This window comes from Neolamprologus multifasciatus, chromosome 4, assembly GCF_963576455.1.
Source record: "Neolamprologus multifasciatus chromosome 4, fNeoMul1.2, whole genome shotgun sequence".
NCBI classification, from domain to species: domain Eukaryota; kingdom Metazoa; phylum Chordata; class Actinopteri; order Cichliformes; family Cichlidae; genus Neolamprologus; species Neolamprologus multifasciatus.
Window position 1 is genome coordinate 9908051 of NC_140442.1, and position 70471 is coordinate 9978521.

General features: G+C 39.0%; 5 protein-coding genes across 10 annotated transcripts; 2 read left to right on the top strand and 3 right to left on the bottom strand.

The window, feature by feature from the left end:
- The first annotated feature begins 1534 nt into the window (after positions 1-1534).
- zc3h7a (zinc finger CCCH-type containing 7A) lies at positions 1535-23621 on the top strand. Of its 3 annotated transcripts, none has more exons than XM_085156419.1 (23): positions 1535-1699; positions 2984-3087; positions 8110-8149; positions 8345-8548; positions 10716-10874; positions 12926-13006; positions 14240-14293; positions 14380-14419; positions 14515-14858; positions 14946-15198; positions 15295-15329; positions 15419-15563; positions 15703-15861; positions 17006-17211; positions 17863-17963; positions 18115-18296; positions 18448-18521; positions 20423-20559; positions 20642-20747; positions 20848-20956; positions 21047-21180; positions 22646-22809; positions 22901-23621. In XM_085156419.1, exons 2-23 carry the CDS (start codon positions 3020-3022, stop codon positions 23088-23090), a joined length of 2985 nt encoding a protein of 994 aa, XP_085012545.1. In that variant the 5' UTR covers positions 1535-1699; positions 2984-3019; the 3' UTR covers positions 23091-23621. The 3 variants fall into 3 exon arrangements, with proteins under 3 accessions (XP_085012545.1, XP_085012544.1, XP_085012546.1); XM_085156418.1 differs by lacking the exon at positions 1535-1699 and adding an exon at positions 1756-2631 and having other exon boundaries at positions 20426-20559; XM_085156420.1 differs by lacking the exons at positions 1535-1699; positions 12926-13006 and adding an exon at positions 1756-2631.
- A 431-nt stretch (positions 23622-24052) lies between these two features.
- Positions 24053-26865, bottom strand: rmi2 (RecQ mediated genome instability 2). Its single transcript, XM_085156439.1, has 2 exons — positions 25054-26865; positions 24053-24383 (listed from the first exon to the last, which is right to left on the bottom strand). The coding sequence occupies exons 1-2, from the start codon at positions 25340-25342 to the stop codon at positions 24232-24234; spliced, it is 441 nt and encodes a 146-aa protein (XP_085012565.1). The 5' UTR covers positions 25343-26865; the 3' UTR covers positions 24053-24231.
- Positions 26866-26965: 100 nt separating this feature from the next.
- Positions 26966-35195, bottom strand: ubfd1 (ubiquitin family domain containing 1). Of its 2 annotated transcripts, none has more exons than XM_085156433.1 (7): positions 35173-35195; positions 30934-31203; positions 30609-30817; positions 30464-30529; positions 30243-30348; positions 30082-30164; positions 26966-27386 (listed from the first exon to the last, which is right to left on the bottom strand). In XM_085156433.1, exons 2-7 carry the CDS (start codon positions 31184-31186, stop codon positions 27276-27278), a joined length of 828 nt encoding a protein of 275 aa, XP_085012559.1. In that variant the 5' UTR covers positions 31187-31203; positions 35173-35195; the 3' UTR covers positions 26966-27275. The 2 variants fall into 2 exon arrangements, with proteins under 2 accessions (XP_085012559.1, XP_085012558.1); XM_085156432.1 differs by lacking the exon at positions 35173-35195 and adding an exon at positions 34762-35053.
- A 2070-nt stretch (positions 35196-37265) lies between these two features.
- LOC146519790 (UNC93-like protein MFSD11) lies at positions 37266-48152 on the top strand. The gene is made up of 13 exons (XM_085157493.1): positions 37266-37768; positions 38139-38194; positions 38292-38399; positions 38481-38560; positions 39633-39729; positions 42387-42445; positions 42579-42723; positions 43655-43704; positions 45486-45551; positions 45636-45761; positions 45856-46030; positions 46117-46252; positions 47410-48152. The coding sequence occupies exons 1-13, from the start codon at positions 37679-37681 to the stop codon at positions 47560-47562; spliced, it is 1341 nt and encodes a 446-aa protein (XP_085013619.1). The 5' UTR covers positions 37266-37678; the 3' UTR covers positions 47563-48152.
- Positions 48153-50738: 2586 nt separating this feature from the next.
- Positions 50739-56781, bottom strand: kdm8 (lysine (K)-specific demethylase 8). Of its 3 annotated transcripts, XM_085157495.1 has the most exons (8): positions 56670-56779; positions 54904-55391; positions 53996-54168; positions 53102-53234; positions 52486-52536; positions 51225-51374; positions 51033-51125; positions 50739-50948 (listed from the first exon to the last, which is right to left on the bottom strand). In XM_085157495.1, the coding sequence occupies exons 2-8, from the start codon at positions 55363-55365 to the stop codon at positions 50784-50786; spliced, it is 1227 nt and encodes a 408-aa protein (XP_085013621.1). In that variant the 5' UTR covers positions 55366-55391; positions 56670-56779; the 3' UTR covers positions 50739-50783. The 3 variants fall into 3 exon arrangements, with proteins under 3 accessions (XP_085013621.1, XP_085013620.1, XP_085013622.1); XM_085157494.1 differs by having other exon boundaries at positions 54904-56780; XM_085157496.1 differs by lacking the exon at positions 52486-52536 and having other exon boundaries at positions 54904-56781.
- Positions 56782-70471: the final 13690 nt, after the last annotated feature.

A 70471-nucleotide genomic window follows, 5' to 3' on the forward strand; every position in this document is an offset into this window, starting at 1 on the left:
CAATCACTTTATGTCCTTATCACACACACTTTATGTGTGTGTATATATATATATATATATATATATATATATATATATATATATATATATATATATACACACACACACATTGGCCCTGCAGACTACTTGTGGTCAAAATTTCCTGAATTTCCTGTATATATTATCACATCCACTTCCTTTACAAACACAGAATAATAAGTGTGTTGTGCAGACTGTGTTAGTAAAGTAACTTTGAGTTTGGTTTGCTTATAAGTGTGAAGCTCAATGTGAAGCAGTGGACCACTAGTAGTTATTTTTTCTTTTTTTAATTTACAGTGGAGTAACATATTTTTTAAACTGCTTTTTAGTCTTCTTCTTCTTTCACGTTGTTCCCATTCTATCCCTAATGTCCTCCTCTGTTACACCAATCATCTACATGTCTTCTTTCACCACTTCCATGAATCTCTGTGCTTATCTTCTTTTCCTCCTGCCTGGCAGCTCCATATACAATGTCCTTTGTTCATTATATCCACCATCCCTCCTCTCCACATGTCCAGAGTACCCCAACCTTGCCTCTCCAACTTTGTCTCCAAATCACTCAACTTAAGCTGTTTGCAGGTTGCTCCGAGAAAAAGTGTACCTTATTTTACCTCTATCACATGAAAGTCTCTTATGGGCTCCTCCCTCTAGTTTTTGAGCCACACTTCTATTTTTAAATGCTCTGTGTGCTGATAAATTCAAGGAGGAAACGCGCTGTCAAAGAAAGATTTGCACAAGAGTTGATGGAGAGGAGCTGTGGATGCCTCAGGCTCAGTGGTCTGAAATGTTGTGCTTTGTAGATTGTAAGGAGATTGAAACTGGGTGCCTTGCCAATGTATATGCATTAGAGAGAGTCTGAAGTACTGACAATCTTAGAATTAGGGTGAGCCCCATGTATGGATTGAGAGAAGGGGAAAAAAGAAAGAAAAAAGAATCAGTCAGTGTATTATATAATATATTGTAGAATTATATGCAAATTATACAGGTAGCTATCATTTCTGTATATGTATATTTTAATGTATTGGTTAAAAATCACAACAACAACAAAAAAGATTAAAAAACAACAACAACAAAAAAAAACCCCTTAAGTCTAAAACATAAAGGGATAGCTCAGGTAAAGTGTTGGCCCTGTGATCGGAAGGTCGGGGGTTTGACTCCACTGAACAGCTACCCTGAGGTACCCCTGAGCAAGGTACCGTCCCTACACGCTGCTCCCCGGGCGCTGCGTTGGTGGCTGCCCACTGCTTCACTGGGTGAATGGGTTAAATGCAGAGGAGTAATTTCCCTACGGGGACTAACACATACACATATTATTATTATTATTAAAAGTTTGTCTCTGTAAGCTACACCGATTCCAATGATTAGGGGACTATTCTAGCTGTAGGGTACACTTTGGAAAGGTTGTTGCTAATAAGAATAAACAAATATCCACGTTTTTTGTCTTATCATTAATCGCCACACACCTAAATCCTACTTGCTACAACCTTTCAGTGCCTGTAGGGGCACCAGAGCTAATGGACTCGATGTTTGCGCTCGCTTGCATCAGAGCAGAAAAAGAAGCAAAGGGCGGCCTTCAGCGATATCCCACATTTAGCCAAGTTCTTTTAGCTATAACGAAAAATCACTTTCCCTCCCTTTAGATAGCCGATGTAAGGTTTGTGCGGAATAAAGACTCATTCATGTAAGTGTGAACGACAGCTACTTCTTATCCATTTCTTTGATATTTATTGTGTGTTAGCTACAGCTAAACAGCTACACCTCGCTATTGTTTGCGTTGAGGAACTAGTTTAACTTAGGCATGCCTATGCTTTGTTAGGTTCAGTCTACTCCCTAGAAACTTAGGTGAGTAGCGTCGTGTTTTTGGTAACGTCCGCGTGTTTCCAGCATCCATAGAAGACGTGTGTTGTATCACTTCGGTATATTTTGGAACAGTATGAAAATTGCTAATATTTGCTAGCTGATGGTGAGGGCTGGTGAGAACTGGACGGTCCCTGGCCGCGGGTAACACACGTGCGCTAACTGTTATGCGCCCATTATCGGACATATTCACGAAGCGCTTTCCCTCCTCTCCTGTAAAACTTTGTTGAAATAAATGTATTCTCCACACAGTGCTGTCTTCATATGGAGGAGAGTGTTTAGTGGCTAGAAAGAAAAAAAAGCGTGTCTAAACACAAAAGCACTGCAATAATAAAGTTAATTTCGGTCCGACCGTTAATTAATGGAACATAACGGGTGACTGTCTAAAGCTAGTATAACCGTTCGCATGACTCGGTAGCAGCCCATATTCTCTTCCGATTAGCAACCACAATTAAGAAGTGCCTTTGAAAATGTTTAGAAATGACAGGTGAAATCATGTTATCTATGAGCATCCAGGGTTGACTGATTCATTTACCGGGTTTATGCGCCGTGGCCGCAGTACTGTCAGAAGGTGATAAATGCTCGAAGACTTGTGCACATTGTTTAGCACACAGTGTGCATTTTTTGCTGATGGAATTCGTGACAAACCCAAAAATATTTACATGAGGCAGTGAGCTGTCCGATGATGGAGCGCTTGATTTCAGATGCTAAGTTTAAATGGGTCCCAACGGCTCGGCTTATTGTCAAACTCTTCAGGTGTGTGGGTTTTGTAGCTTTCTATCGCTTCTACATTATACTAACCCGTATCTGCTCTGTTGTTACTGTTATTACTTCGCAAGCTAACAAAATGTTTAGCGTCACTTTCCGGAACTAAAAGCATGTCGTCATTACTAAATGCGGAAGCTAGAAATAATGGAAGGCAAGCGGCAAAGAAGCCCCTGATAAGTTGAAATCATATACTGAAGGTTAACACTGAGCAAAGGAGCTTTTTAGTTAGTAAAATCTGCCCGTGTCCAGTCAATGATGAGAAGTAATTTATTATTTATTTAGTTTTCACTGTCATTTTAAAATGACTCTACTGAATCTTCTGATTCTGATACAATTTCAGGTGCTGACTGAGGGGAAAGGGACAAAACACGCAAACATGTCTGGAGCGTGCCTGGACAGAAGGACCCGCTGGCAGGAGATTCAAAAAGGCCTCCAGTTCATCCAGTAAGTGTCCCTGGTTTGTTTCTTTTTCTTCAGTGTGTGACTGTTTTCCTGAGGCCATTTATTAGTTAGTCTTGGTCAGCTTTGGCAACTATTTTGATAATCTGATAATCATCTTATTGGTTTGTTTACATACAAAAAATTAGGGTCCGTGAAAGTGTGGTTTTTCATTCTATTATGGTTTTGCATGCGGTGTCATGTGCATATTGCTCAAGAGCTGTCCGCCTCATTAGATGTATAACCGGTAGAGATCACATCCAATAACTTGTATGTTTTTTCTTTCTTTTTTTTTCTTTTTTTTTTACATATTTATATCACTGCCTCTAATTCATCTGCCTCGTTCACCATTACTCTCTCCTGCCCATTGCTATCTCATCCTTAGTTGCCATACTTATAAGTAAACATAGGGTTCTAGCATAATAATGTTTAGTAGGTTATTCACTTACTTGACGTGTCAGGATTGCTACACATCTAAAATGGCCGAAAAGTTCATGTCACATAGGAAGCGATCACGTGTCTGCAAAACCACAATCTCTCATTTTTGATTTAAGATTTGTACATTAAAATTTTCATCATCTTTCTCTTCATCCGCCTCCTCCCTCGTCTCCACCTTATCGACTTCCTCCTCACTTCAAGCCTTGATGTGAGGAGGAAATCTCTTGATTTCAAATTAGGGATCTAACAAAAGAAAACTATATAATGTTTGTTTATGAGTATTGTCACAGTAGGTTATTGTCACTAGATGTCATCAGACTTGCAGCCCTTCTGTCTCTGGACAGCTGACGACAGATGGTTGTAAGCTAATGTTATGCCAGTGTCCTAAAACACTCTGACTTCGACTCACACTTTGATTACATTGTCAGACCGTATGAGAGTTTATTTGCTAAGTTTACGAGTCATTAACAACATTAAACCCACTTCAAAGAAAATTTGAGTAATGAGCTGTGCTTACTTAGGTTCAGGAGATCCTCAACAACTTTCCTCAGTATTGTGGTCAGAGGTGAGGTTCACTGACTCATTTAATCATTACTCCAGGTTAAGGCAGAAACAGGAGAAACATGCTGGTACAAAAGCTTAAAATTCATAGGCAAAAGGAATCAGTGACAATAATAGTTCATATCCTTGTATCAGAATATTAGATTACTTGGGTATTCAAACAAGTTACTTTTGAATTTTTACATATACATACATAAATTTTTTTTAACATCAGTTTGACTCACCCAAATTCAAAGAAGGAAAAAGTATCATTGACATTAACATATCTAGTGATGCCACGATACAAAAAAATTTAGTAGTCAGTACTCAGTCGAATCGCATGATTCTCAATACTTAAACAAAATGATCCTCTTATGTAGTTAAACTATGTATTAAAAAGTTGTTGTAAAACATGGAGTCAGATCTTTTATTTAAAATGCATGCATATTGTGTTGACAGAATACGGACTGAAATGTTAGGATGTTTACAGAGTAGCCTACTAATATTACAGCTACGTTACATCAGCATTAGGGCCGCTACTAAAGGTTAGTAATACAAATTAAATTGCTAGTAGGATTTAAACAAAAGTTAATGTGCAAATAGGAAATTAAAAACGGCTTCTGTCCATAAGTTAGGGTTTAAATGAAATCAAAAAGATTTTCTTTCCAGTTCAAGAATTCACGATTGCAGTGAACATGCTCTGGAGTGATCAGTGTTGGGGAGTAACGGAATACATGTACCGCCGTTACGTATTTAAAATACAAAATATGAGTAACTGTATTCCGTTACAGTTACCGTTTAAAAAGGTGGTATTTAGAATACAGTTACTTTGTTGAACTAAATGGATTACACGGCGGTACTTCCCTGTTTCATATTGTGGCGGGTCAGGCCTGTTTGGGTTTTGTTTGACAGCTATGTTCTGCTGTTCCAGGCGGCAGCGTTACGGTTGCCATGGTTACAGGGTGACGCTCTCTCTCTCTGCGTGTTTCCTGGGTGAGAGAGGCCTTTTTGTTGTTGTTGTGCTAAGCTAATAGGCAGAATGCTACCGGTATAGCTCTAAAGAATGTAGCATCATAGGCAGTGTAGTCCGTGCTGCAGGGAGAATGGACTGCCATACACGTTATGTGTCTGTGAGCGAGGGAGGGAGAAAAAGGAAAAGTACGAGCTGTCATCGAGCAAAAACGAGAGCTGGAAGCATGTAAATATAATAATAACCACCGCAGCCAAGAAGAGTGCCTGACGAGCCCAGTTGTAAGTAAGCTATTAAGACTCGACTGTACACCGTGTTCGTGTTTTCCTCCAAAAACAATAAGTTCCTTTGGAGCAGCCTTTCAACGCCTCTCTTTGTCTCTCGCAAGCAAAGTTGACCCAGACAACAAAGTAAAGCTAGTTTTCGGCTATGAGCCCGACACAGAACCCGTATTAGTCAGAGGTCCCTTTACTACGGTTCGGAGCCGCGGACCTTCAGTAACGGTAATAAATCACAGCAATAGTACATTCACGTAGTTGTAAACAGCATGATAATATATTAAGTAATCCAAAGTATTCAGAATACGTTACTCTCATTGAGTAACGTAACGGAATACGTTACAGAATACATTTCGGGGCATGTATTCTGTAATGGAATACATTTTAAAAGTAACCTTCCCAACACTGGGAGTGACGCTTGCCCTTATCTTTGAGATGATGTTCCCAGATGCTGATAACCATCCTAAAGATGCTCTCTGTCATTACTTTAGCCATTTGAGAGGTGCAAAGCCTGGAAACTCATCTTAATACTAGTAAAACAGAATTAGAAAAAACTGTTACTTATCAGTAATGTAGTTGTATATCATAGTTTCTCAGATGGCGTAGTGTTCAATGTCAATTAAACTAAATAATTATTGACATGATCCAACCTACAGATTAACTACCTAAAGATAGGTGGAAGACATTTACTATTCAGAAGAAATGTTAATGTGTGAGGGGGGGGACTTAAGTTTGTAGCTAGTTCTGTTTAATTGTTTCCTCTTGCTTATCACTCATTGGCTAACAAAATTACATAGTGTTCGCTTAGCAAGCATCATGCTGAGAAGTTTTCTGGTAAGCTAACATGAACATTACTGTAAAAACCTAAACATTATCGTACAAACATTAACATAAATGAGACATCAATGCCATGCACCAACTTAACGCCCTAAATCTGATCCATTCAGAGTTGACATCACAGCTCCATTGTGTCGTGGAAGGTTTGGTTTATTTGAACACTGCTTTTTAAGAGTGAACCATCATCCCTTTGTCAGCCACCCTTGAGTGCAAAGTACTCTCATAGCTGAATCTGCCTTTCTTGAGTTGGAGCAGAGCTGCACTACTTGCCATTTTCCAAGTGTAGTTTTTGCTGTCCCATTTGTATTTTTCCCTGTGCTTGTGGGCTTTGTTTCTAGTATTCTACTTCAGCATGTTTGGCTAGATTAGAACACTTATAGCCTTCTTCAGTTTCAGAAGAATGGCCACCTCTGTGCATACATCGCCTGTGGATGTTGGTATGGAATCATAAGTAGTATTGATTCTGGTGACATCCCTGACGTCCCCCCTACAGTGTAAATAAATTTCTTGAGGGTTTAAGCATGTAGCATATGGCTTCTTCATATGATATTACACTTTTTTTTTTTTTACACTATTTTGCTCTTCACTCTACTCTGAGCCCCTCCCAGATGGCCAAACTCCTCACCCTATCTCTAAGGGAGAGGCCAGCCACCCTTTGGAGAAAGCTGATTTTTAACGCTCGGATCTGCGATACCGTTCTTTCAGTCACTACCCAAAGCTCATGACTGTAGGTGAAAGTAGGCACGTTAACCAGTAAATCGAGTGCTTTGCTTTTACACTCAGCTCTCTCTTCACCACAATGGACCGGTATAGTGTCCGCATCGCTGCAGCGCCAATCCGTCTGTCGATCTCGCGCCCCCCTCTCTGCTGACTCACAATCAAGACCCCGAATACTTAAACTCCACTACTTAAAATACTTAAAGTCAGATAACACAATACCCATTGAATGATTGTAAAGGAGCAGATTGAAAATAAAATCTCGTCTTTCTACCCCCCTTTTAAGAGTAACTAACAGTCCACCACAATCTCATTGGGTTGTTAAGATCAGTTGGAGGTAAGAGAGACAGCTGATTACTGGTATTACTTCAGTTTTGTTTCTAGCTTCGTATTCAAGCATCAGGCAGAATTCCTTTATGACCACTTATTGTTTTAGAGCTGAGCAAAGCAGTTTAGCTTTTCATTTCATCTAATCCACCAAGGGCATTTTGTTTTAAAACAAAAGTGATACTTAAAATACTATGGTGAATGCCGTCACTGTGTTGTAGTATGTGTGTGTAAAGTTGACAAAGATGAATGAAATGGGTCTGCCACTTGGATTTTTTTCACACCGAATCATTAAATACTTAATTGTTCAAAAACATGGCAACAAGCGAAGTGGTATTTTGTTGTATGCAGAGGAGCTCATCATGCCTTGGATGAAAGGACTGCCTAGAATATATCGCCCTCCTAGTCCACTGTTTAAAAGAAGAAATGCAACTCTACATACCAGGCAGCAGCTGTAGTGGAAAACAGCCTTTGAGGAAAAAAAAAGACAAAAATGTTTCCATGATAGCATTTAATGGCACAATGGAACCTTTTAGTGTAGCAATTTATCCACTAGTTTAACATTGCATCAAATAATTGATGACTGTTGATGATATTAAGCTTGATAATGACTGTAGGTCTGTGTTGACATCTAAATGAAATGTAGGTTTGTGAACTGCTTGTGACATAAACCACACCCTGATTAGAATCATAATACAATTTTACTTCCTGGCAGTCACTACTATTTAGTATAACTTAACAATACAGTCAGAACCAAACCAGTAGATGGTTTGGTTTCAATACAGTTTTTAGGACGTTTTACTTAAAAAAAAGAAGGAAAAGAAATCTGCGTAATTAATGTAATTTACAGTTTCTCACACACATACATAATTTATTTAATGGCTGGCACTTTGTAATTTCATTTTTATTTCTTTCTTCTAGATCAACCCTTCCATTTCCTGGGAGTCAGGAGCAGTATGAGGTAAGCAGTGTAAATTTGAATGGACGGTGATCCAGTTCCATCAAAATTTGAGTTAAACAAATTTGAGGTTATTTTAATTTATTGGGTAAAAAAAATAAAAGGCAACATGTAATTTCCTGCATCTGTGTAAAGGCGTATTACTATATTACTGCACTTTGTATGTTTTGTTTTATTTGGATGTTTTAAATTTTCCAGGTGTTCATAAAGGACCTTGTGTGGAATCTGTTTGGAGAAGGAAACGACGTGTTTAGGGAAGGAGAATGGACGAAATCCATCGAGATGTTTACTGAAGCACTGAATATAGCAGATTATGCTGAATCAGAAGATATCTGTGTTCAAACAGGTTTACTAGAAAAGCTGTATGCAAATCGAGCTGCGGCATACCTAAATATTGTTCCGGTAAGTTGTGAGCACGGCATTGATCACAAGTCACTTTCAAACTTTGCTCTTAAAATTTACATATTAGTTTTGTTAGTAAAATGCATAATGGTGAGAAGGAAAACTCTTAAGGATAAGATTCTGTACTAAAATTTTGGATGTGAAAAACAAGCTACATTATTGTTTGTGCTGTTGGCAAAGTGATATACTTAATCATATTGAGATAATACAGTTAAATATAGTTACTGCCCATTTTTTTTGTTGCTCCCCTGCTCTGCTGTGTAATTGTTATTGTAGTCTGTTGGTAGATGGTTGCTATGGCATATGTCATGCACTATTCAAATTTTTGTGGATGGAAAGATGTTGTGAAATTAAAATGACAGAATGTTTTAATAAGGTTTCTTAGGTGCATAAATGCTAGAAATGGGTTATTTTAACCCAGTGGTATGTGGTTGCTAGGCAGCATGATAATGTCATTATTTGCCATGTAAATAAGAAACTTAATGGGTTTAAGATTTATCTGTGTGCCAAATTGGTTGCTCAACTGATTGCCAGAGCAATTTGGTAGTGAAGGAATACAAACAGTGTGTTCAGATTGAATTCATTTTGAATTCAGACTGCATTGACAGGAGAAAGTTTCCTCTGTAAGTAAGATGGACACATTCCAGGGGCTCGGCACAGTCTAAATGCAGTCCAGAAAGTGTAGCAATGTCTCTCTGGAACACATCATACTACACTCACCATATTCCTTCTGGAACTTAATCACTGCTCTGAGCTCATCCATGATATTGTCCAGGGTCCTCGCATTCCTCGTGGTGATAGCTGTACAGACGGTTTATATTTCCCCCTGTTTAACCCTGTGCTTAGCTTCTCTGAAAACATGTGGCTTTTTTTTTCATGTCTCTTCTTGAATTAAATTCCTCGCTCTGTACAGAAATCAGTGCATTCAGCTAGTGAAGATTCTTCATTGCCATGAGTATAATGCAAAGGAAAATCACAAATAGACTTGCAAAACTTGACATTTGCCCAAAAAGTAGCGATTTCACCTTCGCATCAAACAGCGAGCAATGGAAATCGACTTTGTGTGATAAAGTCAACAAAAATAAAAGCTCCTGCATCCTCCATTCAGTACACAAAACACAGTTTTAAATTACAGATTAGTAGATGTAGAGGTGGATGGTGATGATGATGGTGATGACCATGTTATGTTTTAAGGCCTTCTTACAAGTTATTTTATCTCTGTTGTATAAAACAGATGATCTGTCATTGACATTGACATAATGTTAGAATAAAATCTGAATTAAATTCTTGAACTCTGGCTTCAGAGTACCATTTCACTGTCCTGAGTGTTCCAAGAGTTCTACTAAAGTGAAGCCTTACCTGGCTTTGCTATTGCATGTTCTTTTCTACATTATCAGTTAAATGTGCATTAGTGTAACTAAAGGTTTTCAAATACTTACTGAGTTGCTAACTCGCTGTAATGCTACACTTTGCATTTCCAGTTTGACAGTAATGCTTAGCCTGAGGACCAGTGGGTTACCTTAACATTAGGGGGTGGGTACTGGTGAAGCTGACACTAGATTGATTAGATTTTGGACAGTGATTTAATAACACGTGCTGCTTTTAACTTTGATTTCAATTGTTACCAACACTCCGCATTAAAAAAAAAATGTATATAAAATTTCACATTTTAGGAAATATGCTCATTTGCTTTCTTTCTTTGTGAGTGTAATACCTCTCAAGTCTAAATACAGATAGCAACTGCTTAGCACAAAGACAAAGAATAGTAAGAAATGGCTAGTCTTGCTCTAAGATAATAAATTATAGTGTATGTCATGTATTAAATCCATTTGAAACTAATTGAAAACATATAACAATACACCAGAAAGGTGTAGGTTTCATTCATCAAAATGTAACTTAGTAATGGGAGAGACTGGGTTCCAGTAAATCAAACTGGTGGAAAATCAACCCACTTTCCTGTTAGTGTGTTTGCCTGTATTGAGTCATGTTACATGGCAGTAAAAGCACTCTGCTGTCTTCAGGGAGGAAAAACAACACACCACACCCTTACCTGAGTCAACTCACTGAACGTGTATTGTCAATTTATGACACAAGAAACTTTTGTTTTGTGCACACAGACCATGCCTCAGTATTCTTACTCTGTAACATGTTTTGTTTTTTTCCATAGGGACTCTATGACCAAGCACTAGAAGACTGTGAAAAGGCTCTCCGGTTGAATGAGGGCAACTACAGAGCTCTGTACAGAAAAGCAAGAGCCTTGAAAGAGTTGGGGCGACATCAAGAGGCCTATGAGGCTGTTGCCAAATGCTCTCTAGCAGTGCCTCAGGTAAGGAGGCCCAATCACCACACTTTTTTTTTTCTCCTGGGGAATCCCATGGACAAGTTGGCTAGTAATTCTCATACTGGATATATTTAGAGGATACACCAAATGACTGCTTTGGCAAATGAGCGGGACTTAAGAAAGTTTCATAGACGGATATACCCTGGTCTTCAGTGTAATTAGCAATCGGTTTTGCTTTCTGCCATCTTAATTTACTGATTTCTCTTCCTTTCGTACAAATGGTGCTCAAATCTCAGTTCAGGAGAAGTTTTAAATTACCAAATGTTGCCAAATCACTCAACCCCCACTGGTCGTGGCAGATGGCCACCCCTCCCTGAGCCTGGTTCTGCTGGAGGTTTCTTCCTGTTAAAAGGAAGTTTTTCCTTCCCACTGTTGCCAAAGCGCTTGCTCATAGGGGGTCATTGTATGTTGGCGATTGTTGGCGTTTTCTTTGTATTCTTGCAGGGTCTTTATCTTACAGTATAGAGCGCCTTGTGGCTAATGTTGGTGCTATATAAATAAAATTGGATTCAAATGAATACTGAGTTATTCATACTTAATGTTGTGAAATGAAAACAATACTGTGCGTTAAGTGTTACGAGTGCATAAATGCTAATAAGGCCTGACTCAGATTTCTGTGGGGAGTCTTTACAGTTTTCTTTACAACTAAACCTACATAAATGGCTGACATTGTCGCAGGTATTTATGTTTGTGCTGGTGCTTTGTGTTAATTATCTTGTGGTTGTGTCCCAGCTGAGAGAAATAAATAAAATGCTGGAACTTTATTTCCCCCTGGGTTTCCCTTCCTTCTGGGAATTTATGCTTCAGCAGGAAAAATACGGTATCTATATCATAACTACAAACCGCTCAAACAGCATAGCCTTACATACGCCGCCCGAGAAATGTAGCTACATGTCAAGTTGGCACAGCCTCAAAATATTGTGATTGGCCTGTTCATCATTGTTTCCTCCTATCTGCTTTTTTGCTGCACTTTTTGAATTTATCAATGAGAGGATAACAATCATCCTCTCAATAAAAGGAATAGCAACCATAGCATCAACATAAGGATTCACAAATGTCCGCAAATTCTTGAAGGGTAATCGTGGCAATTGTCGTATACGAGGGAAATATACAAAGATGTGGAAAAGCGTGAGGGACAACAATGTTAGCCCCTGAAAGGGGGAAAAACCTGACCATAACAAAAGCCTGCTTTAGACTTCCACAGATAGACTTTGTAGAGCGCAGAGACCATAGGGTTTTATAGGAGTTTGAGGTTACGACGTAACAGAAGCATAAATCACCAGTAATTGGACATTTTAGCCTGATGGTAGGTGATTGCTTGGCCACATGGCTTATATGACTGAGAAGCACCTTCAGGGGCAGGCATACCTGTATGTCAAGTTTGTCTGCTTAACTCTTGATCGTGTAGGAGTATTTTGCAGACCGATTATAAAGATTTTGTTATAGTAAGTCAGAGTTAGAGATCGGTTTCATACAAGGTGTATTGTGCTGCATAAACCATATACCAGAAGTATGAATATGTGCCGTTACATTCACTGGATCTTTGTAGTAAAGGTATAAAAGTAGTAAATCTACATGTGCACTTTGAATCATCATAGATAATATAAAAAATGAAGAAAGTCTGGTCTGTAGCCAGATTTTTGTCCACCTCCACCCACACCCTTTCTTTCCACTAACCTCTGTACGCATTCTGGTACAGAAATTTGCTTGCTTGAAGGACTGCAAATGTAACCTTGGATACAAAAAATGTCAGGAAGGCTTTGTGTTACAGCCATGCTTTAAGAAGCTCTGCTTTATAAAGTAGTGGTCTCAACTGCACCACAGCACCATGTTTCTGCCATGTATTTGTATAGAATACTATGAATGGAGGGGGGTGTCTGTCAGATTTAGACAGACTCTCCAGGTTGGTAAAATAGTGCAGTGAAAGATTTTGAGAAAAAAAATCTTAATTTAACATGAATAGCATGTAGGAGATTATTAATAGCTGTAAAACATAAAGAATCAAAGGCGGTAACTGTCCTGTGTTGTTTCCCCAGGACTCCAGTGTCACACAGCTGACTCAGGACCTTGCCAAAACTTTGGGGTTGAAAATCCGTAAAGCTTATGTGAGGAGTAAGGTATGGATGTATGATGACAAAGGGGACCTGTTAGGTTTTTCAGAATTTTATTTATTTTTTTGTATATCTGCTAATTAAGCAATGACTTACAAATCCTGCTTCTGGGTCCAAGCTCCTACGATGTCCATTAAGGCTGTTCTCTTTTTTACATGTTGCAATGCTCTGTATATTTATTTATAAACAAACCCCTTAAAAAATCCTGTGATTGTCGTATGCTTCTCTAGCTGTTCATTAGCACAGTTCATGTGCATCACATCTTCAGGCTTAGTTTTTAAAACTAAAACTGTGATGTAACTATTCTTCACAAAAGAATATCTCTGAGGCTCAGTAGGTGCATGACTAACCCTGTGTTGTGGATCGATCATCACAGGCATTCTCTTGACTGAAGTTTGGTCTGTTTTCAGCATCTTTTTCACTGCCCCATGATTGCATTTGTCTCTGCCCAACAGGGACACGTTCATCCTCCATTCCTGTTTAGTTTTCCATCTCCATTGATGTTCAAAGAGAGAGCAGAGCTGCAGGTTTTTTGTTTGTTTTTTTTTATAAATCCCTCTGTCAGAACAAGGTGGATCAACTTTAGATGGAAACTAGCAAGCTAACTTCCTGCTAACTTCAGGTTCTGTTACACTTCAATCCTGTAAAGCCCCCTTTTCATGGATACCTGGATGTTAAACTTTATCGTAACACATGGGAGAGCAACCACACGGAACATTTTATTGACAAGTTAGGGCAATTTTAACTCTGCGATACCAGTGTTTGTTTGAGTTTGGACCTGGAAATGATGATGATGTCAGACTTAAGGCAGCTAAAATATTTGACATAAACGTGTAATCCCTGCAATCCAAAAGCTCAGGATTCAGAGTGCACTAAAAGTTAAGCTTGAGTCAGATTTTACAACTTTTGGCTTAATGTGATGCTAATCAGTTGCTTTGGTTACTACAGTTGTCCCTGTCTGTGAGCCCATACCTGCTTTCCACACATACTCCACCTGTTGTTTAGACTTTCTGTTCACAATGGAATAGCCTCTCAGAACAAAGTTTGCTTAAAGGAAAAGGAGCTAAAACTGCTCTGTCCAAAAATTAAATGCAGAGCTTGGAGCATAATGGGTCCCCGGTTACGGTCAAAACAAGTAAAACCACTCTGATTCGTGGAGGTGGTTTTCAACGAATTGCTGTGTTAATCGAATGATAAGGGAGTGAATTCATAAAAAGATTTTATTTATTTATTTTACAGCCTGCCTTGAATGTTTTGAGAGGATCAAGTTATCAAGATGCGTCATGTGACAAGGTAAGCAACCTCAGCCACACAAAAGAAAATATGTAGCAGTAGTTTTCCAAGACACAAGGTGATCAATAACAATTTGTATTTTCCAGTTTCCTTATGGCTCAGATTCAGTTGAAAATATAGAAATTGGTAAGTTTCGGTCCTTGATAACCTTTTTATTTGCATATCAAAAGGTGCCAGGGCTAAAATCACTTAATCTGTCCATCCTGTTATGTGTTTTTTAGAAGTGCCTCAGTTAACCCAGGATAGCAGTGTTTTGACTCCAGGACCAGCTCCCATCCAACCTCCGGTGGCAGTGCACCTACCTCTGAATGAAGCAGTGGTGGATGAACTCCCCTCTACCAACAATATTTCATCTGTCCCCTCATCTGAACCTCCAGGCTTCGAATCTGTCGCCCTGCCTGTGTCTGCATCCACGTCCGATCCCCTCCCTGCACTCACATTCGTAAATGGGTGCCGAGCCAGTAAGCCTTACCCAATTCTTGATACTAGTCAAGATTTTGATACGGACATCATTGGGGACGACCTAGATGATCTTCTGGACCAAGCTGGCCCCGAATCTACTATGGTTTGTTAGCAGAATCCCCGGCAAATAAATAAGACAGTGAGTTTAGATTTGAACAGACGTGTGACTTTCCCTAATCTCCTCTGTCAGGTTATTCCTACGGTGAAGGGGCCTCTTCCTTTACCTGCCAGTATTGCCTCAGGCAGTTCCATGTCAAGTCCATTCCTGATGCCATCGCACATCAGCCCTTTTCTCCCTAGTGGTCCACATCAGTGCACTGTAACGCTGCCGCCTCTCTATCACAAGTCGGGGTCAAGTGCGTATTTTGGTATGGACACTTTTGACCCCATTTCACCACCACTGGACTCTCTGGATAGTCTCAGCATATCAGACTTTAAACCAGGTATGCTACTTCACCTCTTTACTTGGGCTAAGATCACTATTTCTCCATCTGTATCTGATACACAAATAAGCATTTTTTCCCCTCCTACTGTCACAGTTTCAGATTATGCTCCAAGTGCATTCCTTCCACAGGTAATTACTGTTTATCAATAATATCGAACCATCATCAGTTCAATCTTTGTTACAGGCTCATAACCCATTGTTTTTCTTTGTTATTACAGATCAACAATAATCACACCCCAATGGGGATGGCTGTGGGTATGCCTGATGTAAAAGGCCTCCCTGCTGCTGTTGATTTAGCAAAGAACCCCCTAGCTGAAACGCATGAATTCAAACAAGCCTGTTCAGTGTGCTATGTCAAAACCGGTGAGGAATTGTTTTGACAGTACACTTATTTAACTGTCTGCTTTTTGTTCTGCTGTAAGCTCAAATTTGTCACCGTCTTTGAGGATGGGATGGGAAGTAGGGTTTGGTGTAACTTGTTTCATATTTTCTCTATTCACAGGGCCTGGAGTGTTGGATTACACACTACATACGGAAGACCATAAATGCAAAAAGGATGTATTACTTGGCCGAATCAAGCATTTGCCAGACAAAACATGGAAACTCATTCGACCCAGACCAACAAAAACTCAATATGTTGGACCTTATTACATTTGCAAAGGTTAGTTATTGATTGATTGATTTATTTTTAGTGTAAATGCCTTTCTCACAACCTGTTTCATTTATTTATGTTGATTCCCCAAAGCATGGGTGGGGGAACTCTTGGCCTCATGGGCCGGTGTCCTGCAGGTTTTAGATGTGTCCTTGATCCAACACAGCTGATTCAAATGGCTAAATTACCTCCTCAACATGTCTTGAAGTTCTCCAGAGGCCTGGTAATGAACGAATTATTTGATTCAGGTGTGTTAACCCAGGATGATATCTAAAACCCGCAGGACACCGGCCTGGAGTTCCCCACCCTTACACTAAATCAAAACATTAATTTACGTTTGTTTTGCCAAGAAATACCTGAATTATCAAAGCTCTTTTTGCACATTTGCATTGTTACAGTGCGCTTATTTTGTTATGTTCATCTTCAGCTCCACATTCTTTTTGTTTGATAACTTTGCAAAAAACCCTTAATTATCATATAATTACCAGTTTAGCACCTCTCCCTTTAAGGCTACGCTGTCTTTAAACTTTCTTCTGATTGGTCGCCACTCCCAAATAGAAGTTTGGTCTGTATTTTATTTGATCATCCACCATTTTAACTGTATACATGACATAGAAAATAAGGAAAAGCTTAATAGCCCCACTTTAAACTTGAATCATTTACCACCTTTTTACAGAGACTGAATAAGATAAGAAATCCCTCTTAGTTGGTCCCTTTCCCTCTTTGCTTGTTTACACTGAAACCAACAAATGTGGCGTAATGCTGTCCCAGTGTGCGTTTTCAGAAAGCATGCCAGCATTCTGAAATCAGAGGCATGACGTGTATTACAACAGTGTCAGTGTTTAGTGTAGCGTGTCCCCCCACACTGGCTTTCTCATAAACACAGATGTCAGTTCAGCTCTGTGACTAAGTCTGCCTCTGGCTTAAAGGAGCAACAACAATATGCCCCATTCCCTCTCTGTACCTTTCACTCAGAAAAGCAAGGCAGAAAAAAATCATGCAACAGCACTGCTATTTCCTGTTTTATTTTACCTACTTATGCCTACAGAACATGTACACATTTATCTTCAGAGGAACATCTGTAACACGTTTTATGACTGACTTTGCTTCTAGCACTCATTGTGATAATAAAACGTGACCTTAAATGTTGCAGAGGTGGCTGTTGGAAAAGATTGCTTGTATCCTGGCCACTGCACATTTGCATACTGCCAAGAAGAAATTGATGTTTGGACTCTGGAGCGGAAAGGATTTATTTCCAGAGAACTGCTCTTCGATCCTTTTGGGCCAAACTCCAACATCAGGTTGACTGTTCCCAAGATCTTGCAGGAGCATCATGGGATATTCATGTTTCTCTGTGGGGTGTGTATTTTGATTTAGTGTCTTATCCAAAACTAGTGTGGATGTATGCAAGGCAGGACCAGTACTTCTGGTTAAGTTATATTAAAGTGCCAAATCTTTGCTTTAAAAAAATTAATATTTTCGGTTCAGTGTTTTAAAAGTAATTAGACATACAAATTCAAGGGGGAAAAAATCCTCACATTTAATATTATGCTAAATGTTTTGGCGTGAAACTGTTTTGTTTCAAATAAATGTGCTGATGCGCGGATGGTGGAGTAGGATATCTATCAGTGTGTATTCATCTACATAGACTGTAGTGATAGTGTTGTAGTGCTGCTGGATGTGGAAATGTGGGGATTTGTTTGTTTGGTTTTTTCCTTGTGAGTTGAGGAGAAAATCTTTGGCCTCGTTGTAAATTGATTCTTTTGCTCAAATATGTTAAATGCAGAAAACAATGCAGACAGTTACGAAATGAATAAACTGGCTCATTTAACCACAGTAGTAAATATCTTTTTCATTTTCATTGGAATGGAATGTGAGACACTTTTTCTGCTGCTCACGTTTTATAGGTGATCAAAGTGTGTATAGCATAAAGGTGTGTATATATAGTTTATTGTCTTGTTAGTTTAATGCCTAAAACAGATATTTTATGGGAAATGTGCTGTTCTGCAGGTGTGCTTTGACCACAAACCCAGAATAATCAGCAAGACCAACAAAGATGACCCTTCAGTTTGTTCTCATCCTGTGACAAAGCATGACTTTGAGGATCATAAGTAAGTGAATCACCATTTCAGCACATGAAACCATCTTCATTTTATTTGTGACTTAAAGGATTTACCCTTACAGTGTTTAGATCTTAGAATATGAAGATATTCTGGAAATACATAAGAATTATGTATTTATATGTATAAATTCTATTTGAAGGTGCCTGGTCCACATTTTGAAAGAGAATACAGTCCGGTATTCCAAAATAAGACCCTTGAGTCCCCATTGCCAGCTGGATCTTTGTCGCCACGAAGTCCGGTACGGTTGCGTGAGAGAGGATGACTGTTTCTACGCCCACAGCCTCATCGAGCTGAAGGTCTGGATGATGCAGCACGAGCTTGGTAAGACTATTCTTTGAAAATGATACAAGAACTGGGTGGTATTGCATCTGAAATGCTCCCTTTTCTTTCCCATAAAAGACTGTAATTTTAAATGCTGTGTTTTCAAATATAAATCAAATTACATGGATATTTGGTTTTCTGGATTACACAGGTATCACTCACGAAAACATTGTCCAAGAGGCTAATAAGTTTTGGAATGCAACAGCTTCATTGCAGGGAGCTCAGGTAAAACCAGTGTTTGTTTTTTTTCCTTTTTCTAGTAGGTATTTCTACATTAAACATACATAAAATAACAATAAGAAGAATTGTATTGATCCCAAAGGAAAATTCCTGTCTCTGACATATGAATTTAATGGTTAAGTGTAAAACATTTGTTTTACATTTAACAATAAGGAAATGAAGAACCTGTATTTTAGACAGTTTTTTGTCCTGAATTAAAGTACAGTGGGGGAAGTAATTGTTTGATGCTCTGCTGAATTTCTTTTTTGCTCACAAAGGGGAAAAAAACTGTCTCTATTTTTATGGTATATTCATTTTAATGGAGACAACATTTCAATCAAACAAAAATTGATTTGCATATCAATGAGTGAAATAAGTATTTGATGCCCTACAGCCCAAACAGAATTCTGACTCCCACAGATTGGGCATACACCCATTTAGTCAGTTACAGATACTTCTGCTCTCACAGAGAGCCCTTTTCCACTAGTAAGTACTTGGGTCAGCTCGGCTCAACTCAACTCATTTTTAAGGGCTTTCCATTAAGTGATAGTACCTGGAACCTTTTTAGTACCTACTTGGCTGGGATTCCAAGCAATCTGAGGCAGTCCGACCATGTGACCGCATGCCACTGATTGACGTCACTTGATCAGTCATGAGAGCGTCTCCTTTATGAAAATAAAAACAGCCATTTTTGAAACCTGGCAACAAGGGAAATGGCTACAAATAAAACAACACCATGGTCCCTACATACAGCAAGCAGCAGGTATGCCATCTCCATCGTTGTGGTGTTTGTGTCGCATACAAATGACGTCATAGGACTTTTAGCTAGGTTGCTATAACGACCCCATGCACATTTAAGTGGTGCTCAGTTGTAATGGAAAACGTCTTGAGTCAAGTAAGTACTGGTGGAAAAGGGCTAAGAAATGTATTACATTACAACCTTTCCACCACCAAGACCAAAGGGCTGTCAGAGGATGTCACTGACAAGACTGTAGACCTGCACAAGGCTGGAAAGACCATCAGCAAGAAGCTTGATGGGAAGGTGACAACTGGTGGTGCAATTATGGGATTAGGATGATCGTGTTGGTGGAACAGCCCAAATGTACATGGGATGAGCTTGTTAATAATCTGAAGGCAGTTGGGACTGCAGTTACCAGAAACAGCATTGGTAACACACTACACCATTATGGATTGGAATCTTTCAGGTCCCTCAAGGTCCCCCTTGCTCTATAAGGCACATGTACAGGCCTATCTTAAGTTTGCCAGTGAACCTCTAAGTGTCTAAGAGAAGGCGAGACGAGAACCTCTTTCTCTCAACCAGAACACTGAAGATGGGTAGTGGATGGGTCTTCCTGCATTACAGTAATCCAAAACACATTGCCAACAGACAAAGAAGTGGCTAAAGAATCATAGTGGCCTAGCCAGTCTCTAGTGCTAAATCCTATAGTAAATCTGTGGGAGCTCAAGCTTTGAAGAGAGCAGTAGGCCAAAATCCCTCCTGGGATGTGTGCAAACTTGGTGACCAACTACAAGAGGCTGCAACAGGGGTTTCTCCACCAAGCTGTAAGATGCTGTGTTTGGGGATTCAGTGTTATTTTACTCAATGATATCCAAATCAGTTTATAACTTATATGTAATGTGTTTTTTATGGATTTTTGGTTGATATTCTTTCCCTCCATTAAAATGACAGTACTACAAACATGACACATTGTTCATTTCCTTGTAAGTGAGCCAACTTACTTGATCTGCTGCTGAATTTGTAGTTATTTTCCCCACTCTAAGCTGTTGCCATTGTCATTAGCCTTGCACTATATACATTCATTTAATTATTTTAGTTGTTTCATTGTTGCGAAGGGAAAATTTATATTTAGTCACAGATTTTAACAAGTCCTTTAAAATATAATCAGCAGCTTCCCAGTGCACTGAGAAGATTTGGACCTCCGAATCTGAAGATGATGTTTGTTTGTGGCCAGTGCTGGAGAAACGGCCAACTAAGTGAAGCTGACAAAAACAAGAAGTATTGCACAGCCAAGGCAAGACACACGTAAGTATTTGGATGTCTTTGTGTACGTGGGGGACTACAATCCATTATGTCATTATTGAGTCACGCTGTCTTTCTGTCTCAGGTGGGCAAAAGACAGGCGGGTGGTGCTTGTAAGTTCCCATGAAAGGAAAAAGTGGACAACTGTAAGACCACTTCCAACCAAAAAACCCATTCCATCTCAATTTGAGGTATGTTTCCAGCACAGTCTTCCCATCTTATATTCGCCAGACATATAATATATTCAGATTTGGAATAATGGAGACCAAATGTTTTCTGGTCTCTGTTTAGATTTGCATGCATGTGACAGCTGGCAAGAAGTGTCAGTACATTGGGAACTGCACATTTGCTCACAGTGTGGAAGAAAGAGACCTTTGGACCTACATGAAGGAAAACAACAGTGAGTTTTGTTGAAGCGGTTGGCTCTCTTAATGTGTAAAATTTAATTGGTGAATGTGACGTGGCAAACACATTATGTCCCCTCATTTAGTTGGAGATATGGATCAACTTTATGAGCAATGGCTGCAGTCTCAAAGGCCTGGCTGGGGTGATGAAACTTCCACTAACTCGGTCAGAGAAAATGGGAAACAGATCCACATGCCAACTGACTACGCAGAGGAAGTGGTGAGTTGATAAGTTGGTGGATATGAAATGTAGTTCAGTGGCATCTAGTTAATATTGTGCTCAGGGATGTTTGCAGCTAGACTATTAAATTTAGGTTCTTTCCCTAATTTGCAAGTAAACTACACTACCTGGTAGCTTAATCATTCCTATTTCATTAATGTATAACAACACTGTATTTGTGTGGATACTATTTCACCTTGTTTTTTAGATTGTCCCTAATGATTCCTGTTTCCTGGTGAGTTCTGCCTTTTAGATAAGTTGGCAGCTTTTAATCGACTCGTGATAGGTAGAATGAAGGTTAACCAAGCCCAAGCGTGGAACGCTTTCCTCGGTGAAAACAGAGGACCAAAAATTGCCCAAATTAAGCCAAAGAGTGCATAAAGTTATGAATCTCATTGTGTTCATACATACTTGGAAGGGGTGTCTGAAAGAGAGAGTGAATGGGCTTTCGAAATGGGAGCTGAAATGGTGAGAATTATACTTGGGCATAGATCCTTAACCAGAATGTGAGTTTGGGGTAGAATTGAGAGGAATAGCTATGTGGGGACTGGAGTACAAGCCTGTGCTTACTTTAAGTACACTCTTGGGCCTGGATTATATTTCCTGCGTCCGTGTGATCGCTAAAGTCTGTGTGATGTCAATTAGTCATCAGACTAGACGGAGTTATGAGGATGTGGATGTCTGTGTTTTTTGTGGCTGTGTGGATTCGTATATAAAGAATTTACATTATAATACACTAGCTACACATGTGCCCCAGGCAGCATACTTCAGAATTATAAGCGGAAAGTCTATTTGTATCCTATTCAGTAGAATGTAATTGAGGCTTTGTTCAGTGGCAACATCCCTAATTATGCATCCTGAATTATGAATGTCTTAATTTTTTTTTTTTTTAAATGAAAGCAAAGCCAGTGCTGAATTTCGTTAAATGTGCCTTTTTATTTATTGGCCATGAGGTCAAAGGTCAAATCCTGTATAAGTCTATGGAAAACTATCCCTCAAGCTGACCTCTGTAAAGGCGTTCTTGTCGAGTTCAACAAGCTCTGTCACTTGTTAAGTTTTATTGTATAGAACATTAAGTTCTTTTTGGAAATGTTGGTTATTCTAAGCATTGTGGCAATTATCCAGGGTTTCTGCTTGAATAGGTGTTAGCCAATTAGCATATGGTTTTACAATCCTATTTGGACGGCACTCGTCGCATCCAGCTTTAATTGAACAAGATGGCCAGTGTGAAAGTTTTATGTAACAGGGCTTCGCCAAATAGTGGGTGATACCATGATCGCTAAATCCATCATTTATCCTGTCTTTCATGAAAGTGTTTTCATTAACAACAATGTTATTCTGTTCTTACTGCTATTTATTGATGAAGCAGAAAATAGTTGGATCTAGTGTGTCTACCCTGCATATTTTGATGAAATTTCTAAAATGTATTTATTTGTTAATTTTTTAAATGAAATTGTTTTTGCAGGCTGGCAATCATTGTTGGCTCTGTGGTAAAAACTGCAACAGTGAGAAGCAGTGGCAGCAGCATATCACTTCAGAAAAACACAAAGAACGAGTTTTCAACTCTGAGGATGATCAGAATTGCTGGCAGTATCGATTTCCCACAGGCACTTTCAAAGTTTGTGAGAGGTAGGTTTATCAGAAACAACGTGTACTATATGTGTCTTGTTACGAGTCTGATTGTTTTCGATGGTTGACATTTGCTGTCACTTTTTGGCAGGTTCCTCAAAGGCACGTGCACAGAGGATGACTTGTGTAAGCTGGCTCACGGGGAGCAGGAACTAAAAGAATGGAGGGAGCGCAGGGAATTCCTTTTGATGAAACTTGCCAAAGCCACAAAAGACCATCTTATAGCACCAAATGACAATGACTTTGGAAAATACAGTTTTCTGCTTAAAGACATTAAATAATGACGTGATCACAATATTCATGCACACTTGCAAATGATGCAGTATTCAGTCTCGAATCAGGTCATCTTTGAGGGCCTCTGACCTGCACAGGAAATAGCCTGATCACAGCATGATTTTAAAGGAGGGCATACAGGACAGGCCCCCTGAATGGTGGCTGTTTGCTCTGATCAGAATTACAGGAGTGTTATCATTAAAAGCAAATACTGAGTGTTAAAACACTTTCCAGAAGCTTTGCAGTGCACCATTCTGTCATACCTGAAAATGGTGGGGAGGGGGGAAGCATGAGTAAACCTTGATCAGAGTCATGTTCAGATTCTTACAGTTGATCTAAACAAAAAAAAATTCTCCACAAACAGTTTGTATATGTTAAAGACCTTTTACTGTTTTAAGTATCAATTACTTAAAGAGTTGAGTTGACATTCTTTTATTTTAATCAGTAAACACAGTAAACATAGGTCATCTTCACTTTCCATTTATCTAATAGTGTTACCAATGTAATGGGCACCACACCAAATAAAGCTCCTTTTTTAATCTGTTTTGAAATGGCTTTTATTTAAGCATACACATGTACAATTCCAGTAACTAAATACAAAAAGGTGTCCATCTCACTGTAATCATTATGAAAGCAGTTTCATACATTGTTGGTTATTGTATTGTCTTATAATGGTCCATATATTACAAGCCTGTATGTTACAGGTAACATTGTTAGAGTTGAACTAAAATCATTTACATTAAACACAAGTTCAGAGCAATCCTCAGTGATGGCTTTATGCACAATGGGGAGTTTTGAACTCTCATGTCAATACTGATGCAGTGTTTTAATAAAGACCTGATGCATTATTGAAAAGTTTTTTGACCATGTTTACTTAAAGGTATTCTGAAAAAGAGTCAAAACCTCAAAACGGTACTAATACAATGACGATAGTTTGGGTTTTTTTTTGGTCAAGGTTAAGTTATCCACCTAACAGCTCCAGTGACAACTTTGGATTAGGAGCCACACACACCAGTTTTCTTAATCACTTGACCTCCATCAGACAAGTCCAGCAGAAAGGAAAGTCATCTTTTAAGTCTGCTGAGGTAACATTTGACACTTCAGTAGTATGTAGCAGGCTACAGGAGGAGGAGCACTTCAACCCAGCATTCAAGCCAGCACCTGCTGCAGGTCATCCACCTCAAGCTTCCACATCCGTCTGTGAAGTGCAGCAAGCTCTGAGAGGTCTGCCATCTTCACTGCACGGATGACTGGCTCTGGTGAGATTGCCTGAATGATGCCCATCACCATGACATATTTCCCTGTAAGAACAGCAGCAAGTGGTGAACTGTTGACCGACAGTGATTTCAACGGTAAATCGTGGTTTGAGAGATAAATCTGCCAGCTTGCTGCCACAGATCTTAGGATTAATGCTCTCCTTTCAGCCTAACAAGCTGTGCACTGATGAAAATATTCACATTAACCAGGATTCTCATGAATTCAATAACAGGCCACTAATATCTAGAGTGAAAATGATCTCATTTAAAAATTGTTGTTCAACTACAGCTTTTGAACTTGCACTGTGTTAAAACTTTATTAGAATTTTAAAATACAGGTCTGAGTTCATTAACAATAGTAGTTCTACTTTTTATTTGTAATTAAAAAAGAGCCTATCCTGTTGATTTTTTCCTTCTATTAAGATACTTCTTTATAACTTCTAGAATGTAATGTCATTTTGTGTTTGATTCTGTATCACTAGATAAAAATGCAGTAAATGGGGACAAAGCTTTTTTTTCTCTTTAACCAAACACAATGTACGTCCCCTTTCTAATTGGTCCCAATAATAATGACTAAGCAACAAAAGCAGTTTCTTTTCACCTACCGGTATATATGCCTAATAGCTATTAAGTGTTCTCTTAGGTGGGGAAGGTAATTTAATTTTAGCTTTTGTGTGGATTGAAACAGAATCTAGCTTGGGTCTGGGTCAGTTACCTTGGGACAAGCACGGTTTCCCTTTGGGGATGTTGTTAACACCCTGAACAATGAAAGTCCCCGTCTCATCCATCAACAGCACGGTGTCTCTGTCCTGCTGGACTTCCAGCACAGTCCCCTGCATCCACACCAGCGAGACAGGCAAAGAGCGTCCCCTGCCCAGTCTAATTACACAGCCGGCCCCGCTATCAGTGGTGCCCCAGTTCCCTGCCGCCCTCAGCTGTCCCGACAGCACTTTAACAGGCGGGGGACGTGTCCTTTCCACGTCTATCTTCTCTACATTGGACATCACTGACAGACTGCTGCTGGCGTTAAGCGACGGACAACTTGCGACAGCGTTTTCATTTCCCGCCTCCACACGAGCGGAAGTCGTGCCAGCACTCTTTTCCGGCAATAAAACACGCCCTCGCCTGATTCCTTCAGGGTAAAAGCATCAAAACTGAACTTCAATCACAGGCAGGTGAATAGGAGGCAACATATGATAGAGGGGAAATTCACAGATAAAACACATTTAATTAGTGTAACTGTCATTTCCGTATTGTTTGTAAGCGCCACAGAGGGGATCTCCGGGCATCAAGTCCATTTGTGAATGTTATAAAGTTTTAGTCTGCTGTGATAAACAGCTAAAACCTTGTATAGAAATCAGCCTGACAAACTGGGATAATGAATGAAATGTATAGTAGCGTATGTTTACAATCCGACAATCCTGAAGCTATATTAAAAAAAATATGTTTTTTTAAAATGGACAAAATAGAAAGTGTCTCCATTGGTATTTTTGTTTTTCTTTTAAATACTGATAGCCATTTATGCAAGATTGCTGCAAAATATGGCTTTAAAACAATTTGTTAAACTGAATTTGTGTTTGATTTCTTCAGTTTAAGCATCTTCATTATAATGGTTGTGATACTTTAATCAAAAATAATAAGGCAGGGAAGCCAAGAAAAAAACATGTACATCTGAGTCCAAGGAGCAGCTCATTTTGTTATTTAAATCCGATGCATACTCCATGGATGCATAGGAATAGCTCTGACTGCAGCATAATATTCACTAAAGCCACATGGGAGGGGGGTCTCAACAACTGGTTTAGTTGCATATTATAGGGGTGAGTGATGCTGATTAATATTACTGTGAAAAACACTGCTTGAATAAACAAAATGAAAAACCACAAATTAATACTAATTAAACATACCAACAACTGCTGTTGTTCAGCTCCTAAACATACAGAGCTGTTTATTAATCTGCCAAAAAGTGTTGAAGACTAATGAACACTACATAATGCCACTCTGGACATGACAATAATCATGACAAATGAGTTTATTACTAGAATTTATGCAACTCACCTCCGCCATGACAAGACTAATAAGTCATTTTGAGAAAGTTGCATAATGTGGTTTATAGATTCAGCTTCACTTCCACCCCTCATTGTGTAACTTTTCCTTGAAAATTAAGGGTTAGGAAGTCTTAAGATTTCAAGTCCATAATAAAACTTTTTGTTGGCTGTTTAATACAAAGCAAGCACTTCACATCACTGCGGGGCTAATAACAGAGCAAAATCCTGGAGGAAAACATGCTGCGGTCTGCAAGAAAGCTGCTACTCTGGAGATTTATTTGTCTGCAAGACAATGACCCACAACAAGAAAGCCAAAGCTGCACAGGATTGACTTTAAAGGTTCTGCAGTGGCACATTCCAGACCTCAATCTAATTCACAATTTGTGGCAGGACATGAAAATTGCTGCTTGTTCACAGCCTCTATTCCACTAGACAGCACGAGCAGTTTTTTGCCAAGAGAATTGGAAAGAACTGCATCTGTTCTTAAGTGTAAAACTTGGAAAAATAAAATAATGCAGACGAAGTTTGCGTGGATTTAATACTGAACGGAGAAGACAGACAGCAATGATCTGGCACATTCAATTCATTAAATATTTTTTTTTATTTCTTTAAGAATAACTGAAGAAAAGTGTTAGCAATTTCTGTACATTTTTTTTGTAATTGTTTTCCCTTGGATTTGCTGAAAACCTTGAATGATCAACAGGGCTGAGAAATGTTATGCTGCCACATAGTGCACTTTAAACCTAAAAAGAATATGATTAGTCCACAGGCATCCGTCAGTGTCCTTGGAATACACTCCAAGAGGTTCCTTAAACTGCTGACACTGCTGACTCCAGTTTCATGTTATCATCTCCTCTCAATCCCAGTTCATCATTGTCAAAAAAGAGGCACATTAGAAATACTGCCATTTTCCAAGGACTGTGTCTTTGATTGCATCGACAAACTGTGCAGGCACCCAGTAGACCCAATACTGCGAAGCTTCCGTTGGACCCAGCTGAAAAGCCTGCAAAGGTGGAAGACAAACTGGTAAGTACATTAAGTGGTTTCAGAGGCATTTGCAAATGTAAACATGTATTGAGAATAAATAAACACATTGTGTCTTGTATAGATTTTAAAAGCAAATTTAATTTATAGAAAAAAGAACTTATTTTGCAATAGATAAAATTCAACCACTTGCATTATGATCAGATGTTAAGACACAAAAATCTGGACTTCAGGAAGCCTTAAACGTCTACTGTCATACATACTCACTGGATACTTTATCAGGCATACCTATTCTAATGCAACTCAATGCATTTAAGCACATAAACATGGCCAAGACTAACCCCAGAAGTTCAAACCGAGCACCAGAATAGGGAATAAAGGTGATTTAAGAGATTGTGAACGTGGCATGAATGTTGGAGAGATGCTGTCAACTGAATATGACATGGACCAAAATCTCCAAGGAATGTTTCCAGTACTTTTTTGAATCTGCACCACTAAGGTAGCTCTAAAGGAAAAATGGGGTACAACCCAGTACTAACATGTTGAGTGTGCGCAGTGCCTCTTAGAAGCCCTTTCAACACAAAGAGAGTAATTTATTATAATCCACTAAAATGTTATTTTGCAATTTAATATGATATAGTATGCTTAATGTAAAAACAGCCACTGTACTGAATCTTTCTTTTACTTTAAAATAAACAACCTGGCTAACCAAATCCAATGTTTGGCTTTTATCTTTCTTCTATCTTAAATCATTCCCATCTGCTCGTCTATCTGCTTTGAATATGTTTTCAACTGTTCAGTGATGCAAAAACACACTCGGAGGAAGCTGCAGGCATCACTTTTCATTTTTGAGCCAAAAACATGACAACACAAAGCATTGTTTTGACTCCACTATCATACATTTGAATATCTCTGCTCTACAGCTGTAACATTATCTGCATTTAGATCTGTTACACTGAGGGTGATATCTGATGAGGTGGTAATAAAGCTCAATACCAGGGAAGTCCCTCAAAGCCCCACTTATATGTGCTCAGACATTATACTATTTAATTGGATGCACTCATGTGAAGCTGCTATGAAATTCAAACAAAATTACACAGAGACATACTTTGGTCTCAAAGTCTTTTTTTGGTGTATTGATCACTTCTATACACACACAAAGTATCTGCTTGTTCTGATGTTGTTAGCCATTTCTGGGTACAAAGACTCCAGAACAGCAAGATACTCCTGAGAGTGAAAAATAATAATAATAATAATAATGGATTGCATTTATATAGCGCTTTTCGGGACCCCTCAAAGCGCTTTACAATACACACACATTCATACACTGGTGGGGGCAAGCTACAGTTGTAGCCACAGCTACCCTGGGGCAGACTGACAGAGGCGAGGCTGCCATATCGCGCCATCGGCCCCTCTGGCCAACACCAGTAGGCGGTAGGTGAAGTGTCTTGCCCAAGGACACAACGACCGAGACTGTCTGAGCCGGGGCTCGAACCGGCAACCTTCCGATTACAAGACGAACACCCAACTCTTGAGCCACGATCGTCCCAGATACTTCAGATTTGTTAATCTCCAATAAAATAATCAATGTGGCTGTTTGACTAGGTATTACAATAAAAAGCAACAATAAAAATCAATAACTGGATGAAGAAGGAGACTTGCAGCAATACAATTAACAATACTGTTAGTTAGCTAAAGATGATATACCATGTCCTGATGAACATTTTATATATAAAAAAAACAAACAAACAAGAAACAAACAACAACAAAAAGAACCAAAAAGTGTGTTTAGGAGGTTTTATGAAGCTGGGCTAATTGCAATACTATAATGAGCTGTAGCTAGCCAGAGATCTATTGTAGGCTATTATGGACACTGGACAGGGAAGATGTAGGATGATAGGATGAGTATTAAACTGTCTGAGGGTCCTCCATCTTCCAATGGTTATCCCAGTCTAAATAGAGACCTCCCTCTTGCCAATACCTCTCCCAGCTCTTCCCCTGGCCACAATGAGGTGTTCCCAAGCCTGCAGAAGACATAATCTCTCCTGAATGTCCTGGATCTACATTGGGGCTTCCTCCCAGTGGAAAATGTCCAAAGCACCTCTCCTTTGAGGCGCCCAGGAGGCATCCAACCCAAATGACCAACTGTATCCTTTTGATATGGAGTGGCTCTACACTGTGACCAAGCTCCTCGCCCTATTTCTACCACTTGTATCAACAATCTTATTCTTTCAGTCACTACCCAGGGCTCACAGGTCATAGGTGAGGGCAGGAACGTAGACCAACTGGTAAATAGACAGCTTTGCTTTCACACTGAGTTCTTTCTTCACCACAACAGACCAGTACAGCACCCACATCACTGCTGCCACCACACTCTGTTAATCTCCCACTCCTTTTCTCCGTCACGTGTGAACACAGCTGAGACATGTGTTTAGGGTCCTGTAAGTGACCTTTTTGGGGTTTTTGTATCTATTTGCAAATCAAAAGAAAAGAGACAAAACGCTACAGCACTTTAAAAAGACAAGAACCCTAACCCTAGCTAGGAACAAGTGTCATTACATCACTACTTAACAAATGGATAGTATACCAACCAAAGAAACTTTTTTTTTTAAATGAAAACCTTCTATTACAGTGACTCCATCGTTGAGGCACACATAGTTCAGTCACTTTAGTGAACAGCCACACCAGCTTTTTACCACACAAAATATAGTTACCATCATGTGATAGTCCTCATGGCCTTCGATGGGTTCAGACACTATGTTTTTAATGGATCCCATTGGGACTTTCTCCGTCCTCTCTGCAGATGAGAAATTTAAATTATCGGCATCTTTATGTTGCAGTGCAGCTAGCAAAAGTAGGTTAGCTATAATCTTACCTTTTGTTCCAATCCACAACTGATCTTGCTCAAGCTTGAATGTGAGTCTAACTTTTCCTCCGGATTTGTTAAACATTCCGGATAAAGGCACTGTTGGTAATCGTTCCTGTTAAGCGGCACAAGACAGCTGTCAGTTGTGTTTAGTTGTGTATATTCAAACACACTGTATCACTGTAAAAGCACCTTCATCTACAGCTAATAACAGGTTAATTTTCTCTTACCTTTGCTCCTTTAATAGCTGGCATGATGTCATCAGGTTTACCTTTGTCCAAAACTTTCCTATGTTGCTGAGATAATAGTGCAGATTTAAAATGACAAATAAAAACAACAAAAAAACTCTTTCTACAGTAAAGTGACAAATCATACCTTTTGCCTGCATAAAGGCTCCTTCTTGTTTTCTTCAGCTTTAACTTCCTGCTGGATGACTTCTTTGGGTGTATTTACAGCTAATACATCATTTATTGTAGATCCTACTACCATTATTTTTGCACCATTTGTAATCTTTATTTCACGTAGCGTCTTGTCCTCTGGAAGCAATCCTTTATACATCACTTTTTGCATTGCCGGTGGAAGACCTAAAATAAAAAGAAAAGAAAGAACTATCTTTGAGTTCTTATTGTTTATGCATTGCTAAACAACACTCATTGTAACAATTAATTTAAAAGAAGAAATGTATGCTGTTGGATCTCACCAGTGAGTGAGTGAATGCTCTCTTTTAGTTTGGCTCCGGTGCTATCAACAGGAATTTTCAGATCATATTTATTTTTGTTCCAAATGATCTTCAAGTCCACTGTTTCCTTGTCCTCTGTATCATCCCCATTGCTAATATTAGAGTCCTGAGTTGTGGAGTTTCCTGCATCTGTGTGAGACGTCGCTTCTGCACCACCTTTTTCAACATCTTCACCTAGTGATTCAGCTTCTTTTGGTTTTGCCTCAGTTTCCATTATGACTTCTTCACTTCCTGGAAAAGAATGAAATCTTAGACTTATGTTCCTTTAAAGTAACCCTTCCAAGTTTAAATTATTATATCTCAAATTTTCCATATAAGAGTGCCTATGCATTATGATACTGCCTATAGAGATGTGGTCAAAGGTCTCCATACACTCACATGTAGGGCTGTGCGATATGACCAAAATCTCATATCCCGATATAAGAATTCTATCGTCAGATAACGATATAAATCACAAAAATATAACATTTTCTGTAAATTCTGTGAATCTCGGGCAGCTCGTCTTGCGGGAAGTGTTGAGCGTCCCCTGCGCGTCATGTAGCTGGAGTCGAGTGTTTTAACCGATGCATGAAGCTACACATTTTTAGACATAAGTTGTAAAGGCCGCCGTTTTCTTTGTGAGTATTTATTACACGGCGTGCTGCGGGGAAAAGCCTGTTCTAACGTTTGAGTCTAAGGTTTATTTTTTAGCACCTGGCGGCTCTTTTTTAATTCTCATCCGTAAATAATCTGCTCTTTCAGGTGATTCAGTTTATTTTGAAAAGTCTCAACAGGATATTGAGCTTTATTGTGAAAGGTTTATGTGGAACATAAACAAGCGGACACGAGATGCTGTTACCGTCGTTGTTGCTAACGACAACGCATAAAAACAGGCGCTTGTCCGTCCGTAGTGTGGTTATATAAAATATAAGAGAAAGAGAGAACTTTAAGAAATTAATATAGCCACTACAGTGACCATCAAAATGATGAAAAAAATATTGTCGTAAACAGTTTACTTTGCAACACCACGGAACAAACGATAGCGTAAAATGAAACGATAGATGTTTTTATATCGTCATCCGATATATATCCTTATATCGAACAGCCCTACTCACATGTGGTGGTAATTTGGGGATTTTAATTATTTCTTTGAAAATTTATTTTTCCAAGATCGAATGAGTACAATATACATCTTTAATGGCAATAACAAAATAATAATTGGGTGCAAGAGCATCCTAATCAATTTCCAGTTTGTTTCTTCTTCCAGCCCTCAGCAAAGTAATGACACATCTGACTAACTTGTACTAATGTACAATTGTTTGAACTAATGATGTTCAAATCTGCAGTTGTTTAGAAATGGCTCCAAGAGACCTTTACAACTTGTGTACATCTACAATTCTTCTTAGATTTTACCTGAGTTCCTTGGACTTTCCAATTGTTCTGGTTATTGGTCACTCAAATGAGTGCTGTCAGGCAAATCTTTTTATGCTAGCAAAGGGAAACTCCCAGTTATAGTTAATCACATTCACCATAATCACCAAAGAGATGTTTTACAGACACACATCACAGTAGCTGATTACAGGAAAGCCGTCAGTGCCAACAACAGCACTGCAGAAAACAATGTATCACAATAACAACCACAAAGTTTTCTAAAGAGAGAAAGAAATGTGTTGTCTCAGCCTATCAGCTGATTACACTTGTCTCTCTTTTACAACAAAGAAACTTTTTGCATTAAAAATAACAACAGACCAAAATGTTGACATTCCTATAATATTCACTCTACCGTGACATTTGTTACAAATGTCTTTCTTTCAGGGAACTTTTTTTTATTAAAAGTGTTTCTTGTGTTTTATGCTGGAGGTTGACCACCTTGCCTTAAATGACAACCACCTGCACTGTCACAGTCTCCTATGAATTAGATTAGTATTAGGGCAAACATACATATATAATATCAGATTTTTACAGAAAGATTAACATAGTGATGATATCTTAGTTGTCAGAAATTCTATTGTGGCTATTGTTCTCATTGTTAGTGGGGGGAACAATCATCCTCCCAGCCTTGTTACCCTAAATTAATAAGACATGAAATGCTAGTATCTGCAGTAAACGAGTTTAACCCAGTCATTGCATAACAAAATGATAACGGCAATCTATGAGCAGACCAGCAGATAAATAGAACTATCTCAACTAGCTGTATGTCGACCGCTAATCCCAGCACAAGAACAATTAAAGAATGATAACAGCCTCAAATCATGATATTTTTTTTCACAAAACGTCCACCGAAATATCAATATGTGTTTCAAAGCTTGAATCCAGTTTTGTCTGAACTCAAAGCCTCATGTCAACCTACTGCCTTTGGATGACATGTCAGTTTCTTTGCAAACTGCAGCAAAGCTTACACCAGACTTTTTTGCTGTTGGTTATAACAAAATGCAGCCATAACATATTTAACACAATGTCAATTAGTCTGGAAGTGACTCAGATTAAACGTAAACAGAGCTGTGATGCTGAACTGAAGTTTTTTCCACAGTTCTTTCCACTGAAGGACTTGTTTTGAAAGACTGTTGGTAAGCATATCAAGCAAGAGGCTACGGTCCTAAAAATTGCAGGAGTAAAGTGCCAATTGAGCTGTTTATTATGTATTTTGACTTTCTGGGGTAAATGTGGTGCTTCCCACAGAATCAGACTGTATCTGCTGCGGCAGCGAGGCAGAACACATATATGTATACTTAAGGGAAAGGCAACAATGCTTTCTTTCCATGGAAGACTCAAACTACATACAATTGTGCAGGTTGTATTTAAGGCAAATAATTTACCAAAATTGTTGTGAAATAGCTGAGTGACTAAGTGTCAAAACTCTGCTTCACATTAAAAACTAACAATAAAACTACATGAGGCTGAACCTAGACGGCTTACTCACAATGGCTTAAAACGAAACAAAACGGGGAAACCCAGCTCACCTTTATCACTTACTAAATACATTCCTGTGAACTATATTTAGCTACCTATCATATCTATGTCTACTTTGCAACTTTAAATAAGACTTTTGTGTTGTTTTGTTTACCTTGATATAATACAAAACATCGACGTGTTTGGAAGCGTTTAAATCAATAAACTAGAAGTTGACTTGATGTATATATATATAGAGAGAGAATCTCACTTTCGTGCAGTTCCCGATAGTTTCACACAATAAGCAGTTATGTATGGAGCTATGAGTTAATAACAAAGATGTAAAGAAGTCTAATTTAGTCTTCTCTGCTAACCACTTTCCCCCTCGTGGTTTTTCTAGGTCTTTCTCCCGGTTCTAGTAAGCAGTCTTTCGATGTGTGCTGAGAAATGGGGTACATAAAAGCGAATGGCCGCCAAAAGATAACAGAAAAACGTTTTAAAACAACAATAAGCACTCGCAAAACAACCCATCTCGTAACAAGAATGGCCTTACTGCAAAACTAGTAAAGTAAATAGGCTGTATGTTAGTGTTTGATCGCTACCATAATTAATCCTATACAGTTAAGTCTTTAACAGCTTAAGTTAACTTGATAAAACAAGAAAACATTTGTTAAATGACATCACGTTAACCGCAGTGCTTCACACATCCAGCTAAATGTAAATGGACGTTAGCAACCGTTAACATTAGCTAGCCGCAACACTAGTGAACGTTAAAAAAATTACTCTGCGGAAAGACGAAAATGTCCATTATTAGTTCAGTATATTTACAGTATATTTAGAGGTACATGTAATTTCATTAAGATTATATGAGCTCAATTTAAAGATATTATTGAAATACTGCTGAATTTTCTCAATACCCACCATCCTGCGTCGCCATGATGATTGTGTACAATCCGTTGTAGGTTGTGGCAAAGATACTACAGGAAGCAGGATGGCTCCAGTATTCAGGAAACAACAGCTAAAATCGTTCTTCTGTCCACACTCGCGCGTGACAACGTAGAAACAGAAACAATTTAATCATTTATTTTGAAATCGCATTATTAATATAGCTATACGCAACCGAACAAAGTTTAAACGCTAATAGTTTCAGTTAGCTCGTGGGCAAACAGGGATAATGGAAATGCGCATGCGCTCGCTGAAACAACTGCAGATAACTTTTTCTTGTTTTTGTAAAAACTGTTACAGGTTAGCTAACGCTACTGTCGACACATAATGGCTAAACATAAAGGCAACAAAACACTTTTTCAAGCACGAACAGTCCAATGTACATACGGCCAAGATAACGAACACGGAAGTGAAGAGACGTAATACTCTCGCTTGGCTTCGTTTCTTTGTTGTTGTGAAAGCAAGGGAGACACCGGGAGGTGGCACTTTAATCAATGGCTATTGGTTAAGTCTTTCCTTTAGAGGTGTAAAGGTTCGAAATTTAAAATGACTTTACCTCGCCAACTCTTTTACACAAGATTTTCAGTTATAGAAAAGTAAAAATTAAAAGAAAAAAAAATCCCAAGCAAATGGCAAACTCATTTTACAACTGATGGCGTTGGACAGGATCGTGATATTTTTTAAGACAATGTTTTTATATTATGGTAACACGTACCAACATGCATATCTTACTTATGAAAATATTTTTGAGACATTAACCTACAGTGTAATATATATATATATATACATATATACATAGATATGAGTTACTGGTTTCATGCTGAAATAGTGTCACGGATGCTGGATAATTAGTCCACAAAGAATAATCTAACTTTAACAGTTTCTGTAGACTTAATGAACTTTCTACCTTTTTAAAACTGCGGCTGTGGTTATTCTACAGTCTCTTACACAGTGTGGAAAGTAATTTCTCTCTTTTATGTGCTGCTTTGGTCCCTGATTGCAGTACAGTGCAAAAGTCACTTGCTATTTCTTTATATTTTGTTTCCACAGAGCCAGACTTGCTTGTAATTTTTTTAAAGTGGCAATAGTTCTACCAGGCCTTCTGAAGGTCTTTCAAAGTATTTCTTTGGACATTGTCTGCTTTCTCGCACATTTATAGTACAGACCTTGTACCTTTTCAGAGGAATTGTTTGTTTGCTGAAGCACTCAACACTGACCTATGAATCATTCCATCATTCAATAACACAGGGCACCTCAACAGATGAACGAGTGTTGTGTCTACATATAAGAGAAAACTTAGTAAATTGTATAGTTAGGCACTTCTTTTCACTAAAGCCTGTTGCAAAAATATCACTTGTTCCTATTTCTTTAGTTGAATGTATGAAAAATGCTAAAGAAAATACAGTTTGACAGGCATAATATATTATTTTTGCACCAACAAAGCGATTCCCAAAAACCTATTAGCTGAAAATGTGGCATATCTCAGCATACTGTACAGTGTGTCCTTAAAAAATGGATTGGACAGTAGAAGTGGCAAGCATAAAGAAAATCTACAGGCTCTGTTATATTGGGAATCTTGTCAAGACTGATGGATTTATGAAGGCAGAGAAATACTGTTGGGATTTTATTCACAATGCAATGCCATCTCGAAAGCAGATGAATAGCAGGGGCTTCATTTTTCCTCATGATAATAATCCCCAATACAACAGCAATGCAGTAAAAGTATACCTGGACAGAAAAACACACATTTGAAGACAATCGGTCGTAGATTGCACTCCCCAGAGATCGGACCTCAACATTATTGAAGTAGATCATCTGTAAAGAAACCAGAAGAAAAATCCCAGAACATCCAAAGAAGAGCATTTAATGTTATCCAGAAAGCCTGGATAACTATTCCTAAGGACGTCTTAAAGGAACAAGAAAGTTGCCTAAGAGAGCTCAGGTTGTTTTGAAGAATAAAGGTCATACCAAATATTGATTTTTAAGCTCCTTAGAATTGTGTGAACTCTCTTTTTGCCTTATATCGTGTAGTTCCATGTATGTCAGCAAAATGTTTCCATAAACCACCCCTTATCCATTTTCCTAGCAAAATAGGAAGAAATGAATGGTGCAAGACTTTTGCACAGTATTGGATTATTTTGTTTGATCATGTATTTTGGTTTTTTTTGTGGATGTGTGGATTTTTTGTCTTTTAGATTTAATACAATAATTATAATACAATAGCAACAATATTGTGTTGATCAGTCAAAAATTAGATATTTAGTGATAATAAGGATGCAATGCGAACTAATCTCTCTTTTCCACTCCAACGTCCTTATGCGTGGAAGGGACATGTACTCCATAAACTTTTTCCTATTGCGTAATAGCGCAATAAAAAGTCATCTATTTCCCACGGGGAATGTTTCTCCTGGTCACCTCTGGAAGGCAGCAAAGATAAAATGCGTGTAAATGTCCGCAAATTGCACAAGAAGAAGAAACTGAAGGCGAAAAGGAGAGTGACGAAAGCCATGACGAAGAGGTCACAGTAAAAGGAAGATCTCAAAAAAAAAAAAAAAAAAAAAAAAAAGAAAAAAAAATCCCCAGCAACTTTTAATTTAAGTCACAAGTTGTCATGCGTACTTTGGGTAATAGGAGAGACGTGTTCTCATGACAGTGCTGCTCCTTTAACTGTCTGCATATACGCCACACCGCTCATCTCCGGCCGCTGTTCGCTCACTAAACGCGAACTTTACAGTTTGTGAAGTGAACTTTATTTTCGCAGCTGCTGAAATGGATCCACGCGAGTATACATGGGAGGCTTTAGGCTTATAGTACAAACTTAGCGACGCTACTGAATCGCGAGTCTGCAGTGAATTCAAAATGTGTCTGATTTAACGCGATTAAAGAAGACGCCATGGCAGACAGAAGGACTTTCAACGTTGTGATTTTGGGTGTGGGATTTTTGTTTATTTTCACCGCCTTCACCACCTGTGGAAATATTGAGGTAACTTCGTAAACTTAGCTTTTTTAATTACATTTCATTTTTACTTTGCCCCAGAATGTTAGAGGACAGCGCATTGAGTTGAGATTTGTATTTAAGAGACAGGAGGTTCATTTATGTTGCTCGTATACAACAACGTTTTTTTTCTTCTCATAACAGCTTTTAAAGTAATTTCTAAAGAAAAAAAATTAACCGCCTCATGGGATGTATGAAACAGGGCAGCCAAAGGACTATGTGAGGCGCATCTCGTGTTTCTAATTTTCTTCACTGAACTAATCAAATCTTATGAATGACTTAAGGACATTACTGTGACTTAATATGTAAATTCTAACCCTGTGGTTCACATAGACTTTTATTCTTTTCCTATTTGCAGCAAACTGTAGTGAAAAGCCTGGGAAATTCTACTTTCACTGGAAGTGGGTACCACAGGTAGGTCATGGTGGAGAAACAGGGGTGGAAATGCTGGTGTTCATTTCACCAACTTGCATTTATTTACTTACTGCTACTTACTGCCCCCACTTTACAGCCTTGGAATCATCTATGGAGTCTTCTCGTTCTCCAATCTGCTTGCACCAATGATTGTTACAGTTATTGGACCAAAAATGACCATGTTTCTGAGCGGCCTGCTGTACAGGTAAATACTGACGTGCTGTTTGCATAAAGGAAACGGACAAAGATGCTGAGACACGTTCATCATCATTATGTTTTTCTCTAGTGGTTACATTGCGATGTTCATCGTCCCCTCGACATGGTCTTTTTACTTGACCTCCGTTCTCATCGGCATAGGAGCAGCCAGTAAGTCCCTCTCTCCTAAACTGTCTTTGGAACTTCAAGCCTGGCTTTTAAATGTCTTTAAATACATGCTTGCAATTGCATGCAGGTTATATACAAAGTGAGAGTTAGTGTCTGTTTAAAATACATACAGAATGGTGTGAAAATATGAACATTGCAGTACGGTTATTATCATTATTTAACTGAATAATTATTAATATAAATTTGAAACGTGAGTATGTCAAGAATTACTGATTGGACGTTTTTTTGGTCGTTATTCTGGTGTTTTTACTGGATATTTTATTTTCACAGCTGGGTTGCAACTGATCAGTTTCATCATCGATTAATGTGTTGATTTTTTCTGCCTAAAATATCTTTAAAATAACCCAGTCTTACTGATCATTGCTGCGACATTGCTAGGGGTCAGAAACCACATGAAAGCCGTGTATCAACAGTTCAGGCTTTCATGTTTTCTGTTTATTTTTGAGTATATATTTGTATTTTTGATTTGTTTAAATATTCACCTTTTAGAGTTTTCTTTGCCACGTGCATCACATCACAGCCCACTTACTAAAATGTGCGTATGAACACTGAGGCAGGATACAGTGTAGTAACAGACGAAAACTTTCAGCAACATAAATATTTGAAGGTGGCTGTTGTTGGCTTTTGCAGTCCGTGCAAGCTCAATTTCTGTGCCAAAATCCAAATGCAGTTTAATCATGCATACAGGGATTATCATGGCTGGGATATGATGATGAACATAAACAGTATATCCCAAATTAGACCTTAAATGGGTTAGGGGCTGATTCTGCAAATAGTGCTTAACACCTTTGGTTTGCTTGTAAATGTTAGCGGAAATACAGAGAAAGCAGACCTCATGTTGAGCATGTGCTGGAAAAATGAAGAAAAACTGTTTTTAATGCAGCCTCAAATCACTGCAAAGCAATGAATTTTCATCAAGTCCTAGGGCTACTGTATGGTATGATGCATTATTTGACAATGTAAAAAAAAAATTAAATTATATATTTATTAATGTGGGCAATTAATTGACCTTTTTTCCTACTTCAATGACCCGCCCTCATTCACGTTCCTTCAGTGCTCTGGACAGCTCAAGGACAGTTTCTGGTGGAAAACTCAGAGGCCTCCACCATCAACAGAAACACTGGAATGTTCTGGGCTCTCCTACAGTGCAGGTACGGAGCTACTCCAGTCTTTGTGTCTTTTAAAGACAAACCTTTAACATTTTAAAGTTTCTTCAAACCAGAGAGTATTTCATTTCATTTCATTGATTTAGTTTTCATTTGCATCATGCTGTATATGAGAATTTTTAACTTTGGGCAATGTGAAGTAAATAATAATGTTTTTTTTGAGAATATAACAGTCTTCCTGCTCATCTGCGCTCTGAACAAACCCCAAGTTACAATTAATCGACCTTGCATCGAAATATTCATTTCCACCAGTACATCCGGTTCATAAAACACGACTGATCACCGTGTTTTCACTTGTTATCGTTTTGTTCTGCTGTTTGATGAAGCTACTCCAGTTGATCAAAGGTGTAACTGCAGCGCAGCTGCCAACATTTTGATCTGTCTGTATTTTCAGCTCGAAAATATATAGTGCAAACTACAAAGAAAAAGAAACATTTAGTAGATCATTTTATAAATGATCTTTTCTTTAAACCAGTCATAAGTTTCTCTGCAAAATCTAAAAAAACATGAATGCCTCTTAAAGTTCGCTAGGTGACAGTTATGGTCTTTTCATCTTCTCCATTTGGCCCATTGCTCTCGCACACTGGCTCGGACGACTAATTTGTATTTGTTAAAATATGCAAATTGAATTAGTATAATAATAACATTGGCTGTCACCTGTGCCAATGCTCCCAATAGGCCAATGCTAATCTGACTCTCCAGTGGTGATCACTGCCACAGTAAACTTATGAATCAGTTCTTCACAGCCTGCAGACACAAACACAGAATACCACTGAAAATCACTAACCCCTTTCATCCATTGCTGTGGCTTTGGGACAGACTAATTGCTCATCTACATTTTTTAGTGTAGGTAGATATGTAATTAAAGACAGAAATAGATCACAGAATTTTACACAACTCCAGTGTTAACCGTGAAAGGCAAATAAACAGCTTCAAAAAAAAAAAAAACGAAAGAAGAATCCTCGGAGGCAAAAATGCAGATTATTATGCTTATAAAGTCAGTGTTTGATCCAGCCAGTAAATAAACTTTCTCCACATTTTCTGTCTATCACGCATGATTTCTCAAATGATTCAGCTAACACCATGTCCACAGTCTTTTCTTTTAATTACTCTGATTGTCCAAATGGGAGCACTTTAATTAAAGGTCACTATTTTAAGGTTTCAAAGGCCCAGAGAGGTTTGGTGCACATAAAATTTGATGTACACATAATAAATTGCACAGAGAGCAGAGAATGTTTAACTGAACTAATAATGAAAGTCAATAGTGGTTAAACTGTGATAAATCCTGAAGGAGTTTCTGTGTTCCTCGTTGGCTCGCATGGTGTATTTGCCTTACCAAACGCCAAAAACAAATGCGTCCTCGTGAAGCTTTTCCTTCTCCCTATTTATACATATACGCTATATTACCAAAAGCATTTACTCACACATCCAAATAATTTAATTCTGGTGTTCTAACTACTTCTATGGCTACAGCTGTATAAAATCAAGGACCTAGGCATGGAGACTGCTTCTACAAACATTTGTGAAAGAGTGGGTCGCCCTCAGGAGGACTGTGACTCCTATCACAGTCCAGCATGGTACTGTGATAGGAGATAGGATAGGATATATTTCCCTGATACTAAATTTTCCACAGTCAACTGTTAGTGGTATTATAACAATGTGGAAGTCGGTGGCAATCTCCATTTGGCAATCAGATGGATAAATCTGGGTTTTGATGGTTGTCAGGAGAACACTACTTTCAGTGAAAGGAAGTCTTAATGCTTCAGCATACCAAGACATTTTGGACAATTTTATGTTTCTGACTTAGTGTTAATAGTTTTGGGATGGCCTCTTGCTTTATCCACCAGTGCACAAAGCAAGGTCCACCAAGACATGGATGAGCAAGTTTGGTGTAGAAGAACTTGACTGGCATGCACAGAGTCCTGACCTCAATCCGACAGAGCTAGAGCAGATACTGTGAGCCAGGCCTTCTTGTCCAACATCAATACCTGACCTCACAAATGCACTTCTGGAAGAATGGTCAAAAATTCCCATAAACACACTTCTAAACCTTGTAAAAAGAAAGCCTTCCTTCCCAGAAGAGCTGAAGCTGTTATATCTGCAAAGGATAGGCTGACATCATCTTAAACTTTATGAATTCACACGTTCATATGCGTGTGAAGGAAGATGAGCGAATACTTTTGGAAGTATAGTCTAAATGATATCTTTTAGTTTATTTTCTCAGTAAATCACCATCATGATCAGACACAGACGTTCTATCACACAGCATCATTTTTACATCTATAAATGCAGCTCGTCCAAAGTAGAGTCCTTGTCCACCGAGTACATTTTGAATGCCGCTGTGGAGATTTTGGAGGGTGCTGTACGCCATAAATTATATTTGGACAACAGTGAAATGAAAATAATTTGGCATGCAGCATAGCTAAAATAAATGCACCAACTAGCTGAGAAACCTTGGCATATATGTGGAAGTCGATAAATACCTATTAACATGAAATTAAGGAGGAGGCGGTTTATTAACTTTATCAAAATAAAGGAAAACAAGAATTTAACCTATCAGCAAGTCCAGTACATCCCTGCTTTGTTTGAGAAATGTTCTTTTACTTATTTTCTTTGCACCGTTTTTTCTTTTGTCTCGACAGCATGTTGTTTGGTAATCTTTACATTTATTTTGACTGGAATGGAAGAACAGAAATACCAGGTAAGGTCAAACTTGTGTAAGTTATCAGCATGAAAATGCTTTTTAGTTTGAGTATGCTCCAGCTTAATGTTATTAATATTTCTAGCACATTTTATTTCACATTAAGTGATTTACTTTAATCTTCCTGTCTCAGACAACAGCAGGAGAAACATTTTTCTGTCCCTGCTGGTTATATCCATCCTCGGCACACTTAGCTTCCTGGTGTTGAGAAAGAGCCATCATGAAGAGGAGATGCTCTCTGAAGAGGAAGGGCAGTCACTGCTCTCAACTCGCACGATGTAAATGAATATCCTTTAGATAATTACACATTTTTCACTGCAGACCCACAGAATGACTCAGAATACATAAAGTGTCTGAACTACTGCTCGGATAGGATACACAATGGCTAACATGGCCAAAAATGTCCTTTTTAATCCAGTTGACCTTCTTAAGGTGTTTTCAGACCTCCCACGAAACAGTTTTTTTTTTCTTAATCTTAAATCACCCACTTTTTGACTTACTGTTGCTCTTCTACAAGACTTATAAATCACTCTTGTCCTTCACAAAAAATGGACTGATCATTTTCTCTAGATCAATGCAATTTTGACAGAGTCTTGCCTAATCACAGCGCTTTACTAAAGTAGGGCGCAATCAGGCAGATTTGGGGAAGAGAAGAGAGAACATTTCTCTTTGAGAGAGACAGCAGTTAAAGACCCCAACCTTCAACATTTTTAAGGCATATTAAAATTTTAATGTCTTGAATTATGAACAAAGTTTGACTGAAATCACAAGATGGGGGGAAAAGTCTGTAAAAAAAAAAAAAAAACTGGCATCAAAGGCAAATAAAAGTCATAGGGAAAATTAAATTACATTCCATAAATGTATCATTCACAAACATCCATCGCAAAAAAACAAACCATAAGGCTAAAAGTCTTGTTGCAAAACATACTCTTTCCAGCAGCAGATGTGTGTGAAAAACAGTTAGGGGTATGCGTGATGCATGTATGGGTTTTATTAGCCGTTTATTAGCCGAGTCTGGAACTAAACAATGACTCCAACAGAATAACAAAGAATCCCATCAGGAGCAATCCTTCCACTGTCTGATTTTTAAATTCCTCCACCTGTTCTTTAGTTGAAGGGACGTTTGAGATTGTCTGTGTATGCACTTTATCTCTGTTGATTAATTTCAGTGTTGTGGAAGTTGTTATTGATTTAATTGTTGTTGTCTAGGTACGAGCAAAGAGCGAACACTGCCATGCAGGATACTAAATCGGAGTTCAGTAAGTTTCTTCTGCACTTTTGGAAAGCCACATTGAGGCGTACCTAACGAGCTTTGCTAAAATGATACTTGCTCATTTACATACATTTACTGGATTCATTATACATCCATATAAATGTGCATATTGAATGCAGTAAATGCATACTGGTGCAAAGTGTAATTGAGAAAATCCCATATGTGCTGTATATATGGATACATAAGGAACTTTGTGTAGTAACAAGACTAATGTGCTCTAAATGGATACTGTGAGCTCATTCAAGGTTTTTATAATCCGCTTTATTCATGCTGGAAGAGTGAAAAAGTGACACTGTTGAATATATTCCTGACAGACAGCATGGATAATAAATGTTCTTTCACAGGAAAATAAAGAGCTCTACACACACACACAGACATATCTCTCTCTATCTCTATATCTCTGTATCTCTATATCTCTCTATCTATCTCTGTATCTCTCTCTCTCTCTCTCTCTCTCTCTCTATCTATCTATCTATCTATCTATCTATCTATCTATCTATCTATCTATCTATCTATCTATCTATCTATCTATCTATCTATCTATCTATCTATCTATCTCTCTCTCTCTCTCTCTCTCTCTCTCTCTCTCTCTCTCTCTCTCTCTCTCTCTCTCTCTCTCAGTTTGGCTTCTCTATTTCAGGCTATTCTCTTTAAACTCTAGAGATGGTTATGTGGGAAAAATCCCAGTAGAGCAGCAGTTTCTAAAAGACCAGCCCATCTGGCACTAATAACCACGCCACGTTTAAAGTCACTTAAATCACTCTTCTTCAGTGGATAGTTTTGACCATGTCTACATATTTATGCACCAAGGGCTGATTAGATATTTGCGTTAATGAGTGCACAAACAGGTGACCTAATAAAGTAGCCGCTGAGTGTATATTTGTAAGGATAACTGCAGTGACATTTCAAAGTCATTAAATTCCAACACTGTAGTTCTCTCTTCCTGTTTGTACGAAGGAATATATATCAGTTTTTTTTGTTTGTTTTTTTTTATCCTAAGGGGTACATCCAGATTTCTTGGCAATCAGCCAATATTGAACCAAAGAGTTGAAATTCCTGCCTGTACAGCTATTCACTGTTTTTCCCCCTTGCACTGTAGATGGGTATCATCTGATATACTGAGCATTCAAAAGGAATGTAAGATCCTACCAAAGTATTTATTTTCCCTTTCCCTCTCTTTTATTTGCATTGCTTTTCATTGCTCTTTTTGTGAAACTAGCAGGCACTCACAGGCGGTTTTGTTTTTCTTGAAGGCGAAAATCGCTTTCATATGGATAAAAATCTTCTAGCATCACAACAGAGTACATAGAATCTGCCTGTGCGTTAGTTTATTTCAGATTCTATCTGTTTGTCAACTGGAAACTCTGCTGCTGCACTTGCACCTGCCTTCAGTGCAGCCTCAAGTTGTTTGGATGATCAGATTGCACCTTGTCTCGCGTGCATCTCTGTGTGCATTTAGACTCGTGCGCACCTGCCTTAAAGGTATCAGCTTTTATCAAAGATGCAAGCTGATTCATGTCAAGAAGGGCCATCCAGGCATATATAAACAAGCCTAGTGGGATTTCCTCTTTTAAAATCCGAATTTTTCTAACAGCCAAGTCTCTCTTGGCTGTTTTTTTAAAATTAGCATTTATATACGACTTATTATGACAGAATATTTTCCTTCTGCATTGAACTGTGTTAAATTCTCAGCTCAATACCGAGCTAAAGTGGAAGAACGGCATTTATTAGCATTTTAAATCATTGTGTTGTAACTCTCCCTTTTAGAAACCATCCTACGACTGCTGAAGACTAAAACTATACTTCTTCTGAGTCCTTGTATGGCGTACAGCGGTAAGTCAAATGCTTTTGCATATTAAATATTTTAGCCTCCAGTAAAAATGCCTGCAGCTACAGCATGCACTCCCTGTTCTCCAGGCCTTGAGCTATCTTTTTACAGTGGAGTGTATGGGACGTGTATTGGAGCAACTGCACAGTTTGCAGAAGCAGCTAAAGGCTTGATTGGGATCTCAGGGATTGTTGTAGGCATTGGAGAAATAGTAGGTATGTTCACTTTCTGCTCTTAGCAAAGTTATTTAAAGTCATTCAAGGCCGCGCAGATTGATTGATTTATGCAGAATATGCCCTTTTCCATCAGGTGGGGGTTTGTTTGGATTGTTGTGCAAGAACAGCCGCTTCAGACGAACTTCTGTGGTGTTTCTGGGAATGGTTGCCCATTTTGTTGCCTTCTATTTGATCTTTCTTAACATCCCTGATGATGCCCCCACTGTTTTTGAAACCACGTCCCTAAAGAAGCCATATCTAACCCCAAGGTATCCAGTTTTTATGATAATTTAGCATATAAGAAAAAACTGTTTGAGATTATGCTTTGATTTTATTTCTTCTTTTTCTTTCTCAGTGTATCCATTGCCCTGCTGTGCAGCTTTTTGCTTGGACTCGGGGACAGCTGTTTCAACACACAGCTCTACAGCATATTAGGCCATGTTTATGCTGAAGAAAGCGCGCCGGCTTTTGCCATTTTTAAATTCATCCAGGTAATCCTAAATTGCCAGTTCTCAGACGTTGTTAGCAGAGCAGACCAAAGCTGCTGCAAAATGTGTTCCTTCCAAGTGAAATAAATTCACCTGAAGTCACAGTACAAAGAAAAAAGGCAGATATGCTGTATATCATACCTTCTTCCTTTTTCTTTGATTTTGAATTGAAAATTAAGCCCTAGAAATTAATGTATGCTTTATAAATATTCAAAAAAAAATCTTTGATTTTGTCAAGGCGTGGAAAATACACCACAATGCAATGAACATGAACAAGCTGAGAAATCTTGACATGGTTGTGCCACCTAGTTGAAGTCCAGCTCAGATTTTGCTGTTACTGGGAAATTGTTAACAGTAAATCTGAAAGTGGGATTCATGAGTTTGAAAGTAATAGTATGTTTAGTATCTTATAAAGCTCTCTGAGTCTGCCCAGAAAAATGAAAACCACGTGTGATTTAAACACATCTGATCTCTTCTTCAGTGCCATCTTCAGCGCTGCACTGCTTCCAGTGCTGCTGCTGTTTTTCATGCTCTCTGTAGGCCACACCACTCCCACATGTGCATTTCCACTTGAGAAACCTTCAGACTTTTATGGGGATCAGGATATAAACCCCAATCCAAGCTGACAGTGGAAAGCATGCAGAATCCAAACTTTAAGACGGAGCATTGGGTCAGCTCAGGAGCATGTTTATGGTTGATTTAGGTTCAGACTGTTTATGAGGATTTCGACGACAGTATAATATCCTGTGGTGTATGAGGGAGAGCATCATGTGAAAATGAACTGAATGGTGTGGTTTGCCTGTAATATCATGCACTGGCAGACAGCAAATTGAAAATACAGGAACCCTTTTGGCCACTTCACCATTATCGTCACTCACCACTGGCCACATCTTGCTCACTGTGGCTTTTTCCACTCCTCCTAAATAAAGCTTAAGTCGAAGGGTCATTGTTTGGATTGTTTAGAATGGCAATGATCTGAAAATAGCAGACATTATGGAAGTTGTGCTGTGCTACTCAAGGATATGACTTTGAGGGGGTGATTGGTGAAGCTGGAAAACTTTATATTTTTGTGTAATAATTTGTGCAACTTAGTTTATTAGATTTGTAAAAGCACTTTATCATATTAATCAACAACATTAAATCTGTCTGTCCCTTGTTAGTCTGTCTGTGCAGCGGCTGCGTTCTTCTACAGCGGTTACATCATGCTGATGTGGCAGCTCCTGCTGATGGTCGTCCTGGGCTTCACTGGAACACTCTGCTTCTTCGTGGTGGAGAGGATGCAGAACTTCTCTGTAGATATACAGGAATTTTAGGATTCATCTCAGCATTGATGGCTTTCTGAAACTCATTTTCGGGATAAAATGAGGCCATCAGAAATCCTGTAATTTAAAAAAATCTCATTTCATGAAGCGCTTTTTAAAAATCTCTTTCTATAATGAAGCACCGATGGTCATGCACATTCACATAGCATCGACACTAACGAGAGTTTGAATTGATGCCATAGCTGAAACCAAGCTGCCTTACAAGTCCACACTGTACTTTGCACAATCCTTTTTTCTTCTCACTCTACAAAGTGGTCATCGGACATCTTTAAAGTTATTTTTCTATTACTCTGTTGTACTGCACGCGGTCTTAATATGGAATTTTAATAACTTACCTTATCATCTGCTTTGCATTGCTTTGGAAGCTCGCGTTCGTAATAACGGTGCCATTGTTGAAGTTAATTTATGAATCTAAAGCGTTACTGCAGGATGTTTAGTGCTGTTTATAATGACAAGAATAGATGACCCTAATTAATGCTTGACAATCACTTCATTTTTGTTTCACATTTTTGCATATTAATGTAAATGTTTTCACCAATTTTGCTGAATAAATTTTAAAACACTGGGGGGGCTCAAGTATAGACTGTGTTGTGGTCTACATGATTATTATAAATCATCATTTAAGTCAGCGGTGCAAATGTTAAAGTCAAGGCAAGTGGTAACAGCTGACAAAAGGTTTGATCTGTAGATAAACATTAATGTGCTCATGTGTATTAATTAAATTACATGCGACCTGTAAACAAGTTGAGAGCCTGCACTTTAATTTTTGGGTTGTTTTCTTTCATTCTTCATTCCAATTCACAAATTCTGGCTCTTAAAACAATGTGGCATTATTGAGCTATTTATATTACATATCTGTACAGAAATAATCTTGAGCTTTTTCCAAATCTGTGTTTCAGATTTATTGGGGTTTCAGCATTTTCTCACTAAAACCTGTCTATTGCCTACTGTAAATCAATTGGATCTAATCCTGATTTGCCAGATTTATTTGAAAATCAATTGCCATTAATCAAAAAGAAGGCGAAAGCGAGGTCTAAGTTTAAAGGAAAGGGTTACAGGCCCAGAGGTCCCACATTACTTCACTGGTAATTGAGTATTGATTACATTATAATGAGAGTAAGCAGTTTTGTGTGATCTTAAGTCAATTGTGCCACTTACTTGACAACAACAAAGCACTGAAGGGCTAAGTGAAGTGTACGGCATTTACTTACAGAATTAAATCCTGGCAGCGTTTATATTATTAAGTTTGGAGAGATAAGCTTGTGAGGAAAGTAACCAACTTTGGATAGGTCTATTACCTGAAATTTGCAGAAACCAGGCCAAACACTGGCATCTTTAATGCAGGAGGCATTATTTATTACGCCACCTTATCTACAGAAACAAAAAAGGGAAAGAGGCCTCATAGCTAAACTTGCATATTTTTAAATATTAAAACTACTTTTGCTTGGTTTTACCAACATTGCAATACTGCAGTGTAGGTTGGGAGAATTTAATGACCCAGAGACAGACATTTTAAGTTTGGTGTGTGTTAACAATGCTACAATATTCCCAGGAGTAGACATCCCAGCAAGGTCAGATTGTACAATGCTCAGGAAATCTGCAAAAAAATCCCAGAGCTACATCTCAGACTCTAAAGGCCTCAGTTATGTTGAATTTTAAAGTTCACAACAGTACAATTAGAAGAAAGCTGAACAAATGCGGCCGAAAGGTTTGAAAACCCAAACACAGCACATCTGCACAAACACCTCAGATCAACTGTCAAACGCGGTGGTGTAGGGGTGAGGATTTGGGCTTGTTTTGCAGCCACAGTACCTGGGCACTTTGCAGTCATCGATTCATCCACGAATTCCTCTGTAGGCTGAAGTATTCTAGAGGCAAATGTGAAGCCATTTGTCTGACAGCTAAAGCTCGGCCAAAACTGGGTCATGTAACAGGACAATGATCCTACGCACAGGAGAAAATCTACAACAAAAGAAAAGAATCACGGTGTTGCAATGACCCAGTTAAAGTTCAGGCTTCAACCTGATCGAAATGCTGTGGGGGGACCTCAAGAGAGCTGTGCATAAATGAATGCCCACAAGCCACCGTGTTCAAAGGAATGTTTCACATGACTGTTTATGCTTTTTTTTTTTTTTTTGTCAAAATCACTTTCAGAGTCAGACAGTATATAGCTTGTGTTTTCAGAAAAATATTTTAGCTTGTTGAGGCCACTGTATTGTTTTGAACTACAATTCTTTTGTATTTTTTACCCTCTTAAACTAAAGGAAAAAGTGTCTGTTATATATCCTTTTCTTGAACTACAGCGCTTTATCAAAGCATTCCCCACAACTCTTCAAGTTCACCTGTCTGACACTGCCTTGATTTCCCAAAACGCTGCTACTTCTGACTCAATCCAGATCAAACACGCACATTAGGGCAGATCTGCTTAATTTTGTCACTTCCTCACATCATAGTTGTAATAACCAGGCTTGACTGAACAGGACCTACAGGATACACGACTGTGGCTTGTCAGAGGTCTGAAATCCGCTGCTCCCTTTGTTGTCAGGATTTGCGTTTCTGGTGCCAAACAAGAGTTGTGCTGTCAAAGTACTTTACCAATGAGATGGCTTTAATTTCAAAGTCTGTGTATGCCCAGGGGATTAATTCATTTAATTTATTAATTTTCATGTGTGACCTGCTTGATTAGCTCAGACTGTCAGTTTAACCAGAGAGCCGTGTTTATTACCACATTTCTGTACCTGTAGCTCACTTGGTTATTAAATTTGAAGACTTGCCTCATTTCCATGAATTATGGAAATCACACATCTGAGAATATTTGCGGGAATAAGGTTGAGAACACAATTAAATAAGCCAATTTGAAAAGGGAAACATACCCTATCAAATTAGATGACTAACAACCCTCTGTAAATTATATGCAGAATGAAATGAGCAGAAACACTTTTAACTGCTCATTTGTTGTTTTCTGTGGCTGCCGGTCGCTTTCCACATAATAGATGTTGCAATCATCAGCAGCACAATTAAAGTAATCATTGAGCAATGTGTGTGCATAGTTCATGGATCAAAGGTTTTTGTAATCAGAGGTCGTCCTAATACTTTTATTAGCCTCACATTAGTTAAAAGCTCTCCAGTGACCTTCTTCAACGGCAGGAGAAATCAGGCTGAACTAGTTTCATTACACACATGCTATATGGTTTTTTATTTGGAAACTGCAATCACGACCACCAGAAGCTGACAGAAAAGCTGAGCTCTAAGGAGCGGACGTAGTGCCAGTGTCGGACAGGGATGAAAAGAACATCTCCAGGCTGTAAAACGCATTCGAGATACGGAGCTTTGGCAAACTCCGGGAAGCGCTCGGCATCTGGATTTTCCACCTGCACCTACACGGAAGAAGTCAGAAATTGGAAATACTGCATACATTTGCACGTCCAACATGTGCTATCTCCATGGACTGTCAATCCTACCTGACTGGTATTGTGAAGCAGCTGTGATTGATGAGGGTACAGCTTGCCTGTGTCCTCGGGGGAATATAGGCGAATGTATTTGCTTCCCACTACCTGTATATACAGAAGGAATCCCGTGTGGTAAGGAAACTGTTATCACATGATCAACCTTTGACATTAATTTAATTCATAAAGCATTACAGTTAACAGCACCTGCGCCAGAAAGTTCTGTTGAGGATCTTGGTGAAGAGGAGAGACTGTACCCCCGGGACCAAACCACGCATTCACAGTAATATCCTCTTCGTCGCCTTCACCAAGGCAGCAATAATCAGGGAGGCGGATATCATCCTTGAGCTCTGGTATCTAAGATATACTCAAACAGTAATAGGGCATTTAAGACTAATTTTACTTACTAAATAGTATCTTTTTTTCTCATGAGAACTTTGCCAACATTTCCTGGCAAGTAAAAAGAATTGCTAATTATTTTTCCACCTTCTGCCATGCAAACTAAAAAAAATGCATGACTTCTTTTTGTCAGTATATCCACCATAGTTCTCCAACTGAAAAATATTCATAAATACTCGATGGATTTCCATGAAAACTGGCACAGATATTCTGCCATAAGGTTGGTTTTTACTTACTATTTTACTTAACTATTACTGATGAGCTCCCGTACAGCCTCAGAGAGCCACCCGAATGTCTGCAAACAGTCTTATTAATGTCTGTTTATTTATTGGAATTTTCAGTCTCATTACAGCCCAGCGATATTTATCAGCCTGATAAATATCAGTCACAGATTGGCCTCCCCAAAGCCGGGACCTCAATATTACTGAAACAGTGTAGGATCATCCAAACGGGGAATTAAACAAAAGGCAGCCGACATCCAAAGAAGAGCCTTGAACGTCCTTAAGAAGCCTGGAGAACTGTTCATGAAGACTACTTAAAGGAATTACAAGAAAGCTTGCCTAAGACCGTTCACACTGTGCCACATATTCACTTTCAAGCTCATCAGAATTGTATAATCCCGGTTTTTGCCTTTTACCTTGTATTCCCATGTATGTTTGCAGATGTTTCAACAAATCACTGCACAGACTTTGTATTTTCCAAGTGATATATAAAGAAATCAAAGCTTTTGCACATCAAAAATAAATGTTTCATTTAGAAACATGGCACTATAAAATCCCCAAGAAATGTAAAAAAATATATAGATGCTGTGTGAAAATCGGTCTAAATGGTGACTCTGTGGCTGGGATCCTTCTAATCTAATCATAGAGTCCACAAATTTGATCTTATCCAGCCCTGATATTGAAATTACTGCTAGAAATACCACTAATGTTAAAAGCAATCTTGTGTTAGTATGACAGCTAGAAAAAGAATCCCGTTCTTTATAGTGCTGAAAATGTCATTTTTAAAGAAGACAAAATTATTCACTACAATTATTTTGGTGTTTCAAAACTAAAATTCTGAACTCTACCTGGTCAAAAAGCTGGTGCTGAGCCAAATAACCCAAAGCTTTCACTCCATCCTGTTCAATGTTGATACACAAAACAAACAACAAAAGCCCAGATATCATGTTAGAAATCCCAAGGTCTTCTCTTTCTCTCATTCACATAAATCGGCAGTCCCCAACCTCCGGGCCACAGACCGGTACCGGGCTGCGAGGGTTGCGTCTTGGGTGTGAAATTTATGGTTTCCAGGGTTTTTATTGTTTACTCTGTTTCCCTGGGTCTTTTTCCGGTGTTGTAGTTGTGCGTCTTATTTTGAAAGAAATATTTACGTGTTACCATAGCGACCAGAGAGCATTAAGGGGCAGAGGGGAGGGTGTTACTCTCAACGTTGTTGGCGCATTTCAGGAGGACGCTGCTAATAAAGTTACACAATTACACAGTGAATTTGCGTTTAGTGTTATATTTACAAAATACCAGTTTTTGTCTTGGTTGTATCATTTTATTTTGTTGCATTTATCCGCGACACCTTAAAGCCGGTCCATGAAAATATTGTCTGACATTTAATCAGTCTGTGGCGCAAAAAAGGTCGGGGACCGCTGATATAAATAATGTGATTTAAAGACTTGCTCAAGATGCACTTACTTTATTCAAAATATATCTATCAATGAATTCATTGACCGTGAGCAGCGTTTGTGACCAATCCTCATCAGTGTACCTGGATCCCACCTCAACAGGAACAGTCCGGCAGCCAGCCACAGACCTCAGGTATTCTATGCTTTGCAGGAGGGAGACAGTTACTTGAGTGAGTCACACATAAATGTGGCGATCCTGGTTTCAAGCGATGCTTCAAAACATCTTATATATAAGCACGTCAGGATGTGACTGAGGTGCCAGAAGCTGTATGTCAGGTGCCAGAGTGAATAGGCTGCTGTCAGGAGTGAGCAATGAGAGGGAGGACAGTGAAGGATATTGTTAAATTGAAAGAAAGTTATATCAGACGCTGGTGTCAGACTTGAGAGTCAGGAATCACATATGCAGAGATGAGTAAACAGACCTGTTGTCCCTATTTGCTCACATAGTTAAGGAAATGACAGATAGATATCAAAGTGATACACACTGCATACTACATGTCAGCTGCCTCTCTGTACCAAAGTCCTTCAGGTTTTCTGTCCTCTCAGCTTGATAAGTGCACTCTGCTGCTGCTGCAAGTGTAAAATAGTCTGATTACAAGGCTGGACTGGATGTAAGTGCTGCATTTAACCAAGGTGGAGGAGCGCAAACATGCTAATACTGTGAAGCTTATTTTCACAGACAGAATGCACAATTTTGAAAGTGGTTTTCAAATCTACTTTAACCTTTTCAGTGCATGATTGAGATTAGCATACTAATGAGAGTAAATTGGTTCATAATTGGGGGAAACAGCTGGCTGGTGTCATCCGGACAAAAATATGCAAACGACAATGATTGATAATAGCCAATTAATTAATACAAATAGCAATCATGAACTGAACAACAATACATTCTGTACAAACAAACCTCCAGGGGTGTTTGTTGAAAGCAGGCCAATGGTCGATGATTCCTTCTAAAATCACCGGTTTGAGGGGGAGCAGGTAGTTTGTTTTGAAACTTTCCAGTGAAGGACACCTTATCCTGGGAACCGCTGACTCTTCTTTGATTGCAGAGACAAGCGGGCTTTCAATCTTTATTCTCTGGAAATGATTTCAAAATGAAAAAAAAAAAAAATCAATTCAACCTTTAGAGAAAAACGATAAGAAAAACAAGTCCTTGATTATATCTCACATATGTGAGTAAACAACTATCAATTAAGTCTTCTCTGGGTTCAGGCTTATAGTGATTTCAGTGTTCTTTTGTACTGTAAGTGTGGCAGGCAATTTAATCATAGTATGACTTTAAGCTTCTGGGAAATGTGTTGCTACTTTCTACCATTTCCTTGCCCTGATTAACCAAGAACAAATTAAAGACAACATTTCTAAATACTTGTTAGTTGCAGCCCCATTCCCCACTGTGCAGCTCGTGACAGATGGGTAGACTATTTCAACAGCTTTTTTAAGATGATAGCTTTTAAAAGGGGAAAAAAAGCACGAAAAATCCTGCCCGCCCTGCACTAAACTCTCCATCTCTATTTAGATGGTGTCTAAACAAAGTGACCTGACATTTGAAAAGTTGCTGCACTTAATCTTCAGTGACATCTGATGGAGTGCAACAAAATGAAGGTCACAGAGGAATTTCTTTTCCAAGCTTCCAGAAGATTTACTCTGAAATGTCCCCATCAGTCACTATTAGTTCGAACTCTGAATCAGGTTGAATGAAATGTACAAGAATGTTTTCCTCACTAGTAGAACTTACAGTTAGTAATTACTAAATAAACTAACGGACTGATAGAAAATTGTGCATTTCAGATGAAAGGGAAAAAAATCGCTGACCTTGACCTCAGCATGTTCACTCTCATCCTCTTCTTTAGTAGAGTTCAATGTCCTTATGTGACTTTGCAGAATCCGAACAATAACCTGAAGTATATCACCCATGATGGCCGCGCCCATGATTAGACCCATGTCGCAAGTCCGAACAGCCTCCAGAATCTTGTCTTCGGACGGACTTTCACAACACAGTGCCGCCACTTTGAAGAGGCAGCCATACGAGTAAACACGCCTCCACTCCTTGTCCACATGCCGCCATGTTCCGGTGTTGAGCTTCTCCCATGAAATGTCCAAAATAATCTGAGCATTAAGCAACCGGCTGGAACTTGTGATGTCGCCGTACAGCTGCTTCCTGGACCGTTGCAGCATTCCCACCACACTCAGCTCCACTTTGTCACTGAATTTCAGTGGAAACTGGTCTTCATTAGCCGGCAGTACTGGAGAGATTTTTGACCACAGCGATGCCATTGACGAGAAGGTCGTTAGTTTTTTTACTGTGAAATGAACAATGAAAGTGAGTCAGGGTTAACAGTGAAGTGTCAACTCAAGTTTTTATAACGAAGCACTTAGAAGTTAAATTTGCTCAGATTTAGGCTCACTTTCGCCAAATCACTGACTTTTCTTTTTTTTTAAGGGGGGGGGGGGGGGTAATATAATGACTCCTTATGTATTTTGCTGGTTACTGAGCCCACCAACTGTTAAAACCACCTGCCATTGTCGCACAAATACACAGTACGCTTGTTCAGCCTCTTTGGTGCTGTGAAACAGATGTATACAACTAATTACTAAACTGGCAACAACAGAACACAGGTGAGGGCATCCTGAGCCAGAACCGGGGGGACGAGAACCATGCATGAAAACAACACTTTTGCCGCATTGTTGCTGGAGCCGCCAACTCCGCCTCCATGTGACTCCATCAGCGTTTGGATGCTCTGTGTTGCTGGAGATGATGCCAAAGCAGGAGGCAGCCAACTCCGAGGGCCTGATTCATTTTAGTACAGAAATGCAGCCCTGTGAACTCAGAGGCAGACTGGACTAAACAAAGAAAGCATTTGATATGCCACATGCCTAAGCCATCCACGACCCTGGAGTGCACTCCAGCTGATTTGTCAGTCACATGGGCTGTGCCGCAAACCCAAAAATCCAATGGAAACCCCAGCGATTTAGGATATTTGGGGAATTACAGTCCCTTCAGTGAGATTTCATTATGGAAGTCATCAAAGTATGAGCAAAGAGTGAACTTTATCTCATTCATTTTTTTTTCTTTATGCAGCAGCGGGAGAAAGCCAATTATATTTTTCTTTAAAGCCTCGGAGATTAGACTCCCGCAGTGCAATTCACTCTATGCTCAATTTTATCCCAAAATCTCACAAGAAACAAAGATGTAACATGAACGCAAGACTCTAGCTTTAAAACATGGCTACTTACACATACACAGAGATATATATATTTTCCTATAAATACAAATGTTCTTATTTTTTGCTACTAAAGCTTGCCAGGAATTTCCCATTTAAAGCTATGACGCAACGCACTTAATACCTGAAACAGGTTTATGGACACAGAAATAGAGGACCAGATCTCATGAAAATATTTACAGTTTTCCATATTTATCCCTTTCTTCCTTCTGTCATTCTTCGTCTCTTTTCAGTTACTTGCAGTCTGTGAATTTTGCACACTTGTGAGAAACGCTTTGGCGGCAATGTTTCACGATGACTCGTAAACACGGAGACTTAATTTAAGTTCAAATTAAATCCCTAAAATGCCACATTTACCTTTTACTAAGCCATTTACGCCAATAATCCGATAATATCTGTGAAATTACGGAGCAACTCCACACACACGCGCGCGCTACTCTGACGCCTGTGGCACAACAAAAACACACCGGGAGGAAACTCGAATAGCTAAACATATTGGTTCCACGCTGCAGTGTAGATATTAAAAGCTGTATATAAAAACTGATCCCATCAAATTATTAATGACAAAATATTGCTTTTATGGTTTATTTATTTTCAAGAACTTAAGCCTTTTCTTTTCCTTCTCAAAAGGCAGAAACTGGGATTCCCTTTGTGGTCCAGTAGATGGTGGCAGTATCTGCACTTCCTCTAACCTGTGAGGTTACAGTCCCACTGCAAAGGCAGGATGGCATTGAATTAAATGGTACTTTGCTAAGTCCTTGGACTTTGCGACCCCCCCACCCTCCCCTTCTCCAAGTCAAGCTGGCGCACTGCACACCCCTGTTTGTTTGTCATGTGTTGCCAGTTTCCTGCCAAGCATACACACTCCCACGCATATCCTACTCCTACACACACATTTTTGCTCACAACCTCTCAGACTACTGGCTATTTAAAACCCGTTTCTGTCTCATTTCTGCCTTTTTAGATGATTAACCAGATGCTCTGAAGCTCAGTTAAAATGAAACAGCACTCTGGTGACAGCACCACCTCATTTACATACAATTATAAATTTGGCTTAACAGGTGAAATGACAGAGTCCAGTCAATAGACTGTCTTGCAGTGAGACCCCAGCTCTTTTGTCACATTAAATGACAGCACACAACTATTTGTTTTTCCTCCCCTTTAATTGCTCCCACTGCTCGAAAAGATTTATGTAAACACAGATATTCCAAGAAGGATGATTGATATTTATCAGCTCAAGTGAAACCATAATTGGGTTTGTCTTTTTGATGTCACACAGAGATATTTGGAGGGGCAGGGCAGTTATATTGCTTTTTTAGGGGGTATGTAGCCTGAACAAGCATGATAGGAAACCTTCGGCAGGGAAGTCTAGAATCTATAAACACAGTGCACTATTATCAAATGTCAAACACTCTATGAAATTCAAATATTCTCTCAGTGCAAACTGCACAGCCGCTCTTGTATGTAAAGCAGATGGAAACAAGAGAGAGACAGCCTGGCTTTCCAGGAATCACGGGGGATTTTAAAATGTTTCAGACGTTTCTATTCATTCTCACCGTGTAAACAGTAGAATCCTCGTGGCTCGATCTTTTGTTCACCTCCTGCATGGAGGTGAGAAATTACTGTGACAGCCAAAAAAGGCTTTGTGTTCTTTTATGCTTTTTAAGCTTTTCCTCTTTAAAAAAAAAAAAAAAAAAAAAAAAATTGTTAGGGTAGGGTTAGCTAACCCTAGCTACCCTAACCCTGCAAAAACAGGTAATTACAAATTTAAAAAAATAAAGAAAATCAGTATTTGAATGTTTGACAAGATACTTGTGCACAATTGCCTAAAACAATGACCTACTGTAATAATGTTAAAGGTTTAAAAAAGAAAGTAATATGCCAACAAGCATTGAAGATAAAAAAAAAGCCACTCAATCAGATAAGTTCCTATAGGCAATAAATATTGGACCAAACCTCAGCTCTGCTCACTATTGTGTATGTCGAGGGACACAAACCTTACACTGTGGATGTGAATGATGTGTTTCTGAACCTCTGCTTGTGTGAGCAGTGAGGGTGGTCCCAGCAGGAGAGGTCGATGTATTATTCAGATGTGTCTGACTCTGGTTGTAAGACAGCACAGGGCTGAAGGTTAGAGGCCCAGCACTGTTCCTCCCTGTGCTCACAGCACTGACTTCATGTGCAGGCCGTCCTTCCAAGACTTCATAGACAGGGGTCAGCAACCTTTCTCCTCTTTATGTAGAAGGAAAGGCCCATGACTCTGTTCCTCCCAGGGCCTAGTTAGAGCGTACCATTCAGAAAATATTTTTTTACACCTGATTTGAAAAGATTTCTTGATTTCAGCTAGTGAGCCCACCGATATGTAATCTAACACATACATGCCAGTAAAACCAACAGCATGTTGCTCATCCTAACAATTAAATTTAGGGCAAAGACTGTGTTTGTGTGGACAATGTGGAACATCTTAGCAATTTAACTTAAAAAAAATAAATAAATAATAACAATAAACTATGCAGGTCACATTGTCATTTAGCACGTTAAGGAAACATATATTTTATTTGAAACAACTTGTACAACACCTTCACTCTAAAAAGCACAAAAGGCAACTCAAGTGTGTTGTCATGGCATCGTGTGATAGTCTTAATAATCCTGTAGCCAAAAGATTTCCATGCCTATTTCAGCATTTTTTAACCAATTATCACACACACACTGCACATTGCAATATATCTCCCCTTATGCAAAACAGAAAACAAAGAACTATAACAAAAACTATATTTCCCATTATGAAAGGTTGTGCATAAGTTAAATGCATCCTCTAGGAAGCTCAAATGAATAAATGGATGTGTCCTGTTGTGATTCAAGTTGCTAGTCTTACCAACACAATGATTATGTCATTTTGATGCTTCCAGATTGATCAGTGGCTTTCTCTGTTCCAGCATTGGCATCAAAACACACAGTAACCTGAATCTGACTACAGTTAAAGGCCTTCCCTGTTTTCTTCACGTGGTTTGGGTAAAAGCCAGACTTTAGAAAAGTGAATTCCCTTCAAATCTGCCCAAAATGATATACAGTGTCTCCATATATTTGTGCAGTTCCATATAAAGGAGACATCTGGTAGCGCCACCTAACTTAACGTCTTTGAAGACCAAGCATGCTCTCCATGGCAACAACATCCCCCAATGGCAGGGGCTCTTTTAAGCAGGGGAATATACCACCGTTAGTAAAGCGTAAACCATAGAAAATGTGCTATTAACTATTTAGTTTTATTTTTTTAACACATTTTTTGGTTGCTGATCAATCTGGAAGCATTAAAATGACATAATCATTGTATCGGTAAGACTAGCAACCTGAACCACAACAGGACACATCCATTTAATCATTTGCACTTCCTAGAGGATGCATTTAACTTATGCACAACCTTTCATAATGCCCAGAGCGACATCAACCAATCACACACATGCAAAACGAAAACAACTCCTCAGAGCACAACAGAGTCTGAACCAATTCAACAACAACCCTGTGGGCAGTTCTCGGCTTGCAGTTTCCTTGGATTTGTAGTCTTCTTTTCAAGAAACAACTGATAAGTCAAATAATTTTAGAAAGACTGCAGGTTGCTCTGTTGAGGTTCAAGTCATCTTATATGATCTTCATTTGCAGATGAAGATACAGGATTTACCAAGGAAAACGACAATGTGATCTAAAGCTCCAGATCAGCTATGACGTGGTCCTTTTGGTAAGACTGATTTGTAAACAACCGTTTCTGACACTTAAGTTTTTTTTTTTTTTAACAGTTAATCCACTTTTCCTAAAAAGTTAAATTATTTATAGTGTTCTTAGTCCCTGATAACATATTTCAGCACCTAAATTTTTCTGAATTACATCACCACCAGATTTATATTATATTACCTAATATAATAACATAATAATAATAAAGATACTCTATATCCGTTTCCTCTTTTGGTCAAGTTGAATGATTTCATTTCATAAAAGTGCTCTCCAAGTAGATTTATTTAATTCAATTTCTTTCCAAGTAAACAGTTTTAATTTTATGCCTCTGCAAGTAGGAGGCTTTCCTGATACATTGTTTGGAATCTCAGCTGTGCCCGGGTTTGTGCAGTAAACAATTAATTTGGTTTGTATTATCATAATTCCCTTTGAACCTGGGCTTGTCTCAGCAGTGGTACAACAAAAAATCTCAGCAGCAGCAGCTCAGGGTTTGCCAGCAGTCAAACAGGGCAGCAGGGCAGCATGGACCGTGACTGTCAGTAGCATATTCCCAGAGGCCGTGAGGGTAGAACCACCGAGGCACCACAGGAGGGATGTAATCACCACCATTACGCTCCAGGTGCTGCTGAAAAAAAAAGGCAGATTGAAACAAGCCTCCGGTGGTGTTGCCATGGATCAGAATCCAATTAAACACTGTTTAGCTTGACACAAACTGCCAGTCGTAGCCTGTTGACTCATGAAATTAATGTATTGTCATGGCACAAAGAAATTGTTGCCACAGAGAGTGCAGCATGACCTGAGGCAGTACCCATTTGAAGCGCTGCAGCTTCATTCTGAGGTCATGTAAATTTCATCAGGCAATTCAAGTGTCAGAGAAATCACACAATATTGCATCTGTAATTTCACAATGAGTATTTTTTTTTGTCACTGCTCAGTTTTAGAGGTCACCTGTTTGCTTAACCTTGCACAGGAAAACACATCATGTCACAACTACCAAATTCAGTGTCACATTTATTCCCAAGGCAATTTATGCATACATAAAAGCTAGCAGAGGTTAAGGGTTGCTACATTCCTTGGAAACCTGGTAATGGATATTTGGAAATGCCCCAGAGAAGTAACAAATGAGAGGTGTAAAGTTAAATGTCCTGTGAAATCATCAGGAGATCTGAAACAAGCTGCCTTTACAGCCTCGGGGAGGTTTCCACAGACAATTATCTCTGGCACACCCGGCCGTCAGCTCAGTGTGACTACAGGTCAGCGTTGCAGGACTGCTCACTTACAGATGTTCCTGGTAAGTCAGAGGCAGGGATGACAGAGCCGTCCCCTGGGTCACTGCGAAGACATGGGCTTGCCAGCTTGGCATACCTCCACAAAGCAGTGTTAGCGAAGCGCTGTTGCCCGCGTGCTCCAAATAGGTGCTCAGTTCCACTGGCTTTCTGTGGGACGCTAGAGTGCAGACAGTCCGTCAAAACCACTTTGGATCAAATTAATGCAACCAGGTGTGCCCCTGCAGTTGGGGCTCAGGTGACACCTGCTACTTCCCTTTAATTAGAGCTCAAACAGCTGTTTCAGGGTAGACAGAAAGGGGGAAGGTCCCCAGGTTACTCTGCTTCCTCAGTCACCACTTGATACTGGTCATGTTTGATTATTGATGGAAACTTGGGGTGATGCTTATACGCAAATCAATACCAGACGGTGGGGAAATATACCATTTCAACCTTTCATCGGAATAGAAAAAAAATAATGACACTGAATGTGTTTGCCTGCTTGAAAACCCCCCCCCCCCCCTTTTTTCAACTCTTCCCTCGGTGCATTTCTAAGAAGAGCATGGCACTTCTGGCCAAAAAGATTCACTTCTGACAAATATGACTCACTTGGTAAGCAAGGTGGAGATAAAAGTGGAAGCAGTCTTCACCTCGTTATTCTAGTACTGTGAAAAATCTTCAGTGGGCTGCAAGCTCTGAGGGTAGTTTAGGTAGCTTTGATCTTTCTTGGATGCAGTAATAAGCATAGTATATATGAAGAGAAAGGGTATCATCTTGAAATATGATTTCCCTTTGGTTCTTTAACAAGGCTAAAACGAGGTGGGTGGTCACCTCCAGGGGTTCTGCAGGAAATCCTTAGCTTGTGACAAGGTGCTGGTGTAGAGCTCATACATACAACCGTAGCATCTGAACAAAGTGATATTACTCCAAATGTCTTGGAGGCCCCTGCAGCTGGAGAGCCTACGAGTCATTAGTAAAACTGCCACTGCTATGCAGCCTGTAAATCTTTAAGTCACAATGTGGATAATCTGTAAATGAGGACAACACATTTGCCTATGTTCTACAGTGCATGTCTGATGTACTGCATTTCTGAGCTACAGAAAAAAAAGACGTTAATGACACTGGTTTGATTGATTGCTCTCAGTGCATACATATGCAAATGTGAATAATATGCATTTTTAATAACAGGCTAACAATGAAGAGTTGAAGGACTGGAATGATTTCAGGAGGTTTTTGCTTTTTCTGGAAATCGTACCTCTTTTGCAGCTTTAAGCCGTTTTCTTGAACAAATACAACCTCGACTCCTTAATCTCTCCTTATTCTAGCCTGCAAATGTTCAAAGGTCAGTCCAACACAAGGAGTTAATTTACCAGCAGAGAGCAGTGTTGTGGCAGCAAAGTGCTCCTCCTTCACGGCTTAACAATTTAGTATGCAAAGAGGAAACAGAGATAGTTGCGTATGTCATGCTTTCTTTGTTGACAATTCTTGACTCCAAAGGCTTTTCATCAGGTCAGATTTATGAACGACACCCCCAACATTAGAGAGAGAGGCTGTAGAACAGAGATTAAGACTTCAAAAGCGAGTCAAGACACAGAGGAAAAAAATAGCTATGTACACCACAGAAAACTCTCAAAATCTTTTTCATCGCTTCACGCTTTTCAACGCACAGAACAATGATTTTATTCAGGTTTATGAATATTATGGTAGACCCATGCAGTCAACAGATCATTTTCAATTGAGAACTCCTCGTCGAATTCTGCTCATTTTCAACCGCAACTTGAATGCATCCAGATATATTAACAAAGTATTTCATGTTTTCTGCTTTCTCCTGTTTTGCATTTGGCAAAATTAAAGTTGGAACATAAAAAACAAATTCCATCCAAAGACCAAAACTGTGATGCACAGTCGCTTATTCCTGTGTGTCCCCGTGTAAAACAGGAGAATGCTTTTTGTACCTATTACAGGTTCCAGAAACATCCCTTATCCTTTTCTTCGTGTTAGAAAAAGGTTACAGAAGATCAGAAAGGCACTCAGAATTGAAAATACATGCACTCAGAGACTCCATAACAGTGCATGCACCAAGTCAACAATGCCTTTTGGTGGTTTGTGAACAAATAAAAGCTGTGGATGTCTGACCTTGGCACACATTACCTGCTTCAACTGGGTTAGCAGTCAACTCCACTTGTGAAGAGGAGTCTATTCTTCATTTGTGCACAAGCGGAAACCTAATGTTTCGGGAGAATGCATCCACAAAGTTCTATTTCAGTATAAGGGAGGGTAAATGTTCACACTTGTTTGCAGTGGAGGGAAGAAGATGGTTAATTTTCATGGCACCTGTGACCTGCCACCGTCTCTGTCACAAACAACTGCCTTGGTAAATAAGGGGGAAGAGAGGAAAATGTATCATGGCAGATTCAGTGACAGAGCGGTGTTCTTTGTCCCAATAGTTCTGGTTGTAACTGTGTAGAAATGTTGTCACATTGTATTGATTTAGGAAAGCAGAAGTGTTGATGGATTATTTCACTTTGGGTTTGCATGCGTGAAAGAGATGCTTTATATGAGAGGAAAGCCTCCGTTTATTCATCTGCATCGCTGTAATCATTTTTTATAATCAGCATCATTCAACATCCTGCTCAGATTGCAAAAATATTAATTTCCTTGCATTATATGTTGTGTGGGAGCCGGAACAAAAACACAAATAAAGCAGAGGAAAGCGATTCAGTTCTTCAACCACCTGCCTCTCTGATGAACAAATACACAGAAACAACTCTGAGCATGCCCAGGGGCTCTTATCGCATCCTGCTGTCAAATGGGTGCTGATCCATCATCCAAGTTCAGTGTTCACATTGTGACACACTGACCTCTTTGAATCTTTAATATGAATGAGCTGGATGTCCGGGGTTATCGTGCTGAAATATACAGCGAAAAATTTCCATATTAGAAAACTGCTTCTTTTTGAGCAGCTGCGCTTGAAAACTAGGGGTGGGTTTTTATAATCGATTTATCGATTAAAATCGATTCTGGCTTGGATAACGTAAAATCGATTCATTAAAATCCTGAATCGATTTTTTAATATAAATTTATTTTGCCCGAAATGCCAGAATCTCTGGTGAAATCTCACAAAATTTCAACAACCACCAAACAGCTAAGACAGTAAATGAGAGCAGGAACACGGATTCTGCACAAAGACTTAAACACACAGCCCAACCGCGGATCAGAATCAGTGAGATGTCGCCGTTCTCACAGTCGGGGCTGAAAGCCGACAGCGCGCTGATTCTGATCTGTTGGCGGGTCCGCGCTTTGTGTTCACGCCCTTTATGCGCTGATTCTAAAGCTGTTAGTTTTATCTCTCTCCAAACAATATTGACCGAACCAGCAGCAAAAGAAGATCCAAACTAGGCTTCACATAAACAAAGTCATGAATTCACTCTGACTTTTATTGTTTTGCTTTGACCACGATGCACAGCTCTCTCTCGCATGCTCGCTCTCTCGCGCGCTCTCTCTCCCTCTCTCTCCCCCTCTCTCTCTGTACTGTTTTCTGCATTATTCGCTTGCTTGTTACGCACAAGTCTACCGTTGTTTACAGCGCTGTCGGCCGACGGTTTTTTTTTTTTCGTTTTATATACTTCCGAAAATAAAACCTAATTTGTGCCGTTCAATGCTGAACAAATTTAAACTTTTTAAAATTATGCAAAATGCAAAACGCTCAGCCTTGTCTCTAATAAAACCGCTGTAACTTCAGAGGTAATGTTCATGTGTTGATTAATGGTTTTCTTTCGTTTTTGATCTACTGCAGAAAATTTTTATAAAATCCCAGAACAGGAAAATCACCTTCATGTTTTTCTGTGTTTTATCTTCAGCTACTTTGACACAAAGGCCTCTGCTGTGATGCTCACACCTTTGATAAAGTCTTGGTGTGTCAGCTTCCTTTTTATAGATACAAAAATATGTAAATGTACTGATCTGAATTATAATATTTCTGACTGTCAAAATTTCCCAGATTCAAATCAAAGTGAATCGAATCGAATTAAATCGAATCGAATCGAATTAAATCGAATCGTGGATCGAATCGATTCGGGACCCTGTGAATCGGAATTGAATCGATTCTAGAAATCAGTGACGATACCCAGCCCTATTGAAAACCCATTTAATGTACACGTTGTGCCAGTGTGAGTGTCTAGATGCAGTCCTTTATATTGCTTTTATTGTCTTATTCAGGGATAGTTAGGAGAGCGCAGACAAAATGTGGCCAGTTGTTCCCAGCTTCCCTCCACCTTTTTCTCCCCGACACAGCAGACTTTCACAGATTTCCTATTACAAGTTTTTCTTCTTCTTTTTGCTCCTCATCCAAGAGAAATTATGATCTATTCTCAAGTCCTACAAAGCTACATTTCTGGTAACCTTGGAAACTGCAGCTTTGTTTGAAATGGCTGTAGCACTGGTCTTTCGAAATGTCAGATTATCCAACCATCCACAACTTCTGTTTTACGTTAGTTGACATAAAATATGATAAATCACTTGTGCACATTTTCTCGCCTTGTCAGATTTGTTGGGCGGCAGCAGTGGCTAAACTAATGTATGTCTTTGGATTCTGGGAGGATACTAGAGCACTTGGAGAAAACCAACACAGCCACAGGTAGAAAGTGCAAGGTCCCAAATGACCAGCAGGTGAGAACTCAGCACTGTCTTGAGTGTCAGTGTTTGTCAGCTTCTCTGTATTGGTCTGTGATGGACTGGCAAACAGGATGCACATCCTCTACTGCTCCATAGTCAGGTGGGTTAGGCTCCTGAGATGTGTTACTCTTATTCTCTTTGTCAAATTTTCTCAAAGAGGGATCAGTGAAATGTCTGAAAGAACACTACACAGATGAACTGGCTGAAGGCATCCTGTCCTCTGTAAGCTTCTTACATTTCATTTGAAATCGAACTCAGAGCAATTCATAAGCTTTCTATATGTTAGTTCTGAGAAGATTTGCCCTGAGGGGGGATCTGTCCTGCATAGCCACTGGGCTGCACAATTTAATTAATTTTCATTTGATTGTCTTTTTGACTTTGACAATTAAAAAAGCAAAAATTTATTGAATTCAAAGTCATTTTAACTGCCCATCAAAGAATACTGTGTATTAGTAAACTGGTGCTTTTTTAAAATATACATCAAAATAGTTTAATAATTCAGAAGTCAGTATGTCAATGAAAATTACCAGCAGCTCTGACTATTGCACTTTATTGACTTTATTTATAAAAAAACAAAACAAAACTTAAAATATGAGCAGGAAGAAACCTTTGATTGCCTGTCTGGCCACTGGAAGGATTTTTTTGTTTTTCATATTTTCTGCAGTTGAAAGCATGTGATGAATCCTCTGCTTGTAGGATGTGAAAGCTTTGGCAGTTCACTGACTCCAGGCAAACTTGGCAAGCCTCACTAGGTTATGTTTTAACTTAGACAGATTAAAGTCTCACACTCAAGCCTCTCCCTTGATATGCTTCTCTAATCCTGATGGTAATGCTAAGTAAAACATAGAAATATTGGGATTCATAATGGTAATATTGCATATTTGCAGAGTCTGTGTGAAATCATGGAAATAATTCAAGCTGTTCACTTTATTTCATTTTTCAGTGCAGTTTATGACTCTTCTCCCAAATCAGAAAAGGGGAAAATATAATTAAACCCTGTATTATATTGAAATATAATGATGTGAACAATAGGAGGATAAAAAAATACAAGGTAAAACATAGCTGTATTACATTTTGCCAGCATTAAATGTCATTTTTTTGTATTTATACATGCATGATATGCCTGTGTGGTCACTGCAATCATTATGATAATCTTACATCATAAATTAAATTTATCTGTATAAAATAAAAAACTCCATTGATATTAATTTTACATAAAGAATATAAAACACATGCATGAGTTAATACATGCATATATGCCTGTACATTTATACATATGCATCTACTTATTGCTGCGAAAACAAATCTAAATACTCAGAAAATATAAACAACATATTTAAAAAAATAAATTGATAGTACATTCAGGCTCCGTCTACAATTTTAGCAGCAAGCAGGAAGCTACTGTTATCTTAATCTTGCCTAAATTACCACTGTGCAAAAAAATCTATTTTATTTGAATTCTCCTGAGACACTCTCACAAAATTAAATTTGGAGACCCTCCAACCCTGCTTGATTTGTGCTGGAAGTGCATGATGACTTCGACTCTGGGAGAAAATATAAATAGCAGAGGCTGTTGGATGAGAAGAAGAATGATGCATATCTCACAACTATCTCAAACCAGCGAGAGAGAGAGAGAGAGAGAAAAAAACAGCAGCAGATCTGATTTCTTCTTCTGTCAAAATGTATTTCCCCAGTGATTCATTCATAAAATGATTGCACCTCAATAGATAAGGCTGGTAAAGCTGTTTTTCCAATATTTTTCCTAATGTCAACAAAACATGTAATAAATCCTGAAATAAAGGGATATTTTACTAAGCATGTTTAGTATATCATGAATTACATGTTAAATAATACAATATTAACAGTTTTTTAGAGTAAACACCCCAGATGAAGATATCATCTGGGGTGTTTGTTTGTTTGTTTCTATTTTCTTGTCTTCTTTTTTTCTTTTTTTATGTTTACAGGTACAAGAATAGTTGACTCTTAGATTGTAACTGTGTAGATTGTATTACTCCTGTAACGATTCAATAGCTGTGACTTATCAGGATGAATCAAACAGAACATTAATGACTGACAACAAGTCAGTAGTTTGTTGTTAGTCAATAATTTTATGCTATTCTATATCTATGTCTGTCTATTCTATTCTATTCAAGCTTTCTACAGCTACTTGACAATAAAAGATGAATATAGAATATCATATTTTCCAACATGCACCCCCAATAATCCATACTTTTTCTTAAAATATTATCTTCCATTACCCCTACTCTTATCATTCCCACATTTGCTCTGCATTCATAAATCTCATTGAGTTCTCATCATGCATTTATTGTTCTGTCTATCCAGTTTCTTCAATTCTTGGTTGCAAAGGCAGTCACTGGGCTACCACAGACAAACAGACAACTATTCACACTTAAGGCAAATTTTAGAATCACCAGTTAACCTAACGAGTATGCAAACACCGACCAGCAGATTCAAACCCAGGACTTTGTTGCTCTTAGAGTGACAGCCCTAACCAGTGCACCGCAGTACCACTGATCCACCCTGCCACACATACATGTTTGTGCATATTCTAACAGGAGAACACAAGCGCCTCCAGACAAGCTAATATTTAAATCCCAACTCAGTTCAAGGTTGAAGATCGGAGGTTTTTCTGCCTCTTTTTCAATTTATATGCTTGGCATTGTTGCCACATTTTTTTCCCAGAGTACAGTACACAAGGGCATGATTGCCTTCCTACCTGTGTGATGGAGACATTTCCTCTGTGACTTGAGGTCCCTTCATGCTTTCATTACAACAGGACCATACATCTTCCCTGTATCTTGATGGTGCTCAGGGAGTGCAGCAACCATCTGGGGAAGCATGCAGACATACAACACTGTATCATTTGTGGCAACCTATCAACACCTGCCTCACCTTTTTTAATTCTGATTTAGAGGGCGAAGCAAGCGGCTATGAGGCAGTGCTGATGATACAATCCCCTTCAAACTGGGCCTGCTGAACAAAAGAGACCATGGAGACCAACTTTCCTCCAACAGACACATGAATCATCACTGACAAGGCTCCTCCCCTTGCACTGTTGCCGCCATGAATTATCTACCTCTTGTAAAGGCCTTGATCAATTAGTCAATCTCTCAACTGCGGCCCTCAATTAACAAGGTGATTCCCAATGCTGCTAGCTCCTAACATGTTGTGCATTACTTGACGCTGCCAATTAAAGTTGTGCACTGCCACAGCACTCAGAGCCGATATGAGTATACAGAGGGATTCATCTATAACCACTCTGAGCCTGTGAAGCTGAAAATGAGGGGGTAGAAAGCATCTTTCTTAGATTGATGTGCTCAGGGATGCTGTTAGAGAATTGATTTTGTTATAAATTCAGCAAGAAGGTGCCAATCACCTGTGCTGGCAGCCAAAAACAGCCAGTATGAACAGAATCTGAAACGAAAGCAGGGCTAAAAGGAGATGTGTGCGGGTTCAAACAGAATACAGATTGGCATTGGGATATGTGGGCCCCCAGTGCTCCAGAGCAACATGCCACTACCCTAAGTCCACTCCAATAGACCGTTGCATGTGTCAAGGGGAATCTGGTGCGTGAGGCTTGCTGTAATTGGAGCAATCTGTTCCCTTGGCCTGAAGCTGCTGAGGCTGTTACATGTTTGAAGTCATAACCCTGGCAAGATGTCCTCTATTTCCCACTACTGGTGAGTGGCTATGCTGCTTGTTCGAGAAGCTCCGGCCCCTGCATGCTCTTCACTGCACCAAAACGCCCTTTGACATTTGCACTCCTGAATTGCCAGACTGCAGCCATCATGTCTGAATGCTTGGTCTATCCCAATTCCCTTTTCTGTCTGTGAGGTAAGGTACTTGCTTGAAAGGTAATTTCAAGCAAGTACAAAAGAAGCTATTAGAGCTTGAAGAGGCTTTCTATTAGAACGTGTGAATTTCGTAATCTTTGCACAGAACTTGAATTATTCTCGACAGGTTCAAATTAGCAGCAAGCTAACTCGGGTGCAATAGCTTTTAATTATGAACTCTCCCTGAAAATTTGAGAACTTTTCTGGTCATTACTCAAAAATAAAGTATTACACATTAAACATGACATTTTTGGGAGTAATTAATTGATCTCCAAGACAGTAATTTGGTACACTGTTCGTTACATTACTTTCACATTACCACACATGCTCATAAATCACTATCTTAATGAGGACATAAGTCTTTTCAGCCCAAAGAAACTTTAAAAATGATCGCTGCAGTTGTAGTCAGTATGCTGACTGCAATACAACACATGTTATGTAAGAATACATATTTTGCAAAGTTTCTTTAAATAGTGGTCCCCGGTATCGGTCCATGAGTCATTTGGTACCAGGCTGCGAGAGTTGAGGCTTGGGTTTGAAATTTATGGTTTCTGGGGTTTTCAGGGTTTTAACTCCGTTTTTGTTGTTGTGTGTTTTATTTTGAAAGAAATATTTACGCGTTACCATAGCGACCAGAGAG

Coding starts and splice junctions, on each gene's coding strand:
- zc3h7a (XM_085156418.1), top strand. CDS start 2,593: ATGGGTCCCAACGGCTCGGCTTATTGTCAAACTCTTCAG. Junction 14,859..14,945: donor CTGGCCCCGAATCTACTATG/GTTTGTTAGCAG, acceptor CTCCTCTGTCAG/GTTATTCCTACGGTGAAGGG. Junction 20,957..21,046: donor CTACATGAAGGAAAACAACA/GTGAGTTTTGTT, acceptor CCCCTCATTTAG/TTGGAGATATGGATCAACTT.
- rmi2 (XM_085156439.1), bottom strand. CDS start 25,342: ATGTCCAATGTAGAGAAGATAGACGTGGAAAGGACACGTCCCCCGCCT. Junction 24,384..25,053: donor GAAACCGTGCTTGTCCCAAG/GTAACTGACCCA, acceptor CTGTTCTTACAG/GGAAATATGTCATGGTGATG.
- ubfd1 (XM_085156432.1), bottom strand. Junction 30,818..30,933: donor GAGCATTCACTCACTCACTG/GTGAGATCCAAC, acceptor TTTTTATTTTAG/GTCTTCCACCGGCAATGCAA. Junction 27,387..30,081: donor ATGAGGACTATCACATGATG/GTAACTATATTT, acceptor CCACCTTTGCAG/GCTTTTCAGCTGGGTCCAAC.
- LOC146519790 (XM_085157493.1), top strand. CDS start 37,679: ATGGCAGACAGAAGGACTTTCAACGTTGTGATTTTGGGTGTGGGATTT. Junction 38,195..38,291: donor ACTGGAAGTGGGTACCACAG/GTAGGTCATGGT, acceptor CCCACTTTACAG/CCTTGGAATCATCTATGGAG. Junction 43,705..45,485: donor GGATACTAAATCGGAGTTCA/GTAAGTTTCTTC, acceptor TCTCCCTTTTAG/AAACCATCCTACGACTGCTG.
- kdm8 (XM_085157494.1), bottom strand. CDS start 55,365: ATGGCATCGCTGTGGTCAAAAATCTCTCCAGTACTGCCGGCTAATGAA. Junction 51,375..52,485: donor AGCACCAGCTTTTTGACCAG/GTAGAGTTCAGA, acceptor AGTATATCTTAG/ATACCAGAGCTCAAGGATGA. Junction 51,126..51,224: donor AACAGAACTTTCTGGCGCAG/GTGCTGTTAACT, acceptor CTGTATATACAG/GTAGTGGGAAGCAAATACAT.